We start from the raw sequence: 72,089 nt of genomic DNA, 5'->3' as shown, positions 1-72,089 counted from the left end.
TCAGGTACAGTGAAAAGCTCTAGTTGCGTCCACTCCAGACAGCGGAAAGACAATGCATGATTACAATCGAGACATTACAGTGTATCATCATCATAATCAAGGCCGCCAGCTCCATGATGTTAGGCCGCAGAGCGACCGGAGATATGACCCGGAAAACAATCGAATCTCCGGCAAGGTAAGAGATTTTAAAAAAAAATCGCCCGTCCGCCTCCCCCCTCCCCCACATAAAACACACCAGAGAAGATTAAACCATATTTTAAATCACACTGAAAATAACAAAAAGACGAAAAGACAGACAGGCTGTTGGCGAGGCTACCATCGCTGACGTAGCCACCCGGTATTGATACTGATAAGGGAATAACGTTTAGTGCAAGGTTAAAGTCCGATCAAGGATAGACCGAGGGTCACCAATGAGGTAGATAGTAGTTCTGCACTGCTCCCTGGTTGTGGTAGGATGATTCAGTTGCCTGGTGACACCGGGGAAGAAACTGTCCCTGAATCTGGAGGTGTGCGTTTTGACGCTTTCCACAAGCTAATGGGACACAACATTAGCCTGAAGGTCGGATTCCGAGGGCGATGGTAGAGGGTTGCTCCTCAGAATGGAGACAGAGGGCAAGTGGGTTGCCGCAGGGCTCGGTGCTGGCTCAACTGTTGACATTGTTTAAACCATGTAGACGATTTGGATGTGTATGTGGGCGGCATGGTTACATAGATACATAGAAAAGAGGTGCAGGATTAGGCCATTCGGCCCTTCGAGCCAGCACGGCCATTCAATGTGATCATGGCTGTTCATCCACAATCAGTACCCCATTCCTGTCTTCTCCCCATACCCCTTTATTCCTCTAGCCCTAAGCGCTCTATCTAACTCTATTTTGAATGCATCCAGTGAAACGGCCTCCATTGCCTTCTGAGGCAGATAATTCCACAAATTCACCCAACTCTCTGGGTGTAAAAGGCTTTCCTCATCTCTGTTCTAATGGTTAGCCAGTTTGAGATGAGACTAACATTGGTTAAAATAAATTGTCCCTAGTATGTAGGATAGTGTTAGTGAACGGGTGATCAAGAATGGGTCCACAGGGCTAACACTCATTGGAATTTAGAAGAATGAGTGGGGCTCTGATAGAAACATATACTTTTTTTTAGCGGATTGGACAGGCTGGATAGAGGAAACATGTTCCCGATGTTGGAGGAATCCAGAACCAGGGGTCACAGTTTAAAAATAAGGAGAAGGTCCAATCGTACTGAGATGAGGGAGAACCTTTTCACCCGGGGGGTTGTGAATTTGTGGCATTCTCTGTTAACGAAGGCAGCAGCGGCCAATTCACTGGGTGTGTTCAAGAGAGAGTTAAGTGTAGCTCTTAGCGTTAACAACATCTCCAAATTTGCAGATGACACAAAGCTGGGGGACAGTGTTAGCTGTGTGGAGGATGCTAGGAGGCTGCAAGGTGACTTGGATAGGCTGGGTGAGTGGGCAAATGCATGGCAGATGCAGTATAATGTGGATAAATGTGAGGTTATCCACTTTGGTGGCAGAAACAGGAAAGTAGACTTTTATCTGAATGGTGTCCAATTAGGAAAGGGGGCGATCCAACGAGACCTGGGTGTCATGGTACACCAGTCATTAAAAGTAGGCATGCAGGTGCAGCAGGCAGTGAAGAAGGCAAATGGTATGTTAGCATTCATTGCAAAAGGATTTGAGTATAGGAGCAGGGAGGTTCTACTGCAGTTGTACAGGGTTTTGGTGAGACCACAACAGGAGTATTGTGTACAGTTTTGGTCTCCCAATCTGAGGAAGGACATTATTGCCATAGAGGGAGTACAAAGAAGGTTCACCAGACTGATTCCTGGGATGTCAGGACTTTCATATGAAGAAAGACTGGATAGACTCGGTTTGTACTCGCTAGAATTTAGAAGTTTGAGGGGGGATCTTATAGAAACTTACAAAATTCTTAAGGGGTTGGACAGGCTAGATGCAGGAAGATTGTTCCCGATGTTGGGGAAGTCCAGAACAAGGGGTCACAGTTTAAGGATAAGGGGGGAAATCTTTTAGGACCGAGATGAGGAAAACATTTTTCACACAGAGAGTGGTGAATCTCTGTAATTCTCTGCCACAGAAGGTAGTTGAGGCCAGTTCATTGGCTATATTTATGAGGGAGTTAGATGTGGCCCTTGTGGCTAAAGGGATCAGGGGGTATGGAGAGAAGGCAGGGATGGGATACTGAGTTGGATGATCAGCCATGATCATATTGAATAGCGGTGCAGGCTCGAAGGGCCGAATGGCCTCTACTCCTGCACCTAATTTCTATGTTTCTATGTTTCATATATACCAATTTCTAAAACACCTCTATCCATCTATCCGCTATAAATATTATGTCGGATTTTATTTGTAAATACATTTTAATTTATATCTATATCAAAAGTAAGATCTTGACCACTTCCGAAGTAATTCCGCCCTTCTATCTCCACCTATCCCCAAACTCGCCTTTACGCCGCTGTTGAATTCCGCACCAACACCGCCTGTGTCGCGTTGTTACTCGGGGGGAGTTTAGGACCCGGGGGAGCCCGGAGCTCAGGACCCGCCGCCCACCCGCGGCTGCTGCTGAACCCGCGGGAAGGGAGATTGTTTCAACCTTTATATTTTCACTAAAGTAATTTCTGTTCCGTTGCCGGACGCGGTTAACGCGTTAAAATGAACGGATCGACAGACAGACAGACAGCTCTGATTTCATCCCAAGTTTTCATCCCAAGTCCAGAAGAAAGGATAAAGTTTCTCAGTGAATTTATTCCCAGTGGAGGTGTGGAGATGGGACTTGGTGTCCGCGTCGTAAAATGAAACTGTCCCGGACTCGTAACTGAGATAAACTCCCACCCTCCCGGGGATGGGACGGGCGGGGAGACGAGATCGAGGGGAGGTGAATGAATCAAAATCGTCACCCACCCGCCAGATGCTCCAGACTCCAGTCTCCGGGGTCAGTGCGACCTGCCTCTTCCTCTCCACAGACTCTGCGGCGACTCCCAGACACCAGCGCCGACTCCCCGCCACCTCCACCTCCCAGTAATGTCTCCCCGATGTGAATCCCTCCGATCCCAGCACACACTCCCAGTATATAAACCTCTTCCCGGTGTCAGGGAGACTCCTCCGGGTCCCGGTACATCTCACCCTCTTCCGATCCTCAGACACCTCGAGCCACGCATGCGCTGTTTCCACATCCAGGGTGACGGAGACTGGGGGGAGAAGCAGAGAATCAGAGAGTCCCCGGGGGTCGGGGGGAGACTCGGGCAGCGCGGCCCCGGGACCGGGGGAGAAGCCGCTCGGCCTCAGGCACAGGCGGGCGGACAACTGACACCTTGACCGGGGTTTCACCCCAAACACATCCGGTGGACAACAGATGGAATTTCGTGAGGTGGGGGAGGGTGGACGGGGAGGACGAGTGCGGAGAGTGAGGAGGATTGCGAGATTGCAGTGGGGATGGAGAAATGAAGCGGGCTATTCAGATATGGAGGCAGATCGGAGCAAGAGGATATTGAGGTGAGTGGTAGTTTGAGGTTGTTAAAGAGGAGGTAGAGGTGTGGGGTGGAGTCACCATGATCATAGTGAATGGGGGGGGGGGGGAGACACGAGGGGCCAGAGGACCTGCCTCTGTTTCTTTGAGTGGAGGGTGAGATAGAGGGAGGGGTGGCTTGGGCCATGGAAGGAAGCAGAGGTTGAATGATCGGGTGTTGGACAGAATGGGTGGGGACTTGTGGTTGTGGGGTCGCTGAAAGAGAGGATTCACGGGTGGATTTGATGGATGTGTACAACCAAGAGCACACTGATCTCATTGTGAACCAATATATGAACTTCACTGAGGGACTTGACAATGTTGCGCATGTAAGGCTGGTCCAGAAATTGAAGGCAGGTGGGATCCAAGGCGAGCTGGTGAAATGGATCCACAATTGGCTTGGTGGTTGGAGGTAGAAGGTAGCGGTAGAAGGATGAGTTTTCTGCTTGGAGGTCTGTGACTGGTGGAGTGCAGCAGAGATCGGTGCTGCAGCAGGGATATCAAATCAAGAGTGCAGGTTTATCTTGAGAGCAAGGAATTTTAAAGTGGTTCTGAGTAGTATGTTTTCTTTACACTGAGAGTGGATGATATCTGGAACATGCTACAGAGGAGGTGGTGGTGAGATCTAATCATTATATTTGAGGCACTTATCTAGGTGAAGTGCAGAAGAATACCAATGTAATGTGGGCAAATCGATTGGTAAAGCTGGGAAATAGGTGATAATGGACATGAAGGGTCGAAGGGCCTGATTCTGTAATGTACAACCACGGCTCTCAGCTCCAAGAGCACTGAATGACTGAGTTACCACAGCCACCTGTGCAGGGAATTCCAAAGGTTCCACAGTCTCTGCGCGCAGTAATGTCTCCTTATCTCTGTCCTACAAGGTGCAGCCCACATTCTGAGAGGGTGCCCGTTCTCCAGACCCCTCAGACAGGGGAAACATCCTCCCTGCATCCAGCCCACTGAGCCCTGTAAGAACTTTGTATTTCACTGAGATCTGCCCCAATACACCCGAACTCTTGAGTACACCGGCCTAGTCTACTCAATCTCACCCCGCACAAGAAACTCATTGTCCCAGGAACTAGTATTGTTAATCTTTGCTGCATTTCCTCTGTGTCAAGTCTGTCAATTTATCGGTACACAGGAGCATAGGAACACAAGAAAACAGGAGCAGGATTAGGATCCGCTCCTCAGGCTTGCCCCTCCATTCAATGTGATCATGGCTGATCTAAGCTGCCACCAATTCCTCTTCTGTGTGAGTTCCCCATAATCTTAAATATTCGATCTATCAAATATTTATTTGTAGCCAAGTTGCACATATCCAATAACTCAGCCTTTTACCACCACCTTGGAAACAACATTCCAGATATTCACTAGCCGATGGAATACAACATTTACCTGAAGGTCGCAGACAGAGGATGTTGGTAGAGGGTACACAAAAAAGCTGGAGAAACTCAGCGGGTGCAGCAGCATCTATGGAGCGAAGGAAATAGGCAACGTTTCTGTCCGAAACCCTTCTTCAGACGTTGGTAGAGGGTTGTTTTTCAGACTGGAAACAGAGTCCACTGTTGTTCCTTATTTATATACACGATTGGGTGTGTATGTTGGTTGCACAGTTAGTCAGTTTGCAGATGGAACTAAAATTGGTGACATTGTGGAGAGTGAAGAAAGTTATCTGAGAGTAAATGGGATCCCTGTGAACTGGGCCAATGGGCTCAGGAACGGCAGGTGGGATTTATTCATGTGAAGGTGAGGTGATGCACTTTGCTGAGACAAACCAGGGCAGGACATACACAGTAAACGGGGAACTTTATAGAACTGAGAGATCTCGGGCTGCAGGTACACAGTGCCATGGAAGATGCAACAGTGACAGGCAGGGTGGTGAAGATTGTGTTTGTCACTCATGCTTTCATAGGCAGGATATAAAATACAGCGTTTGACACAATACGGTTGTTAGCATATTAGAGAGGGTGCAAAAGGATTTATGATAATTTCATCAGGTCTGAAGGGCTGGGTTATAAGGAGACGTTGGACAGGCAGGGACATTTGTCTTTGGAGCCCATCCAGGTGTTTTTATAGATGTGTATAAGATCTATATAAGGTGCACAGATAGGGTGAATAGCCACAGTATTTCACCCAAAGCAGGAGTATGAACGTCTGACTCTGTGATGCTTCCCAGCTGATGGGTTTAGTAGTATCTCCAATTTCCCTTCAGTCCACAATACTATTAATGTTTGCATCTAGGTATTGCTTAAAGATATCAGAAACAAGAATAATGGAAAAGGTACAAGCTTTACCTTGCTTGAAGTCATCAGATGTTTCTTTGAATGCCGTGTTGAACGAAACAGGGCAATGAAACTTTTCAATCGGCAAGGCATCATCTACCACCGACAGTGGTTTGGCTTCATCACGAACCCTGCAAATATTGAACAGCTGGTTACAAACTGAGCATTAGAAATGTTTTAAGCTGTTCCACAAAACACTTACAATGTTTCCGTCAAGACAATGTCCTACCTTCGCTTGCCACCAGCTTCCTCCTGAAAGAAATAAAACACAAATCTCAATTGACTGAGATGGACCGTCCTCATCCCGACAGCGGGAATTTCACCAAATTTCTACAACCCTCTGAAAATTCCCATTTCCCAACTCTTATCGCCACTGTCATGCAGAAAGAAAGCGGATATTGTCGCAGAGATGTAGAACGATGGGGGAAAGCACAAGGAATGTTCATGAGAATGACGTCATAACTGTGAGGATTGAACTTAATGAAAAGACAGGGCAGGTCGTGGGATTTCATCTGGAGATGTCAGGAATGATGAGAGAATTTAATATTATCGGTGGATTTAAATGGGTGGGGATGAAATTATATCTCAAATCGAAGGGGAGACTAATAATCAAAGCTGAAATGTAATGTGGTCTTCAATAAATACCGAAAGGAATGCAGTCATGAGAACATGGAACTCACTTGCAATGGAAGGACTGACGCCAACAGCTGAGATAAATTTAAGTGCAAGCGGGATAAACACATTAGCGCTCCTGGAATTTGGGATATAGTTACCGGGTGTGGAGAGTGGATGGGAGGGATGATGAGTGGGGCAGAAATCTTGACTGGATAGGATGGGCCAAATGGCCTGTCTATGATGTAGAATGGGATGTCATTCTATGGTGAAACAAGATGGACAGATCAAACAGTGCAAATTCCCTCAAGGTGACCACCCACTGCTGATGGGAACCGGATATAGATGATCAATCTGATGTGTGCGCCACATTCTAGATTTCAATGTTAATCCCCACAATGTGGTCATGGCTGATCTAGCCCAGGACTGAACTCCCCCTCTTTGCCTCATTTCCATCGATTACAATGCCCCCCATTTTTTAAAATGTATCTTCCTCTGGTTTAAATACATCTAACATGTAAAACCTCTCAGAGTCTCTTGGTTGGAGAATCCCAGATATTCACTGCCCTCTGTCCATTCGTGGTCCTTGGGATCAGATATAGGATCACCTGTCATTGTTTTAAATTCCACATAATACAAACACCTCTCTACATTCCGGCCAGACAGTCCTGAGATCCCATAGATTCAGCGGGAGGCCAATTAGTTTCTGAACAACAACAGCTGGAACAGAGGGAACATTTACTCAGTTACGAATTACTGGTAAATGCAGCATTTATTTCTTAAATGTCACCCACCATTTTGTGACTGCACTTTCACTTCACCAAACTGTAGTGTAACCCCTCACCTTCAGAAACACCACACTGTCTTTTTGATCCATCTGTTGCTGCAACTTTAAGAGTTCCTCCTGAATGGAATTTAAATTCTCTTGAATCTTTCCAAGATTTTTCTCCATTGTATTCAGAATCTTCTTCTCTTCCTCCCGGATATCTGCCAGTGTGCGCTGCTCTTTCTCAGTGAGAATCTGGTGCAGTTCAGCATACTGGGATGTGATCTTGGACTGAAGGATGTGTGATTGTTCCTGTGAAATAAGAGGTGAAGAACAATATTTATTGTGTTTCCTCACGACTTTAACGGTGACAATTGGCTTGTGCAATTTTTATTTGCTTTGGCAATTCAATAGTTTGTCTAAGGTAGACAAAAATGCTGGAGGAACTCAGCGGGTGAGGCAGCATCTATTGAGAGAAGGAATAGGCGACGTTTCAGGTCGAGACCCTTCTTCAGACTTTCAAAGCATTTAGACAGTTTGTGTAAATCAGGGTTGGGGAACCTTTTCATGTTGGAATGCCACATTAAGTTAGCTGTAATCTAATAAGGCCGCATCCAAGAAACTTCAATTAGATATATTTCAAAATGTACATTGTTTTGTAAAAATCTAACTACTATGTACTAACTTCAAGAAAATGAAAGCATTTTGTGAATTCTAAAGTTAACTAAACTTTTAATGACTTTGTTATAACTGCTTTTTTTTGGGAAAGTATTGAATATTTGGTTGCAACATAGTAGATTTAGCACAGAGATTTTGCTGATGTCAGATACAATGAAATGAAATTAGAGCATCTGAATCTGATAATACCTTTTTTATCTGTGTAATAAACCCTTCACGTTTTCCTGTCATGGAAGGTCTGTACATACACTCACTAAATTAACCAAATCCAGTCCAACTTCACGACATTTATCTTGAAAGTTGTTGAAGAAATCTATTCCTCGTGTTCTACCTGTAAGAGTGCCCAAAGCGACTAACCCTTCGTGGCAAAGAAAATCTTCTGTTATGGCCCGAATTAAGTATAAAACCTGCGCCGAGTCAGTAGTATCAGTTGATTCATCCAAAGCGATTGATTAATATGTATTTTCCTTTTGGAGTATTGCGTGAAGTTGTTCTGTGACGTTGAGGCCTAATTCATGCTGCTGATCAATGATAGTTCTCCTTGAAAGAGGCAGTTGTTTGGACTGTGAAACCTTATCGGGGTCTAAGCATCCTTCAACTTTGACAATGCATTCTTTAACGGTTTCTACATCGCTAAATGGCTTCCCTTCACCCCCCCAGTATACAAGTCGCTTCAGTAGCATTATTTCCGGTTCTTGCCGCTGCTTGAAATAACTGCTTTTGCTTTTCATCTTTTAATTTCTGCAATGCAACCTTTCGCACCTCACTCTCTAAGTTGAAATATTTGTGGTCCTTAGGAGTGGCATAATGCTGATGAGCATTGGATTTCTTCAATGTTGATATTACAGTATCACAAAGCAAGCAAATCATCTTAACTTGAGCAGAAACAAGTCAAGTCAAGTCAAGTGAGTTTATTGTCATGTGTCCCTGATGGGACAATGAAATTCTTGCTTTGATAATATTGCAGTTCGCAATACTCATTAAAAACTTTTTTTTTCTTCCCTCAGCGTTCTTTTGGTTTTTTTTTTACATGATGGGCTGTTAATCAGACAGAATTTTTTAAAATACAGTCGTTCAAATACGCTGTTTAACTATTCCCAAATTCAACTTCAAACGTAAAGGCACGTGTACCACTATCAAAAGTTGATAATACTGAAGACTGGACGGCCAGCGGACGCTCCCAGACATTTCCCCTCTGGTCAACCAGCCTCAGGCGGTGGTGGCGCCAGTTAGGCAGGGAGGTTAACGTACATTCTAGAGTCGCATTAGAACTAAATCATGAACATAACAGGTTTTAAAATAGCCCTCATGACTCACTAATGTTTTAATTGTGGCCGTCAGTCGGGGAGGCTTATTTAGTTGAATCTTCTTTTACTCTTCGGTATTTTAAATACGTTCATTTTAAGATAAAATAAAATTAATAAAAGACAAACAAAAACATATTAATTAAAATGAATGGATTTGTTCTACAAAATTTGGATTCATTCAAAAAGCCGCACGTAATGGCCGCAGGTTCCCCACCCCCGGTCTAAATGCTTCTGAAATGTCGTGAGGGTAATGTTATAACCCATCAATCCTCTACCCCCAATACAATTCCCTGCTGCCTATTCCTTTTCACATGCCCATTAAATCCCATTTATCCGTCCATCACCCAATTTCCCAGGGATTATAAATCACCGATTGACCATTGAACCAGCGTGTGTTGGGGACGTGGAAGGAATCCGACGCGGTCACATAGAGAAGTCGTGAACCACACGGGCAGCACCCGAGGTCAGGATCGAACCCGCTCACCAGAACTAGGAGACAGCAGCACTACTTGTGTCACTGCGCTGCCCTTATTACACGCATCACAGGGATCAAATCTACACAAGATCAGGAAATCGAAACTTAAAAGCCTCACCAGAACTCCAGAAATCTTCTGTTTCTGTTGCTGCTCCATTCGCTGGATCTTTGATTTCTTTTTTTGTGAGAGACTGGATGGAAGCTTTCGCCTGATCCTGGGATTGTGGTTGAAAATCAGAGAATAAAAGTGTTAGATTATAAAGATGGATTTAAACAAAGATGCGATCAAAATCGGTTTGCTTTTACCTTGTAGATTTCAGCAGCTTCATCCGCCAGCATGAAGCGGTGATCTCTGTGTTCCCGCCCAGCTGCACAAATCACACAGATCAGCTTCTTGTCAGTTTCACAAAACAGCTTCAGTTCTTCCTGATGTTCCTCGCACTGAAGTTTACTTTCCTTCTCTGTCCGATTCAGGCTCAGTGTTCGAGCTTTCTCAGACAGTCTCGCCAAGGCCCGATTCACCCTGAGGGTGCGGTCTGCAAATTCCTCTCTACATTCCGGGCAGGAGTTTCTCCCCTCCCTGTCCCAACTCTGTGTGATACAGGAGCGGCAGAAGTTGTGCCCGCACTCCAGTATAACCGGATCGGTGAAGAAATCCAGGCAGATGGGACAAACTGCCTCCTCGGTTAAACTCTCGACCGGGTCTTTCGCAGCCATTTTAACCTCCACGTCCTGGTTCAAAACGCATTCCCATTCGCTGAAACTGCTGACGCCCTGCAGCAATTAATTGGAGCGCCGGAGGCTGAAGTGCATGGGATCAAGAGGTGAATGGATAGGGTGAATGCACAGTCTTTTACCCGGAGTAGTGGAGTCGGGAACTAGAGGACACAGGTTTGTGGTGAGAGGTGCAAGATTTAATCGGAACCTGAGGAACAATATTTTCACACAGAAGGTCGTGGGGAAATGGAACAAGCTGCCAGAGGAGGTCAGTGAGGCTGGACAACAACGTGTGGGCGGGGTTTAGGACCCGGGGGAGCCCGGAGCTGTGGATCAATCAATGAAAGGGGCGGGGCACAATGAAAGGGGCGGGGCACGAATGGGGGGGGGGGGGGGGCGGAGCTCAGACCCGTCAATCACAGCCCTGACCAGAAAGCCGATGTCATTTGTAATCAGCTTCGGGTAAATTTCAAGTGTTCAAGTGAGTTTATTGTCATGTGTCCCTGTATAGGACAATGAAATTCTTGCTTTGCTTAAGCACACAGAAAAATAGTAAGGCATTTACTACAGTACAGATAAATTTGTCCATACACCATAATATAAATATATACACACATGAATTTCATTCCCTTAAACTAAAGTTTTTCCAGTTAAATGGGTGATTGGAACGTGAGTCTGACCATAAAATGCCAACAAAAAACAGAAAACGTTGTCGGCATTCAGCAGGTCGGGCAGTGTACAGTATCTGGTAAGGGAAGGGTTCATATTTCTGAGGTAATATGGAGAACCAGATTGAACCGCTGCCTCACGGGGCCAGAGACCCGGGTTCGATCCTGACCATGTTCACTGTTCGGAACGTGCACTTTCTCCCGGTGACCGCGTGGGTTTCCTCCGGGTGCTCCGGTTTTCTCCCACATTCAAAAGACATGCGGGTTTGTAGGGTAATTGACCCTCTGTAAATTGCCCCAATATGTTGGGAGTGAACGGGAAGGTGGGATAACAGAGACCAAGTGTTAATTGGTGATCGATGGTCGATGTGGACTCGGTGGGCCGAAGGGCCTACTTCCATGCTGTATCTCTAAAGTAAAGTAAGCTCCACTCTGGTCAGAAAATCAACCTTGCACTGCCGCTCAACAGAGAAAACAAGTCGTCATCAATACTGCACAGGAACAGGCCCTTCAACACACAATGTCTAGCTTATGGAAGGGCCATTCAGAAGCCTGATAACAGAGGGGAGGAGGCTGTTCCTGAGACTGGTAGTACGCGCTTTCAAGATTCTATACCTTCTGCCCGACAAGAACAGTGAGAAGAAGGAATGACCGGGGTGGGACAAGTATTTGATTATGTTGGCTGCTTTTCCATGATGAGGGATGATCTTAGAAGAGATGTAAAAAAATCATGAGAGGAACAGATCGGGTAGCCGCACAGAGCCTCTTGCCCAGAGGAGGGGCATCAAGTACCAGAGGACATAAGTTTAAGGTGAGGTTGGAGAGGTTTAATAGGAACCTGAAGGGTAACTTTGTTCACACAAGGGGTGGTGGGTGTATGGAATGAGCTGCTGGAGGAGGTAGAGACAGTGGGATGTGAGAGAGCTGGGAGACAGCAAGGACTACCTGAAATTGGAGAAGTCAATGTTCATACCGCTGGGGTGCAAACTACGCAAGTGAAATATGAGGTGCTGCTCCTCCAATTTGCGGTGGGACTCACTCTGGCCATGGAGGAGGCGAGGTCTGTATTTTACCGGTTTGCATGCAAAAGCAAATAATTCCACTGTCACAAGGTACACGTGACAATAGAGTATAATTGAATCATTGAATTCAAGTTTACACATGAGATTATTAAATAAAAATCGAGCGTATAAGAAGGTACTGCAGATAGACACAAAAAGCTGGAGTAACTCAGCGGGACAAGCATCATCTCTGGAGAGATGGAATGGGTGACGTTTCGGGACTAGACCCCTTCTTCATTACAGTGTCTGGTATTGAAGTGATGTTATTGTACAGAGTCTGAGACCAAGCGTAGGCTTGGCGATAGTTTGGCCTCTGGCTGTCTCCTCATCCTTTTTCCTTTATTCTCCCCGCCCCCCCACCAGTCTGAAGAATTGTTTCGGCCTGAAATGTTGCCCATTTCCTTCGCTGCATAGATGCTGCTGCATCCGCTGAGTTTCTCCAGCATTTTTGTGTACAGGCAAATTACAACCTTTGCACGCGTTTTAACGTTTTTTCACGAGTACTCTCTGGAACGATAGGTGATGAATGTACAGAAGTCGAAGTCACCGCATGAATAAATAACACTATTAAATGTACAGATACTGACCATGTGTGAATGAATAGCTTGCACGGTTGTCTGTTTGTTTTGTCTGTCTCTGGTTCTATAACTCAGCGGGACAGGTCAGGCATGGAAATAGCCAATGGAGAGGTTGAGAAGGAGTTTCTTCCCAGAGGCCATTCGGACTGTAAACTCCTATCTCACCGGGGACTAACTTTACTGAACGTTTTTTCCTTCTAATATTTAATATGTAAAAGAATATGTGTGTGTTTGTGATTGTGTTTATAGTTTGTTTGGTTGTTTGTTTGTTTGTCTTTTTGCACAATGTCCGCGAGCATTGCCACTTTTCATTTCACTGTATGTGTATGTGTCGAATAAACTTGACTTGACTTGACTTGACAAAGATGCTGCTCCTGCTCCTGCTCCTGCATCTCAGGGCAGTCCCAGCTAAAGATCTTATAAGATCTTTGGTCCCAGCAAAGATGCTGATGCTGCTCCTGCTCCAGTATCTCAGGGAAGTCTCAGCAAAGTTGCTGCTGCTGCTGCTCCTTCAGTATACCAGGGAAGTCCCAAAGATGCTGCTCCTGCTCCAGTATCTCAGCGCCGTCCCAAAGATGCTGCTCCTGCTCCAGTATCTCAGTGCAGTCCCAGCCAAAGATGCTGCTCCAGTATTTCATGGCAGTCTCAGCAAAGATGCTGCTCCTCCTCCAGTATCTCAGGGCAGTCCCAGCTAAAGATGCTGCTGCTGCTCCTCCAGTATCTCAGGGCTGTCCCAGCTAAAGATGCTGCTCCTGCTCCTCCTCCAGTATCTCAGGGCAGTCCCAAAGGACCAGGGACTAACTTTACTGAACGTTTTTCCTTCCAATATTTAATATGTAAAAGAATATGTGTGTGTTTATGATTGCGTTTATAGTTTGTTTGGTTGTTTGTCTTTTTGCACAAAGTCCGCGAGCATTTGTCACTTTTCATTTCATGGCACATCTCGTATGTGTATGTGACGAATAAACTTGACTTGACTTGACATCCCTGGAGAGAAGGGATGGCGCGGGCCAATCACGCTGTCAGGGGGGGGGGGGGGGGGGGGGGGGGGGGCTATTGTGGTCTGGGCCGACCAATCATGCATCTGGGGGCGGGCAATCGTGATCTCGGCCGGTCAATCACACGTCAGTGGGCGGGACATGGTGATCTGGATCCACCAATCACGCTTAAGGGGGCGGGACATCGTGATCTGGACTGACCAATGACGCGTCAGTGGGCGGGTCATAGCGATCTGGACCGGCCAATCACGCGTCAGTGGGCGGGCCGGTGATGTCAGAGTGAACAAAGGATTTTGTGAATGGAGCTTTAACTGGAGCGCGCTCATGAGTGACGGCAGGTTAACGAGGCAATGTTTACGAGGCCTGTCCCACCAGTATGCGACTGACTCAATGCGGCAGCAAAGATCCCATAGCGGAGCTATAGGATCTTTGGTGAATGTTATTTGTTTCAGAAGGAACTGCAGATGCTGGAAAATCGAAGGTGCACAAAAATGCTGGAGAAACTCAGCATCTATGCAGCGAAGGAAATGGGCAACGTTTCAGGCCGAAACCCTTCTTCAGACTGGTGGGGGGCGGGGAGAATAGAGGAAAAAGGAGGAGGAGACAGCCAGAGGGCTGAAGGAGAGGTAGGAAGGGGAGGAGACAGCAAGGGCTAACAAAATTGGGAGAAATCAATGTGCATGCCCCCATCAAGCAATGTTACAAAATTTTGAGATTTAAAAAATCAAGTCTGCAATTTATCCCATCAGATAAAGCATAAAAAGAAGTTTAATTTGTCACCTAATTCACTTTCATATCTTCAGTATTAAAAAAAGTCATAGAAACATAGACATAGAAACATAGAAAATAGGTGCAGGAGTAGGCCATTCGGCCCTTCGAGCCTGCACCGCCATTCAATATGATCATGGCTGATCATCCAACTACACTTGGGCCCGGTGCCCGATGGGGAGGCTGCTGCATCTACCCCCTCCCCGAGGCAGAGACAACGAGAGAGAGGTGGTGGGGGGGGGGGGGGGGGGGGGGGGGTGGAGGAAGTGGGGAGAGAGGGGGGGGGGGGTGGATGCCTTGTGCCTATCAAACCTTCAACTCCCCCCAGTTAGGCAATTAAGGGACTATTTGGGTAGTCTGGTAGGACCAAGGCAATGGGTGATTTTGTATTTCCAAAGCTGTAATTGACCATCTAAACCTGGTTTTAACTGGTATATTTAATATCTAGGCTAGATGGGCCCAAGGGTCCATTTAGGGTGTCTGGTAAACCCAAGGCACCAGATAATTGTTCATTTATAGGTCATAGGTCAGCAGATAGGGTCATTTTATATCTCCTCCCCCCCCCCCCATGGCGTGATAGATCATTTAAACGGTTTTAACCTAAGGGTTTCGGCCCGAAACGTTGCCTATCTCCTTCGCTCCATAGATGCTGCTGCACCCGCTGCGTTTCTCCAGCATTTTTGTGTACCTTTGATTTTCCAGCTTCTGCAGTTCCATCTTAAAAACTTCTTAACCACTTACAATATTGTAGGTTTGTAGATTAATACAACATACACTTAATACCCTGATGTTGAATTTGGATAATTCGCATCACCAGTAACATTCACAAGAACTGAATAGAAAGATTGTGTTTATTTGAATTATGTGCCTGGTGCTTCTAGTACTACAATTGAAATAAACCCAAATCGCTTTGCACTGTATAGCATGTTTTTAAACTCCTTTTGTGTGTTCCTGTCTACAAATTGACTCCTGCATTTCAGTTGCCATTCGTGGCTGCTCTTCAAAGAGACTTATGCCCCTGTCCCACTTAGGAAAGCTGAACGGAAATCTCTGAAGACTTTGCGTCCCACACAAGGTTTCCGTGCGGTTCCCTGAGGTTTTTGTCAGTCTCCCCACCTGCAACCTCCGGCAACCACCTGCAACCTCCGGGAACCGCACGGAAACCTTGGGTGGGGCGCAAAGTCTCCAGAGGTTTCCGTTCAGGTTTCCTAAGTGGGACAGGGGCATTACGCATGTAAACACTGTGGGGTCTCCTAAAAGAGACGCGAGGATATTTTGTAAATGTAAGCGTGTTGTTGTTGTAATCACTCGATCTTGTGGGGAATATTGCATTTCTGATGCATGAAAAGGGGTCGAGGTTAGACGAGGTAGCCGATGGCGTCCACGGGCTTGGAATGGACTTTGTTCACTCTTGTTTTCTCTGACAGAACTAGAGACGGCGAGAAAGCGAAGGGAAAGGGCTCGAGCAGAGGAACGTGGGAGCTGGTTGGAAACTGGCAGTGAGGGAGCTTTTCCCATTGAGAGTTGGGAAGTTTCAAACAAGAGGACATGACTTGAGAATGAAGGGACAGAAGTTTAGGGGTAACATGAGGGGGAACATCTTCACTCAGAGAGTGGTAGCTGTGTGGAATGAGTTTCCAGTGGAAATGGTGGAGGCAGGTTCGATTTTATCATATAAAAATAAATTGGATAGGTATATGGACGGGAAAGGAATGGAGGGTTATGGTCTGAGTGCAGGTAGATGAGACCAGGGGAAAAGAAGTGTTCGGCACAGATTGAAGGGCCGAGATGGCCTGTTTTCCATGCTGTAATTGTTATATGGTTATATGGAGATAAAGCGTTAAGGCGGTGAACAAGAGCAAGAAGCAACACCGATACAGACATGATGTACCTGGGAGAGAGGTGAGGGGGGGGGGGGGGGGAGGGCGTGGGGTGGAGATTGAAGGAAGGTGGTTAAAGGAATGTAGAGGTGGTTAAAGAGGAGGTAGAGATGTGGTGGAGTCGCCTTGTTCATACTGAACGAGGGCGGACATGAGGGGCCAGGTGATGTGCTCCTGTTTTCTTGAGAGGCGGTGAGACAGAGGGAAGGGGTGTGACTGTCGGTTGTGTTCAGGGATCTCCCATCTCCAGCTGCCTGTGTGAAATTGAATCTTCCCGGCAGCAGCGTTTGCTACTGGAATAAAACGACAATTCCCCCTCAGCCCATAATTCCACACAAGCTCTGCATCTACACGTTACTCACATGTGTCTGATAAATGAGGAGAAATTAATCTATGTCCGTTTTATTTAACAGAATGAATTACAGATGCAAGTTTACTAAAGAGACAGAATGTGCTGAAGTAATTAACAGAGGCTGGGTCAGCATCTTTGCAGAACATGGATAGGTTTTGTTTCAAAGACAGACACAAAATGCTGGAGTAACTCAGCGGGACAGGCAGCATTTCTGGAGAGAAGGAATGGGCGGCGTTTCGGGTCGAGACCGAAGTTAGGGGAGAGGGAGAGATCGAGATAAGGAAGAGCAAGGTGTGAAAACGAGACCAAGGGGATGCGGATCAAGGAAAATGTAACATAGATCATTGTTAGCTGGGAGAAGGTAACAACAAAGCAAACAGAGATAAAATGTAATCGGAGACAGTCAAACTGGTTGGAGAACTGTGAATGGGGAGGGATGTGGAGAGAGTGAAAGGACATTTGAAGTTAGAGAAGTCAATATTTATACCGCTGGGATGTAAGCTGCCCAAATATAACATGAGATGCTGTTCCCCCAATTTGCGCTTGGCCTCAGACTGACAATGGATGAGGCCCAGGACAGAAATATCAGTGTGAGAATGGGAGGGAGAGTTAAAGTGTTTAGAAACCGGGAGATCAAGGAGGGTTAGGCGGACTGAGCGGAGGTGTTCACCGCCTGCATTTGGTCTCGCCATATAGACAATAGACAATAGGTGCAGGAATAGGCCATTCGGCCCTTGGAGCCAGCACCGACATTCAATCTGATAATGGCTGATCATCCACAATCAGTAACCGACAATATACAGGAGTTGGAGGAGGTGCAAATGAAGGGGTGGAGATGGGAAGTTGTGGCTAGTGGTGGGATTGCATCTCCACCCAACGCCAGTGAGAGGCGGACACCAGCGAGTGGATTGTTTTGATAGGGCGATAGTTGGATTAATGCCAGAGATTAAATAACAAAAGGTGCGAGATAAGGGGTGAGAATCGTGAAGCCAGAGGAAGAGATATCTGTAGAGGTTGTGGTGGAGGGGAGTCCAGGATAGGTACAAGGAAAAGATGGGGGGTGATGGGGGAAGGAGGGACAAGGTGTGTGTGTGGACGGGTGGGCGTTTGGGGGTAGAGAATGTGTGTGTGTGTGTGTGGGGGGGTGGGGGGGCGGGTAGAGAAGGTGTGTGTGTGTGTGGGGAGAGAAGGTGTGTGTGTGTGTGGGGGGGGGGGGAGATTACGTTTGTTGACAAAATTGAGAGTATTCTATATTCATACCGTCAGGTTGTAAGCTGCTCCACTTAATGGCATCAGATATTTCTGTTATCATTGTGCTCAACACAAAGGGGCGATAGATCGTTTCAAAGGCCGGGGCAGCGTCTGTCACTGACAACGATTCAGTATCAACACTCGCACTGCAAACAGTAAACACATGGTGATACATTGAGCATGTCATTGGTGTTACATTACACATCCACACACAGTTTCAGTCAAGAGCATGTCCTACCTGCTCTCCCGACCAGCTTCATCCTGAAATAAATAAAACACAAAGCTCAATTCATTGAGATACAAGAAATGCAAAATGCCATCTTATATAAAACACAAAGTGCTGGAACACGGCGTAGCAGGCAGCGTTTCACGAGGATGTGGATTGGTGACGCTTCGGTTCGGCCCCCTCCTGTACATCATCGAGACCAAGCGTAGACTAAGTGACCCAGATCTGCGGAACATCCCGGTTACTAAACATTCCAACTCCACTTCTCATTTCCATATTGTGCTTCCAGTCTTGGGCCTCCTCCATTAATCACAGAGGTCACACGTAAAATGGAGGATCGGCACCTCATATTCCGCTCGGCTAGTTTACAACACAGCAGAATGAACATTGACATCTCCAATGTTAGGTAACACCAGCTCTCTCCCCATTACCCCATTTCTTCCATGTGCCCAGCTTAATGAGCTTCCACTTTTCACACCAACCCGCTCTCTTACCCATTCCCCCAGAACCCTTTCTCCTCTAATCCTCCATCTGGCAACATATCTCTCCTCTTTTCTTACCTGACCCCCTTTCTATGCTATTCATCTCTAGCCGATGTCCCCACAACTGCCAGGCAAACCTCCCTCGCCTGTATCCTTTGCCTGTCATGAGGCTTTGACAAACTCCATCGCTTTTCCAGCTCCCCACCCCTCACAACAACAATCTGAAGAAGGGTCCCAACCCGAAACGTCACCCATCCAAATCCCCCACAGATGTTGCCGAACCCGCAGAGTTGCTCCAACACTTGATTTTGTTCCTGAATTTATTGGGACTGATGGTTCACATCACAACAGAAACCATTCCATAGAACTTTAGGAGCTGCTGAAAATTCCCATTTCCCAACTATGACCCCAGCTGACACAGCTTGAGGGTATTACACGAATGAACAAAGAACCAAAGGAACAAAGAATTTTGTATTTTATTTTTAATATGTTTTATTATTTATTATTATTTATTTATTTTATTTTTTATGATACTGCCTGTAAGGGAAATTCATTTCGTTGTCTCTAACTGAGACAATGACAATAAATTTGAATACAATACAATACAACCAAGAATGTGCAAGGAGTGTTAGTGAAAAATCTGCCATTGATCTGTGGATCAAACTTACAGGAAAGACTGCACACTTCGTGAGTTCCTTTGGCAAATTAAAGGAAAATAAACATAATTTAATATTATCTTGATTAGTACTGGTGTCATGGGTATGGGGAGAAGGCAGGAGAATGGGGTTAGAACAGGCAGATCAGCCACGATTGAATGGGGGAGTAGACTTGATGGGTTAATACTTTCCCTATCACTTCTGAACTAATTAAATTATTATCGTCACATGTACTGAGGTACGGCGAAAAGCGTTTGTTTGGATGCTGTCCTGTCAAAGAAAAAACTGTACATGTGTAAAAACAAGCCGTCCACTGTGTGGAGATAAAGGATAAAGGGTACAACATTTAGTGCAAGATTAAACATTGAAATATCAGATCATGATAAGAAAGTGAATTGAAGATGAAACATCAGGTGGTCTTTCAAAAGTTCCACTAGAGATTCAGTCAAGATAACATAGAACCCTCTACCACAGGAGTGGTCATTTCATGGGGACGTGGATAAAGGTGGATAAACACGAGAGATGTGGCAACTGTGGGCACTGCTGGTGGGTGTTGTGAGTAGGTGGGGAGAGGCTTGTGCGGAGCAGGAAAACTGACAGCAGTGGATGGGCCGAATGTCCATGATGTAGAGAGGGAATTTGGGGCATTGTTGTCGAATGTGGTGAGTAGATGGAACAGACGGAACATTGACCCAGTACTGAATTACTGGTAAATGCAGCATTTATTTCAGAAATTTAACCCACCATTTTGTGACTGTGCACTCTCACTTATCCAAACTGTAGTGTAACTCCTCACCTTCAGAAATATCACACCGTCCTTGTGGTCTATCTGTTCCTGTAACTTTGAGAGTTCCTCTTGAATGGAATTTAAATTCTCTTGAATCTCTTGAAGATTTTTCTTCATTCTTTTTACAATCTTTTTCTCTTCCTCCTGGATATCTCCAAGGAAGCGCCGTTCTTTCTCAGTGAATATCTGGTGCAGTTCAGCAAACTGGGATGTGATCTGTGACTGAAGGTTGTGTGACTCTTCCTGTCAGATGAAAGATTAAAATCAATATATTATGTCACTCTGCTGTGTTTCCTTATGACATGGAAGGTGACATTTGGCGAGTGAATCTCGAGTCCTGAAGTGCAGAAATAGTCCCTTCGTAGCAACATGTCCATGCTGGGCTCTGTACGTATCTACACTAATTCTATTTACCCGTATTTATCCATAGCTATCATTACCTTGGCAATTCAAGAGCTCGTCTTGATAATTCTGAAATATCTGGTGAAAGTAATGTAACCGACAAGACCTTATGTAATGAACCGGATTTGATAAAAGGAACTTGAGGTTAAGAAGTCATTAGGAGGCAGTGACCATAATATGGTGAGTTTTAATCTACAATTTGAGAGGGAGAAGGGTAAATTGGAGGTGTCAGTGTTACAGTTGAACAAGGGGGACTATGGATCCATGAGGGAGGATTTGGCCAAATTGACTGTAAAGATACCCTAGCAGGGATGACAGTGGAACAACAATGGCAGGTATTTCTGGGAATATACAAAATGTGCAGAATCAATTGATTCCAAAGAGGAAGAAAGATACCAAGGGGAGTAAGGGGCGACCGTGGCTGACAAGGGAAGTCATGGATGGTATAAAAATAAAAGAGAAGACGTACAACGTAGCAGAGATGAGCGGGATGCAAGAGGATTCAGTAATGTTTAAAGAGCAACAGAAGGTACCAAAAAGGCAATACGGCGAGAAAAGATGAGGTACGAAGGTAAGCAAGCCAAGTGTATAAAAGAGGATAGTAAAAACTTATTGTGGTATGTGAAGAGGAAAACATTAGTTAAGACCAAAGTTGGACCCTTGAAGACATCAAAGGTGAATTTATGATGGGGAACAAGGAAATGGCAGATCAGTTGAACAGATACTTTGGATCCGTCTTCACCAAGGATGACACAAACAAGCTTCCTGATGTACTAGTGGCCACAGGGTCTGGGGTGACGGATGAACTGAAATAAATCCGCATAAGGCAGGAAATGGTGTTGGGTAGACTGATGGGACAGGAGATGTGGAGTCAGTATGGATGGAATTAAGGAATTGTAAGGGTAAAAATACCCTAATGGGACTTATCTACAGCCCCCCAAACAGTAGCCTGGACATAGGGCGCAAGTTGAATCAGGAGTTAAAATTGGCATGTAGCAAAAGTAATGCTGTGGTTGTTATGGGAGATTTCAACATGCAGGTAGACTTGGAAAATCAGGTTCGTACTGGACCCCAAGAAAGGGACTTTGTAGATTGCCTTCGTGATGGATTCTTAGAACAGCTTGTATTGGAGCCTACCATGGAGAAGGCAATTCTGGATTTAGTGTAATGTAATGAACTGGATTTGATAAAGGACCTCGAGGTTAATGAGCCATTAGGAGACAGCGACCATAACATGGTCAGGTTTAATCTACAATTGGAGAGGGAGAAGAGTAGATTGGAGGTGTCAGTGTTGCAGTTGAAGAAAGGGGACTATGGGGCCATGAGGGAGGAGCTGGCCAAAGTTGACTGGAAAAATACACTAGCAGGGATGACAGTGGGACAAAAATGGCAGGTATTTTTAGGAATAATACAGAAGGTGCAGGATCAGTTCATTCCTAGGAGGAAAATTCCAAGGGAAGAAAGGGACGACCATGGCTGACAAGGGACGTCAGGGACAGTATAAAAATTAATGCGAAGAAGTATAACGTTGCAAAGATGAGCGGGAAGCAAGAGGATTGTGTAATGTTTAAAGAACAACAGAAGATAACCAAAAAGACAATACGGGGAGAAAAGATGAGGTATGAACGTAAGCTAACCAAGAATATAAAGCAGGATAATAAAAGCTTCTTTAAGTATGTGAAATTAGTTAAGACCAAAGTTGGACCCTTGATGACCGAAAATGTGAATTTATTATGGGGAACAAGGAAATGGCAGATGAGTTGAACAGGTACTTTGGATCTGTCTTCACTAAGGACACAAACATTCTTCCTGATACAGTAGTGGCCAGAGGATCTGGGGTGACGGAGGAACTGAAGGAAACCACATTAGGCAGGAAATGGTGTTGGATAGACTGATGGGACTGAAGGCTGATAAATCCCCAGGGCCTGATGGTCTGCATCCCAGGGTACTTAAGGAAGTGCCTCTAGAAATCGTGGATGCATCAGTGATCATTTTACAATGTTCTATGGATACAGGAACAGTTCGTGTGGATTTAGGGGGGGGGGGGGGTAGCTAATGTTAGAGAAAACAGAGACCAGTTAGGCTGATATCGATGGTGGGGAAGGTGCAGGAGTCACATCTTAAAGGTGTAATAGCGGCACATTTGGATAGCAGATCAGTAGAACAGGATCGGTCCGAGTCAGCATGGATTTACGAAGGGGAAATCATGCTTGACTAATCTACTGCAATTTTTTGAGGATGGAACTAGGAAAATGAACAAAGGAGAGCCAGTGGATGTAGTGTACCTGAACTTTCAGAAAGCATTTGATAAGGTCCCACATAGATTAGTGGGCAAAATTAGGGCACATGGTATTGGGGGTAGAGTGCTGACATGGACAGAAAATTGGTTGGAAGACAGGGATTAACGGGTCTGTTTCAGAATGGCAGGCAGTGACTAGTGGGGTACCGCAAGGCTCGGTGCTGTGACGGCAGCTATTTACAATATATATTAATGATTTAGGTGAAGGCATTCAAAGTAACATTAGCAAATTTGCAGATGACACAAAGCTGGGTGGCAGTGTGAACTGTGAGGAGGATGCTATGAGAATACAGGGTGACTTGGACAGGTTGGGGGAGTGGGTGGATGCAGTTTTATGTGGATTAGTGTGAGATTATCTACTTTACTGGCAAAAACAGGAAGGCAGATTATTATCTGAATGGTGTCAAGTTGGGAAAAGGGGAAGTACAACGGGATCTGGGGGTCCTTGTTGAACATTCAATGAAAGTAAGCATGCAGATACAGCAGGCAGTGAAGAAAGCGAATGGCATGTTGACCTTCATAACAAGAGAAGTTGAGTACAGGAGCAAAGGGGTCCTTCTGCAGATGGGCAAGGCCCTACTGAGACCACACCTGGAGTATTGTGTGCAGTTTTGGTCCCCTAATTGGAGGAAGGACTTTCTTGCTATTGAGGGAGTACAGCGTAGGTTTACAAGGTTAATTCCTGGGATGTCGGGACTGTCATATGCTGAGATAATGGAGCGGCTTGGCCTGTATACTCTGGAAGTTAGGATGAGAGGGATTCTTATTGAAACATCTAAGATTATTAAGGGTTTGGACACGCTAGAGGCAGGAAATGTGTTCCCGGTGTTGGGGGAGTCCAGAATCAGGGGCCACAGTTGAATGATAAGGGGTTAGCCATTTAGAATGGAGATGAGGAAACACTTTTTCACACTGAGAGTTGTGAGTCTGTGGAATTCTTTGCCTCAGAGGGTGTTGGATGCTGTTTCTCTGGATACTTTCAAGAGAGAGATAGATAGGGCTCTTCAGCATAGCATAGCAGTGTCAGGGGATATGGGGAGAAGGCAGGAACGGGATACTGAATGGGGATGATCTGCCATGATCGATTGAATAGTGGTGCTGGCTCGAAGGGCCGAATGCCCTTCTCCTGCACCTATTGTCTATTGTCTATTGCCCCATTTGCACTATTTCCACCTCTCCGGATTTGGCTCACCGGGTTCTAAAATTTTCTCTCCACGAATTTGTTCAAATATCATTTAAATATTGTTATGGTACCTGAATCAACAACCTCCCCTGGCAGCTCGTTCCATATACCCACTATCAAAGTTGCCCTTAATGTTCGTATTAATGTTCATAATCTGTTCCCTCTCACCTTAAACCTATGCACTCGCATGCTCGCACGCCTTACTTAGTGTAAAAGACTGAGTATTCACCCTGACATTTTGTTTCGTGATATTATACACCTGCAATAGATCATTCTTCAGGCTCCTGCGCTCTAGTGTGTGAAGTCCTTGGCTGCCCAACCGCTCCCAAGATCTCGGGTCCTCGACTACTGAGCTCTATAGAGGTGCCCATTATTACACACATCACAGGGATCAAAACTACACAAAATAATGAAATCGATAGTGCAAAGCCTCACCTGAACTCCAGAAATGCTCTCTTTCTGTTGCTGCTCCATTTGCTCGATCACTGATTTCTTTCCTGTGAGAGATTCGAAAGAAGATTTCACCTGTTCCTGGGGTTGGGGTTCAGATCAGAGAATAAAAATGTCAGACAATAAAGAAAATATTACACATTGATCAAAATCGATTTGGTTTTACCTTGTAGAATTCAATTGCTTCATCTACCAGCATGAAGCTGTGAGTCTTGTGTTCCTGCGCAGTTGCACAATTCAAACAGATCAGTTTCTTGTCCGTTTCACAAAACAGCTTCAGTTCTTCCTGATGTTTCTCGCAGTGAAGTTTATTTTCCTTCTCTTTGAGATTCAGGCTCAGTGTTCGAGCTTTCTCAGCCAGTCTAACCAAGGCCCGATTCACCCTGAGGGTGCGGTCTGTAAACTCGTCTCTACATTCCGGGCAAGAGTTTCTCCCCTCCCTGTCCCAACTATGTGTGATACAGGAGCGGCAGAAGTTGTGCCCACACTCCAGTGTCACCGGATCGGTGAAGAAATCCAGGCAGATGGGACAAACTGCCTCCTCGGTTAAATTCTCGAAAATGTCTTTCGCAGCCATTTTATCTCCACTTCCTGGTTCAATTTTTTTTACTGACGTGGAGCTGCTGAATATGGGCGGTCACTTGACCGTCACGGTGACGCAGCGGTAGAGCTGCTGCCTTACAGGGAATGCACCGCCGGAGACCCAGGTTCGATCCTGACTACGGGTGCCGTATGTACGGAGTTTGTACGTTCTCCCCTTGATCTGCGTGGGTTTTCTCCGAGATCTTCGGTTTCCCCCTACACATAATCTGTTCCCTCTCACCTTAAACCTATGCACTCGCATGCTCGCACGCCTTACTTAGTGTAAAAGACTGAGTATTCACCCTGACATTTTGTTTCGTGATATTATACACCTGCAATAGATCATTCTTCAGACTCCTGCGCTCTAGTGAGTAAAGTCCTTGGCTGCCCAACCGCTCACAAGTTCTCGGGTCCTCGACTACTGAGCTCTATAGAGGTGCCCATTATTATAGAGTTTTCTCTATAATAGACAAGACTCTATAGAGTTTGTCCCATTTTTGGTAAATGTTAAAAAAAATGGCTTGGTAAATGTAAAAAATGTCCCTAGTGGGTGTAGGATAGTGTTAATGGCCGGGGATCGCTGGTCGGCGCGGACCCGGTGGGCCGAAGGGCCTGTTTGCGTGCTGTATCTCTAAATTAAATTAAACTCAACCCCGTGTCGCTGCGCCCGCTGCCGTCCCGGGCAATGAGAGCTATTTGGCTACAAGTGTTGAGTGTGAAGATGTCCTGGCCGCTTCCAGCTCATCTCACACGAGGGCGGGGTAGATTGGACATTAAACTGGCCTGAATATGGACGAGAAAGACTAAGGCAGGACAGAAAGGGGCGGGGCCCGGCGCTAAGGAAACCTCAGGTGTAACCTGAGGAGACGTTGCACCCAGGGGCGGCCTTAAGCCGATTAGACCGATTGCTCACAATTGGGCCCCGCGCCTAAGGGGGACCCCGCACTAATGTTCCGTATTTCGCACGGAAATACGAATTCTCTTTGTTAAATAAAGGTTTTTTTTTTTGTCGCCATCCGGATTATTTTTTTTAAACGAACATGTATAACAATCGCTGCACGGCCATCAGACACAGACGATTTGTTAACCAGTACTGTTAGCACTTCCTAACAACAAGTAGTTCCTTTGAATAAAATTCACGCGGCGTCATTAATACTTGTTTAAAACACAATTACATTTACTGAGGAATGTAGATCGTTGACACATTGAGAATTTCATTAAACTCACCATCATGTGTGAGGGCCCCGGGCCGCGAGAAGGGGCTTCTTCTTGGTTTGCAGGTTAGTCATTCACCTACCGACCCACGTTGTGTCTTTCTGTGTTTTGCTCTCTCCCTCTCTCCCTCTTTCTCTCGCGCGCTCTCTCTCCCCCGCTCCCCATCTCGTCTCTCTCTAGCTCTATCACCCTGTCGCCACAGCTTTCCCGGAATCGTTGACGTTTGGCTCTGAAGCTGAAGGTGGCTCAGCAGGACGGGCACGGGCTCTGGAGAGAGGGTAGCGTTTCTGGTCGAGAACCTTCTTCAGACAATCACAAGTACTCTCACCGGCGAGAGTTCAGTTCAGTCTGAAGAAGGGTCTTCTCTCCAGAGTCGCTGCGCTGCCTGTCCTCCTGAGTTACTCCAGCTTTATGTCTATCTTTAATTTCAGAGAAATACAATTTCTCACGGGGGGGGGCTTATAACGTCTCTAACCCCCTCTGAACACCTCTGAACCCCTCTAATCCCCTCTATTCCCATCTATTCCCCTCTAAACACTTCTAAACATTCTAAACACATCTGAACCCATCTGAACCCATCTGAAGATCTCTAAAGTTGCAAGGTGACTTGGATAGGCTGGGTGAATAGGCAAATGCATGGCAGATGCAGGATAATGTGAGTACATGTGAGTTTATCCACTTTGGTGGCAATAACAGGAAAGTAGATTATTATCTGAATGGTGGCCGATTACGAAAAGGGGAGATGCAACGAGTCCTGGGTGTCATGGGACACCAGTCATTGAAAGTAGGCACGCAGGTGCAGCAGGCAGTGAAGACAGCGAATGGTATGTTAGCATTCATAGCAAAAGGATTTGAGTATAGGAGCAGGGAGGTTCTACTGCAGTTGTACAGGGTCTTGGTGAGACCACACCTGGAGTATTGCGTACAGTTTTGGGCTTCTAATCTGAGGAAGGACATTCTTGCCATTCTTGAGGGAGTGCAGAGAAGGTTCACCAGACTGATTCCTGGGATTCAGGACTTTCATATGAAGAAAGACTGGATAGATTCGGCTTGTACTCGCTAGAATTTAGAAGTTTGAGGGGGAATCTTATAGAAACTTACAACATTCTTAAGGGGTTGGACAGGTTAGATGCAGTAAGATTGTTCTCGATGTTGGGGATGTCCAGAAAAAGGGGTCACAGTTTAAGGATAAAGGGGAAATCTTTTAGGACTGAGATGCGAAAATCATTTTTTACACAGAGAGTGGTGAATCTGGAATTCTCTGCCACAGAATGTAGTTGAGGCCAGTTCATTGGCTATATTTAAGAGGGAGTTAGATGTGGTCCGTGTGGCTAAAGGGATCAGGGGGTATGGAGAGAAAGCAGGTACAGCATACCGAGTTGGATGATCAGCCATGATCATATTGAATGGCGGTGCAGGCTCGAAGGGCCGAATGGCCTGCTTCTGCACCTATTTTCTATGTTTCTATGTCTCTATGACCTCGTCCAACTTCTGTTTGTTTCGTTGATCGGTTTTAGATATGAACTGTTTTGGGAGAGAAAAATGCTCACGGCAGACCAAACGTGTTAAGCAGAAATTGGTCAGATATTGAGCTTTACACAGTGAGAAATCGTGTGAAATAACCACTGAATTTAATTTTAAATGAATGTACCTGCATGTTATACTGTTTAGTTTGGGGATACAACCAGATAGTCTGGTTGATACAACCAGATTAGTTGGAGATACAACCAGATAGTCCACTGAGTTCGCACCGACCAGCGATTTTTGTTTTCCTATTTGACAATTTTATTTGGCGGCCAATCAATCGCTGTCTCTAAGCGGGTTGCATCCAATCACCAACCGGCTTGCCTTAAAATTCCCGTCCAATCAACAAATAGGTCTCCTCCCGTTCAATCAGCCGCTGTATCCAAGGGCATTGTGTCCAATCACATAATTAGCAGCTACGGTAAAGGTTGGAAGCCGGCGGAGCTACTGACAGTCAAAGGGAGGGAGCAGGAGAGATTCACACAGTGTAGAATCCATAGCACCTAGTGTACAATTTCATAATATATACTAAATAACTGGGCTGACAAACCTTGGCTGGGAATCTGGGGTTCACCAAAATTGTTCCCAATTGGGCCCCGCACCCCCTGAGGCCGGCCCTGATTATATGACCCTATAACATTCATAGCAGTTTGTAAAGGTTCACCGTGTCTGCTGATCAGTTTATTTTAGTTTAGTTTACAGCGCGAAAACAGGCCATTCGGCCCACCGAGTCCGAACCGACCTGCGAAGTCCGTGCAGACCAGCGATCCCCGCATATTAACACTATCCTGCACACAATAGGAACAAATTTCACTGCCTGCCATTCGGAAAGGTACTCGTTAATCCCTACTCTTTGGTCCGTGTCTGCCAACCAATTTTCTATCCATGCCAGCATTCTACCCCCAATACCATGTGCCCTAATTTTGCCCACTAATCTCATATGTGGGACCTTATCAAATGCTTTCTGATCCACTGGCTCTCCCTTGTCCATTTTCCTAGTTACATCCTCAAAATATTCCCGAAGATTAGTCAAGCATGATTTCCCCTTCATAAATCCATGCTGACTCGGGCCGATCCTGTTACTGATATCCAAATGTGCGGCTATTTCATCTTTTATAATTGATTCAAGCAACTTCCCCACCACCGATGTCAGGCTAACTGGTCTATAATTCCCTGTTTTCTCTCTCCCGCCATTTTAAAGAAGTGGGATGAAAACTACTAGCTACCCTCCAATCCACAGGAACTGATCCTGAGTCTATAAAACATTGGACATTTATCACCAATGCATCCACGATTTCTAGAGCCACTTCCTTAAGTACCATGGGATGCTGACCATCAGGCCCTGGGGATTTATCAATCTTCAGTCCCATCAGTCTACCCAACACCATTTCCTGTGGATTTCCTTCAGTTCCTCCGTCACACCACATCCTCTGGCCACTACTATATCAGGAAGATTGTTTGTGTCCTCCTTAGTGAAGACGGATCCAAAGTACCTGTTCAGCTCATCTGCCATTTCCATGTTCCCCCTAATACATTCGCCTTTTTCGGTCTTCAAGAGTCCGACTTTGGTCCTAACTATTTTTTTCCACTTCACATGCCTAAATAAGCTTTTACTATCCCCCTTTATAGTCTTGGCCAGCTTACCTTCGTATCTCATATTTTCTGCTCGTATTGTCATTTTAGTTATCTTCTGTTGTTCTTTATACATTACCCAATCCTCTTGCTACCCGCTCGTCTTTGCTACCTTGTACTTCTCTTTTATTTTTATACTGTCCCTGACGTCCCTTGTCAGCCACGGTCGCGCCTTACTCCCCTTAGAATCCTTGTTCCTCCTAGGAATGAACTGATCCTGCATTTTCTGTATTATTCCTAGAAACACCTGCCATTGTTGTTCCACTCTCATCCCCGCTAGTGTATTTTTCCAGTCAACTTTGGCCAGCTCCTCCCTCATGGCCCATAGTCTCCTTTATAGAACTGTAACACTGACACCTCCGATCTACCTTTATCCCTCTCCAATTGTAGATTAAACCTGACCATATTATGGTCACTACCCCCTCATGGCTCATTAACCTCAAGTTCCTTTATCAAATCCGTTTCAATACATAACACTAAATTCAGAATTGCCTTCTCCCTGGTAGGCTCCAATACAAGCTGCTCTAAGAATCCATCATGAAGGCACTCTATAAAATCCCTTTCTTGGGGTCCAGTACAACCTGATTTTCCCAGTCTACCTGCATGTTGAAATCTCCCATAACAACCACAGCATTACCTTTGCTACATGCCGATTTTAACTCCTGATTCAACCTATAACGATTTATCTGGGTGGCGTGCATCTTATTTAGTCGATACATTCACTGCACTGCCCCATCACAAACGCTGCTGTGGCTGGCGGAGTGTTCCAGTGATTACCAGCAGCCGCCAGCGAGATCCAACGACGTGGGTTCTCATTGTGTGGACTTTGTTCATTCAACCCGTGCTTTTCCCGCGGGTGCTCCGGTTTCCTGCCACTTCCCGAAGGCGTGAGGTGAACTCGATGAATTGGCTGCTTGACGTGACCCCAGCGTAGGTTAGTGTAGGGGTGGAGGGAAGGGGAACATGATAGGGTGAGGGGAGGTGATGGTACGAGTGCGGGAAATGAGTGTAGGCAGTGGGGCTGATGGGAATACAGTGAGTGGCGGCAGAGAGTTGAGACACAAGAGACAGGAGATGCTCAAAGTCTAAGAAAATGAAGAAGTGTTTATGGAAGATGTTATTTTATTGGCTGTTCAAGGTAATGAACAATTAACACGAATAAAAGCTCGGCATCCCCACCTGGTGGCTGAAGGCGGCAATGCAATGACCGAACCTTCCTGACATGCATGGGGTGGAATAGTGGAGGTCCCTCAATGCAGGTGCAAGTAATAAACTTCTGGTAGAATTAAAAATGTAAAGAAGTGTTTGTGGAGGAAGAAGTGTCAAGGGCCGAGACCCGGCATCAGGCCGAGATGATGCAAGTGTGCAGACTTTCATGTGTCCATGAATTCAGGACTTCAACACACTCAATAACAGAAAATGAGAGAGAAGCTTAGTTGGCGGCGCGACTCGCCCGTTGCAGCGGCCCATACAGCCTGTCTGTCTTTTTTTATTTTGTGTCTAGTTAAATGTAGTGTTGGTGTTTTTTTAAAATACTAGTTTTAAATGTGTATATGCGGGGAGGGGGAAACCGTTTAAAATCTCTTCCCTGTCCGGGAGACCCGACCTTTTCCCTGTCGGGTCTCCGTTGTCGTTGGGGCCTAGCACCGTGGAGCGGCCTCCAACCTGAACGACCCGGGGGCTCGGGAGACTGAGGAGCTGCGGGCTACTCACCATCGTGGGGCTGGCCGGCCTCGGTGTGTGGGGAGCGGTGGTGACTCGCTGCTGCGACTCGACTCCTGGGGCTCGGAGGCTCCAGCAACGCAGCCGCAGGTCCGGTGGACTGTCGGGGACATCGGGAGCTCGCGGGTCCGGGGGGAGAGAGAGAGAGACCGCTTCCCGGAGCTCCCGCAACGCGACTTCTCCAGCCCGTGTCGCGGGGTTGGAACGACCTGGAGCGGGGTCGTACATCGCCTGGCGTGGCTTCATGGCCGTGGGTCATTCCAACGCCCGCCCGGGGCTCCAACTTTGTGACATTTAGACCGGGAGCGGGGCCGTAAATCGCCCGGCACGGCCTAAAATGGCCGTGGGGCTTATCATCGCCCGCCTGGGGCTTGGACATCGGGGGAGACATGGAGAACAGGGGAGAGAAAAGACTTTGCCTTCTCCCTGGTAGGCTCCAATACAAGCTGCTCTAAGATGTTTGTGTGAATTAAATTGTGTGTATGTCTAGGAAATTGTCTTTGTTTGTATGGCTGTGGAAACAGAATTTCGTTTGAGCCTCACTGAGGCTCAAATGACAATAAATTGTATTGTATTGTATTGTAAAATGTTTTAATGCGCAGCAGGCAGGACTGACAGGGTCAGGGCAAATTCCGACCAGAGACTCGGGATACCAATTCAGGTTCTCTCTCCACAGATCCTGCCGACGAACTGCGGACCCATCATCCCAAGTTCATCTCTGTTTTCCCCACCCACTTGACTATCTCAGCTTTCTCCACCCACACAACAGATATCTGGGCTCAGGGAAAAAGGACTGAGACTTTGCAACGCACTTTGTTAGGATTTGGGAATGCTGATTACAAATCTGGAAGATTACGGACATGGGGGATGGAATGGCAACATTCCTTGAATGTGGAGTGAGGATTATTTACTAACATTGGAGTCAGGAAGAGAAGTTGTGTGGCCCCGCAGTTTAGGGAGGGAAACTCATGAGGAGTGATATAGATGCAAGCTCAGGTTAAGGCAAGAAAGAATTGCATTACTCCGTCACGGTACGTATGACAATTCAATACTCATGACTAGAGCCAGGATGTTTAGGCGCTAAAAATCTCTGACAAGGCAGGCAAAAAGGCATAATAATATTACAAAAAAGGCACGAAAAAAAGCATTTATTGGCAAAAAAGGCACCACCTTTTTATGGTTAAAAATGATAATGTAAAGGTATACTACATTAAATGACCAAAGTTGCCTGGTTGCACATAATTACTAGCATTTCTATCAAATTATCTGGTGTTAAACTATGCCGTCTTCAGACAGAATATGCTTCAGTTGTGGAAAACATCTTTCTACCCCAGTTGAGGTCACTGGTACATACCTGAAACAAGCTAGAAACTCTACATTCATGTCGATATCTTGTGCATTACAACTACCTTTGAGAACTTTAGCTATGTTTTATTTCTTCAAGATCTTTGTTAGCTTAAATCACTCTCACAATTTCCTTGTATATTTTTACCTGCATCGCCTGGAACTTTAAGTACAAAGTACAGCAAGTGAAGATGTAAACAACTGAGCATTAGTTGTGTTCTTTGACTTCTCCAATACTTCCAATGTCAACAAATACTCCTTTGATGGTTGACCTGCCTCCAGTGTACCGATGACCACATTGGCAACATATCTACAGCATCGGTTGTCTCGTCTATTGAGGTCCATATTTTGTTGCGTGCAAATTCGTCTCTAATTTTCTGCACAACAATGTTGAAATATCTGTCAACATAATTTTTCCGTAATGATGACTCGCTCGGTATATGTTCCTCTGTGTATTTCTCTAAAAAACCTCTGAGAGATTTGTTTTCCAATTTCCACAGTGGAATACCAGCATCAATGAATGCGTTGCCCAGATCACTCAAACTCAGATTTGCGATTGGAGCCAGCAGTAAATGTTGTGAGGAGACAAGCTTGCGTATTTCCTACCTTCAGTTTCTCTGCCGCCGACTTGTGTTTAGCTGTCTGTACATGATGGGAGACAAAATATTTCTTCTCATGATTCACTGCTTTCTCACATGCTTTGCAAAACAGCACACAATTGTCTGTTGAAAATATATCACTCCCGTACACTCTCACCAAATCGTTCAGTTTTTTACAAGGCGTTGACTAGACTTTAGACAATTTGACGCTTGCAGGGGTAGATCCTACAGGAACGGGGATGCAGACCTCTATAGGCAGGCCAAGTATAAGCTGAGAAGAGGAATCAGAGCTGCCAAGGAAAGGTACTCTGAGAAGTTGAGGAGCAAGTTCTCAGCAAATGACTCTTCTTCAGTGTGGAAGGGCTTGCAAGAAATCACAAACTACAATTGGAAAAAAACCCGCTCCTTGGACAATCGTCAGCTGACCAACGACCTGAACGGGTTCTACTACAGGTGCGATAAACAGAAACTTAACCCTGATATCCCCCACGCCCCATCCCCAACCAACACTTCACACCAACTTCCATCCGGCACTCAAATACACCTGGACCATTTCCGACACTTCCCTATCATTCCTTGACCTCACCATCTCCATCGCAGAGGACCGATATACACTACAAACCCACGGACTCACATGGCTATCAGGATTACACGTCTTCTCACCCTGCCCCCTGTAAATACTCCATCCCCTACTTCCAATTCCTCCGCCTACGCCGCATCTGCTCCCAGGATGAGACGTTCCACATCAGGGCATCGGAAATGTCCTCGCTCTTCAGGGAACGGGGATTCCCCTCCTCCACCATAGATGAGGCTCGCACCAGGGTCTCTTCCATACCCCGCAACACTGCTCTCTCTCCCCATCCCCGCACTCGCAACAAGGGCAGAGTCCCCCTAGTCCTCACCTTTCACCCACCAGCCGGCAAATACAACACATAATCCTCCGCCATTTTCGCCACCTCCAACGTGACCCCACCACTCGCCACATCTTCCCATCTCCCCCCATGTCTGCCTTCCGCAAAGTCTGCTCCCTCCGCAACTCCCTTGTCAATTCTTCCCTTCCCTCCCGTACCACCCCCTCCCCGGGCACTTTCCGTTGCAACCGCAAGAAATGCAACACCTTTCCCTTTACCTCCCCCCTCGACTCCATTCAAGGACCCAAGCAGTCATTCCAGGTGCGACAAAGGTTCACCTTTATCTCCTCCAACCTCATCTACTGCATCCGCTGCTCTAGATGTCAGCTGATTCACATCGGTGAGACTAAGCGGAGGTTGGGCGATCGTATCGCCGAACACCTCCGCTCAGTCCGCAAGAACCTACCTGAACTCCCGGTGGCTCAGCACTTCAAGTCCCCCTCCCATTCCCAATCCGACCTCTCTGTCCTGGGTCTCCTCCATTGCCAGAGTGAGCAACACCGGAAATTGGAGGAACAGCACCTCATATTCCGCCTGGGTTGCTTGCGTCCGGACGGCATGAACATTGAATTCTCCCAGTTTTGCTAGCCCTTGCTGTCTCCTCCCCTTCCTTAACCCTCGAGCTGTCTCCTCCCATCCCCCCGCCCTCGGGCTCCTCCTCCTCCCCTTTTTCCTTCCTTCTCCTCCCACCCGCTATCAGTCTGAAGAAGGGTTTCGGCCCGAAACGTCACCTATTTCCTTCGCTCCATAGATGCTGCTGCACCCGCTGAGTTTCTCCAGCATTTTTGTGTAACTTCACACCTACTCATAGCTTGACTCCAGTTTGAAAAGACTAGATCCTACTCCAACTACTCCTCCCCAATTATCACTTCACACCTACTTAAAGCATGACTCCAGTCTGCAAAGACTGGACCCTTCCCCATGCACCCCTCTTCAATCATCACCACTTCACACCCACCTACAGCCTGGTTTTGCCCCGCTGGTTTAAAACTTCTTGTAAATTACGTTAAAATGGCAACAAAAAAAAGGCTGATCTAGACACTCAATCGTGAAAAAGGCATTATCTTCCTGAAATCATCAAAAAAGGCATAAAAAGGCACATGGCATTATGGGCAAGTTTCAGCTGGTAGATTGTGTAAATGAAGGGCAGAACCAGAGCCACATAATCAGAGTGAAAACATTGTAAAAGGGATTGGATCATTGAACTTAAAACCGCCTACAATATTATATATTAATAGATGAATGCAATAGAGAAATGTAATCCCCTCTGGCTGAATTTGGACAAATCGCATGACCGGTCACATTCACAAGAACCGAATTGAAATATTGTTTTTCCGATTTATGTGCCTGGTGCTTCTAATACTGCAACTGAAATAATACTAAATATATTTGGACAGTATAACTTGCTTTTAAACTCTGTGAATGTTTCTGTCTGCAAATTAATTCCTGCAATTCCGTTCCCATTCATGTCTGCATTTTAAATCGAATTACGCCTGTAGAATACTTTGAGGTCTCCTAAAAGAAATGCAAGGACATCGTGTAAATGTAAACAGAGACGGCGAGAAAGCGGAGGGAAGAGTCGGGGATCGAGCAGAGGAAAGTGGGAGCTGGTTGGAGACTGGCAGTGAGGGAAATGAAGCGTTAAAGCGGTGAACGAGAGCAGGAAGCAGCACCGATACAGACATGATGTACCTGAGAGAGAGGTGAGGGATGGGTCTGGCGGCGACTGAAACACGGAATGATCTACGTATCCTACAGAGAGACAGGCAGAGCCTGAGCACAACGGGATCCCACCTGGAACCGGGAATTCGGTTTGAACCCATTCTTCCAAAGATCCGTTCCGAAGAAATCTGTTGTGTGGATAGCAAATGCTGCAAACACGCTGTAAATACAATGAGTCGACCCGGAGCTCAGGACCCGCCGCCCGCGGCTGCTGCTGGAAGGGAGATTGTTTCAATATTTATATTTTCACAAAAGTAATTTCTGTTCCGTTGCCGGACGCGGTGAACGCGTTAAAATGAACGGATAGACAGACAGCTCTGATTTTAGTTGCTGTTTATTTCTCTCTTCCCACATTTACATTCCCCCTGGTTTTATTTCCGCGCTCACTGGGGTTTCACGAAGCGGAATTTGGGGATTAAATGAGAGCCGTTCGTTCAGCGCTGACCTGTTGTCCACCGGGTTTCTGCCCCACAGCCCCTGAGCCCCGCTCCTGACGCCGGTCCCGGGACCCGACCCTTTTACACACCCGGAGCGGAACCGGAGCAGATTCTCAGCCAGTTTTCATCCGCAATACCGATCAAAGGATAAAGTTTCTCCGTGAATTTATTCCCAGTGAAGGTGTGGAGATGGGACTTGGTGTCCGCGTCGTAAAATGAAACTGTCCCGGACTCGTAACTGAGATAAACTCCCACCCTCCCGGGGATGGGACGGGCGGGGAGAGGGGATGGAGGGGAGGCGGATACATTAAACACGTCAACCCGCCGCTCGATGCTCCAGACTCCAGTCTCCGGGGTCAGTTTGACCGGTCCCTTCCTCTCCACAGACTCTGCGGCGACTCCCAGCCTCCAGTCCCGACTCCGCACCACCTCCACCTCCCAGTAATGTCTCCCCGATGTGAATCCCTCCGATCCCAGCACACATGCCCGGGCTGTAAACCTCTTCCCGGTGTCAGGGAGACTCCTCCGGGTCCCGGTCCATCTCACCCTCTTCCGATCCTCAGACACCTCGAGCCGCGCATGCGCTGTTTCCACATCCAGGGTGACGGAGACTGGGGGGAGAAGCAATGAATCAGAGAGTCCCCGGGGGTCGGGGGGAGACTCGGGCAGCGCGGCCCCGGGACCGGGGGAGAAGCCGCTCGGCCTCAGGCACAGGCGGGAGAACAACTGACACCTAACCCACTCCCACCCCCCAAAAAAAAAACCCGTCACGGATGGAAACCAGCATTTTCCCCGGAGTTTTCTCCCGGTTGAAGAGGGGAATTTCATGGGCATTGGGGAACCGGAGTAGCGGCGCCGTGAGATTGGGGCGGGGATTTCAAAACGGTGTGGACAAGTGCGGACTGTGAGGATGGGCGAGAGATTGCGGTTGGCGTTTACAAATGAGGAGGTGTATTTAGAACCTCGGGACCCTTCCTCAAAATTTCGGAAGTATTCCGATATCTTGCTGGTCGTGGTGGTAAATGGTGATGGGGCGGGGGGGGGGGGGGGGCGTGGGGTGGAGATTGTAGGAAGGTGGTTAAAGGAATGTAGAGGTGGTTAAAGAGGAGGTAGAGATGTGGTGGAGTCGCCTTGATCATACTGAACGAGGGCGGACATGAGGGGCCGTGCTCCTGTTTTCTTGAGAGGCGGTGAGACAGGGGAGGGGTGCGCCTGTCGGTTGTGTTCAGGGATCTCCCATCTCCAGCTGCCTGTGTGAAAGTGAATCTTCCCGGCAGCTGCGTTTGCTACTGGAATAAAACGACAATTCCCCCTCAGCCCATAATTCCACACAAGCTCTGCATCTACACGTTACTCACATGCGTCTGATAAATGAGGAGAAATTAATCTATGTCCGTTTTATTTAACAGAATGAATTGCAGATGCAAGTTTGCAGAACATGGATAGGTTTTGTTTCAAAGATAGACACAGAAAGCTGGAGTAACTCAGCGGGACAGGCAGCACCTCTGGAGAGAAGGAATGGGCGGCGTTTCGGGTCGAGACCGAAGTTAGGGGAGAGGGAGAGACCGAGATAAGGACGTACAAGGTGTGAAAACGTTAACAAGGGGATGGAGTTCAAGAAAAATGTAGCATAGATCAATGTTGGCTGGGAGAAGGTAACAACAAAGCTAACAGAGATAAAATGTAATCGGAGACAGTCAAACTGGTTGGAGAACTGTGAATGGGGAGGGATGTAGAGTGAGTGAAAGGAAGGGCTACTTGAATTTAGAGAAGTTAATATTCATACCGCTGGGTTGTAAGCAAATGAAATATGAGCTGATGTTCCTCCAATTTGTGCTTGGCCTCACACTGACAATGGATGAGGCCCAGGACAGAAATGTTGATGTTGGAATGGGAGGGAGAGTTAAAGTGTTTAGCAACCGGGAGATCTGGTATATTTAAGCGGACTGAGCGGAGGTGTTCAGTGAAGCGATCGCCAAGCCTGCACTTGGTCTCGCCATATAGACAATTGGTGCAGGAGTAGGCCATTTGGCCTTTCGATCCAGCACCGCCATTCAATCTGATAATGGCTGATCATCCACAATCAGTACCCCACAATATACAGGAGTCCACACTGGATACAGTAGATGAGGTTGGAGGAGGTGCAAATGAACCTCTGCCTCACCTGAAAAGACTGTCGGGGTCTTTGGACGAAGTCGGAGGGAGGAGGTATAGGGACAGGTGTTGCATCTCCTGCGGTTGCAGGGGGAAATAGCTGGAGAGAGGGTGGTTTGGGTGGGAAGGGACGAGTGAAACAGGGAGTTGCAGAGCGAATGGTCTGCGGAAAGCTGAAAGGGTTGGGGATGGTGGTGGGATTCCATCTCCACCCAACGCAAGTGAGAGGCGGATACCAGCGAGAGGATTGTTTGATAGGCCAATTGTTGGATGAATGCCAGGGATGAAAATACAAAAGGTGTGAGATAAGGATGGAAGGGGTGTGAATTGTGAAGCCCGAGGTAGGGATGTCCATGTGGTGGAGGGGAGAAATGGATACAAGTGCAGGTGAGGTACAGGGAAATTACGGTGGGGTGGGGGGGGGGTGGGGGGAGGTGTCGAGAAGCTGCAGGAGGATGGGGTGGAAGATGGAGGGAGATGGTGTGCGTGTGTGTGTGTGTGTGGGGGGGGGGGGAGGGGCGGGGGGATTATGTTAGTTTAAAAAAACAGAGAATTCAATATTTTTACCGTAAGGTGAAAAGCTACACCGCTTAATGGCATCAGATATTTCTGTTATCATTGTGCTCAACACAAAGGGGCGATAGATCGTTTCAAAGGCCGGGGCAGCATCTGTCACTGACAACGATTCAGTATCAACACTCGCACTGCAAACAGTAAACACATGGTGATACATTGAGCATGTCATTGGTGTTACATTACACATCCACACACAGTTTCAGTCAAGAGCATATCCTACCTGCTCTCCCGACCAGCTTCATCCTGAAATAAATAAAACACAAAGCTCAATTCATTGAGATACAAGAAATGCAAAATGCCATCTTATATAAAACACAAAGTGCTGGAACACGGCGTAGCAGGCAGCGTTTCACGAGGATGTGGATTGGTGACGCTTCGGTTCGGCCCCCTCCTGTACATCATGGACCCAGATCCATGTGCCCAGCTTAATGAGCTTCCACTTTTCACACCAACCCGCTCTCTTACCCAGTCCCCCAGAACCCTTTCTCCTCTAATCCTCCATCTGGCAACATATCTCTCCTCTTTTCTTACCTGACCCTCTTTCTACACTTTTCATCTCTAGCCGATGTCCACACAACTGCCAGGCAAACCTCCCTCGCCTGTATCCTTTGCCAGTCATGAGGGTTTGTCAAACTCCATCGCTTTTCCAGCTCCCCACCCCTCACAACAATAATCTGAAGAAGGGTCCCGACCCGAAACGTCACCCATCCAAATCCCCCACAGATGTTGCCGAACCCGCAGAGTTGCTCCAACACTTGATTTTGTTCCTGAATTTATTGGGACTGATGGTTCACATCACAACAGAAACCATTCCATAGAACTTTAGGAGCAGCTGAAAATTCCCATTTCCCAACTCTGACCCCAGCTGACACAGCCTGAGGGTATTACACAAATGAACAAAGAACCAAGAATGTGCAAGGAGTGTTAGTGAACAATCTGCCATTGATCTGAGGATCAAACTTACAGGAAAGACTGCACACTTCGTGAGTTTCTTTGGCTAATTAAAGGAAAATTAACGGAATTTAATATTATCTTGATTAGTACGGGTGTCAGGGGTATGGGGAGATGGCAGGAGAATGGGATTAGGACAGGTAGATCAGTCACGATTGAATGGCGGAGTAGACTTGATGGGCTAATTCTGTTCCTGTCACTTCTGAACTAATGATCTTATTATCGTCACATGTACTGAGGTACGGCGAAAAGCATTTGTTTGGATGCTGTCCTGTCAAAGAAAAAACTGTACATGTGTAAAAACAAGCCGTCCACAATGTAGAGATAAAGGATAAAGGGTACAACATTTAGTGCAAGATTAAACATTGAAATATCAGATCATAATAAGAAAGTGAATTGAAGATGAAATATCAGGTGGTCTTTCAAAAGTTCCACTGGAGATTCAGTCAAGATAATATAGAACCCTCTACCACAGGAGTGGTAATTTCATGGAGAGGTGGATAAAGGTGGATAAACACGAGAGATGTGGCAACTGTGGGCACTGCTGGTGGATGTTGTGAGTAGGTGGGGTGAGACTTGTGCGGAGCAGGAAAACAGACAGCAGTGGATGGGCCGAATGTCCATGATGTAGAGAGGGGAATTTGGGGCATTGTTGTCGAATGTGGTGAGTAGATGGAACAGACGGAACATTGACCCAGTACTGAATTACTGGTAAATGCAGCATTTATTTCAGAAATTTAACCCACCATTTTGTGACTGTGCACTTTCAGTTATCCAAACTGTAGTGTAACCCCTCACCTTAAGAAATATCACATCGGCCTTCTGGTCCATCTGTTCCTGTAACTTTGAGAGTTCCTCTTGAATGGAATTTAAATTCTCTTGAATCTCTTGAAGATTTTTCTTCATTCTTTTTACAATCTTTTTCTCTTCCTCCTGGATATCTCCAAGGAAGCGCTGCTCTTTCTCAGTGAATATCTGGTGCAGTTCAGCAAACTGGGATGTGATCTGTGACTGAAGGTTGTGTGACTCTTCCTGTCAGATGAAAGATTAAAATCAATATATTATGTCACTGCTGTGTTTCTTCATGACATGGAAGGTGGTATTTAGCTAGTGAATCTCGAGTCTTGGAGTGCAGTCTTAGGACCACCATGTCCATGCTGGGCTCTGTACGTATCTACACTAATTCCATTTACCCATATGTAATAAAAGAGAAGTACAACGTAGCAAAGATGAGCGGGAAGCAAGAATTGGGTAATGTTTAAAGAGCACCATAAGATAACAAAAAGGCAACACGGGGAGAAAAGATGGGGTACAAAGGTAAGCTAGCCAAGAATATAAAGGAGGATAGTAAAAGCTTATTTAGGTATGTGAAGAGGAAAAAGATAGTTAAGACCAAAATTGGACCATTGAAGACCGAAAAGGGTGAATTTATTAAGGGGAACAAGGAAATGGCAAATGAGTTGAAAAGATAGTTTGGATCCGTCTTCACTAAGGAAGCACAACAATCTTTATGATGTACTAGTGGCCAGAGGATCTGGGGTGTGGGAGGAACTGTAGGAAATCCACATTTGGCAGGAAATAGTGTTGGGTAGACTGAAGGATGATAAATCCCCAGGCCTTGGTGGTCTCCAACTCAGGGTACTTAAGGAAGTGGTTCTAGAAATCGTGGACGCATTGGTGATCATTTTGCAATGTTCTATAGATTCAGGATCAGTTCCTGTGGTTTGGAGGGTAGCTAATGTGATCCCATTTTTAAAGAAAGGCTGGAGAGATAAAACAGGGAATTATAGACCTGTTAGCCTGACATCGGTGGTGGGGTAGATGCTAGAGTCAATCATAAAATATGAAATAGTGGCACATTTGGATAGCAGTAACAGGATCGGTCCGAGTCAGCATGAATTTACATTGATACATAGAAAATAGGTGCACGAGGAGGCCATTCGGCCCTTCGAGCCAGCACCGCCATTAATTGTGATCATGACTGATCGTCCCCGATCAATAACCCGTGCCTGTCTTCCCCTCTTACGATGAGGAAATCATGTTTGACTAATCTTCTGGAATGTTTTGAATATGTAACTAGGAAAATGGACACGGGAGAGCCAGTGTGTGTCGTGTACCTGGACTTTCAGAAAGCATTTGATAAGGTCCCACGTTGATTAGTGGGCTAAATTAGAGCACATGGTGTTGGGGGCAGAGTGCTGATATGGACAGAGAAGTGTTTGGCAGACAGAAAACAAAGAGTAGGGATTAATGGGTCCCTTTCAGAATGGCAGGCAGTGACTAGTGGGGTACCGCAAGGCCAGGTTATGGGACCGCAGCTATTTACAATATACATCAATGAATTAGATGAAGGGATTCAAAGTAACATTAGTAAATTTGCAGATGACACAAGGTTGGGTGGCAGGGTGAACTGTGAGGAGGCTGCTACGAGAATGTGGCGTAACTTGTTAGGTTGGGGGAGTGGGCAGATGCATGGCAGATGCAGTTTAATGTGGATAAATGTGAGGTTGTCCACTTTGGTAGCAAAAAGAGGAAGGCAGATTATTATCTAAATGGTGTCAAGTTGGGATAAGGGGAAGTACAACGGGATCTGGGGGTCCTTGTTCATCAGTCAATGAAAGTAAGCATGCAGGTACAGCAGGCAGTGAAGAAAGCGAATGGCATTTTGGCCTTCATAATCAGAAGTCTACCCCTGCACCTTTTGTCTATTGTCTATTGTCCATTGTCCGATCTGCGCTATTTCCACCTGTCCGCATTTGGCCCACCTGGTTCTAAAATTTTCTCTCCACGATTTTGTTCAAATATATTTTAAATATTGTTATGGTACCTGAATCAACTCCCTCCTCTGGCAGCTCGTTCCATATACCCACTACCAAAGTTGCCCTTATTTGTTACCTCTCACCTTAAACCTATGCCCTTGCATGCTCGACTCTTACTTAGTGTAAAAGACTGAGTATTCACCCTAACATATTTTTTTCATGATAGTATACACCTGCAATAGATCATTCTTCAGACTCCTGCGCTCCAGTGTGTAAAGTCCTTGGCTGCCCAACCGCTCCCAAGATCCCGTGTCCTCGACTACTGAGCTCTATAGAGGTGCCCATTATTACACACATCACAGGGATCAAATCTACACAAAATAATTTAATCGATAGTACAAAGCCTCACCTGAACTCCAGAAATGCTCTCTTTCTGTTGCTGCTCCATTTGCTCGATCACTGATTCCTTTTCTGCGAGAGATTGGAAAGAAGACTTCACCTGTTCCTGGGGTTGGGTTTCAGATCAGAGAATAAAAATGTCAGAAAATAAAGAAAATATTACACAATGATGTGATCAAAATCGGTTTGCTTTTACCTTGTAGAATTCAATTGCTTCTTCTATCAGCATGAAGCTGTGAGTCTTGTGTTCTCGCCCAGCTGCACAAATCACACATATCAGCTTCTTGTCATTTTCACAAAACAGCTTCAGTTCTTCCTGATGTTTCTCGCAGTGAAGTTTACTTTCCTTCGCGTTGAGATTCAGGCTCAGTGTTCGAGCTTTCTCAGACAGTCTCGCCAAGGCCCGATTCACCCTGAGGGTGCGGTCTGTAAACTCGTCTCTACATTCCGGGCAGGAGTTTCTCCCCTCCCTGTCCCAACTCTGTGTGATACAGGAGCGGCAGAAGTTGTGCCCACACTCCAGTGACACCGGATCGGTGAAGAAATCCAGGCAGATGGGACAAACTGCCTCCTCGGTCCAACTCTCGACCTGGTGTTTCGAAGCCATTTTATCTCCACTTCCTGGTTCAATGTTTGTCACTGACGTGGAGCTGCTGAATGACGTCCAGGTCACGTGCCCGTCACGGTGGCGCAGCGGTAGAGTTGCTGCCTTACAGCGAATGCAGCCCCAGAGACGCGGGTTCGATCCTGACTACGGGTGCTGTCTGTACAGAGTGTGTACGTTCGCCCTGTGATCTGCGTGGGGTTTCTCCGAAATCTTCGGTTTGCTCACACACTCAAAGGCTTGGGAAATGTAAACAATTGACTTGGTAAATGTAAGAAATGTCCATAGTTAGTGTAGGATACTGTTAATGTGCGTGGATCACTGGTCGGCGAGGACCTGGTGGGCCGAAGGGCCTGCTTGTGCACTGTATCTCTCAACTAAATTAAACCCAACCCCCACAGTACCGTGTCGCTGCGCCCGCTGCCGTCCCGGGCAATGAGTGCTATTTGGCTGCAAGTGTTCAGTGTGAAGATGTCCTGGCCGCTTCCAACTCACCTCACACGAGGGAGGGGTAGATTGGACATTAAACTGGCCTGAAAATGGACGAGAAAGACTAAGGCAGGACAGAAAGGGACGGGGCCCGGCGCTAATGAAGCCTCGGGTGTAACCTGAGGAGACGTTGCACCTGTTGGGCAGTGGAACCCGCCGCACGCATCTCCGTTCACAGCCCGGGATCAGGATGGACGGAGACCTCCCTCCGCCCTTATTTTATTCCACAACAGTGCACCTGTCTCTCATGCAGCAGTAGACAAAATTGCTGGAGAAAATCAGCGGGTGCGGCAGCATCCATGAAGCGAAGGAATATATCAGGTTTCGGGTCGAGACCTTCGTCAGGCTGAATATTAACACTATCCTGTACACACTAGGGACAATGTTACACATCCACCAAGTAAATTAACCTACATAGCTGTTCGACTTTAGAGTGTGGGAGGAAACCGAAGATCTCAGAGAAAACGCACGCGCTCACGGGGTTGAACATAGAGACAGAGCCCGTAGTCGGATCGAACCCGGGTCTCTGGCGCTGCAAGCGCTGCAAGGCAGCAACTCTACCGCTGCGCCACCGTGGAATCAGTGAGTGTGGAACACGGAACACTCAGATTCGAAAGCCCAATTGGCAGCATTTCCTCCCGCCCCTGCAGGTCATTCTTGCCGCTAATGCTTCCGAGATGGCGCCCAACCAAGGCGTCTATTTGCGTGCGATGCAGATCTACAATCACATATTACAATCGCCCCACACTCTTAAATCTCTACTCCCACCTCAACATTTCTCACTTTAACTATGATCGGACTTTGCTGGTTTAACCTTGGACTAAACGTTATTCCATCATCGAGTATCTGTCCACTGTAAGTGGCTCGATTGTAATCATGTATTGTCTTTCTGCTGACTGGATAGCGCGCAACAAATGTATTTCACTGTACCTCGAAACAAGTGACAATAAACTAAACTGAAAAGCCTTATTCCCCTCAGATAGGCACAAAATGCTGGAGACCGCCTCTACCCGAAACGTCACCCATTCCTTCTCTCCAGAGATGCTGCCTGTCCCGCTGAGTTACTCCAGCATGTTGTGTCTATCTTCGGTCAAACCAGCATCTGCAATTCCTTCCTACACTCCGAGCCATATTTCCCTTGTTGCTTCTCTCTCTCAAATCTGTGCCCATTTGAACCTCGCTCACATGGGAAAGACCCCGACCCCCTGCTCCCCATTCCCTCTCTCCACACCGGACCCGAGCTTCAACCCTCTGTGAAAGCTTTCAAATTCCCTTCTCCACAGAGAACCTGCACCCGCTTCTCCAGCCTCACCCTCGAACCGAATCTCCTCATCCTTGAAACCATTCCAGTGAATATCTCCTGCGCCCTCCCGATGACCCTCGCTTCATTCATTAAGTTTGGTGACCAGAAATAGGCTTGATGCACCAGTTGGGTCCAAACCTGTGTTTTATACCGATTCAACATAACCTCCTGATGAAGTAGGAAGGAACTGCAGATGCTGGTTTAAATCGAAGACAATTACAAAATGCTGGAGTATCTCAGCAGGACAGGCAGCGTCTCAGGAGAGAAGGAATGGGTGACGTTTCGGGTAGTGGCCCTTATTCGGACTCTTTCACATTTTTTTCTACATCTCATTATATCACCGTCTATATATCTCGCTTCCCTTTCCCCTGACTCTCGGTCTGAAGAAGAGTCTCGACCCTAAACGTCACTCACTCCTTCAGTCCAGAGATGCTGCCTGTCCCGCTGAGTTACTCCAGGTTTTTGTGACTATGTCCTGATGTTGTACTCTGGGCCTTCATTGATGAGGTTCTGGATTCCCGTTGCCATTACTGGTTGCACTTCAATGTGATTTACGCAGGTAAAGCACTCTGTGGTCTCCGAAAAGAGATGCGAGGACATTGTATAAATGTTAGCGAGTTGTGACGCAGCAATGCTGAGAACTATACGCTGCCCAGTGGAACTGTCCCTTTCCCCTATCTATTGTACTGGAGTTTGACTTGATTGTAATCAGTGGCACAATCCAGGGACACAATTTTAAATATTTCCCCCACCGTAAATACAGTTTATCACCTCACATGTAAGAAAGAAACTGTCTGTAATACAAGCTCCGCAACACTCTTATTGTGTTTAAGATCCAACTCGTTCAAAGTGGTTGAAGATCAAATGTCCTTGGAATTGTCCGAGTGATCTACTCAGAGGGCAATTAGTGATGTGCAATAAATGCTGGTCTTGCAGCGACATCTACATCCTGAGACATTGATCACCGACTTACATTAATTCCTTAATAAGAAGGTTAAGTTTTGTTTATTAAGAACAGTATTTTATTAACTTGTGAAGTTGATGATAAAACAATGTAAATAATAGCACAATGTATTACTCAAGTTAGACAAGGTCTCTCCTGTCCGTTTCTCTCGTCATGCCGGATTGTGTCTCAGTCACCGCCGCTGCTCCCACGTCGATGCCGGCCTCCAGCATCGCAATCTGTTCATTCTCTCTGCCCCAGATTCACCATCCCCACGGGCAATGGGTTCAGATATCGGCCGATTCTGCAGTATCGGGTTTTACCAGCAGGTGGGGACCTTGCGCCGCGCAAACATTTAGACAGCTCGGAGGTAGACACAAGTGCTGGAGAAACTCAGCGGGTGAGGCAGCCTGAAGAAGGGTCTCGACCCGAAACGTCACCTATAACGTCTTGGCGTGCTGCATATTTTTAAACCATATTCTGCTATTTTGAAGTTCTACGTGCATGCGTTTCGTTTAATGTAATAATTTATAATGCTTGGTTCATTGTTGTTGATGTCCAGAATTCACTGGGACACAAGAGTCTGCAGATGCGGCACATGCATGAGGTGGAATAGTGGAGAGACCCTCAATGCAGGAGCGAGAAGAGAACTTCTGGTAGAATTAAATTGATCAAGAAGCATTTGTGGAAGCTATGAGCGGATCCTCTTTGAGGGTAAAGACCCCCTAAACATGACGAATTGATACATTAATAGATGAATGCAATAGATACATTTAATCCCCATTTGTTAAATTTGGATAATACACACGACCAGTAAAATGCACAAGAACCTAATAGAAACGTTTATTTATTCGAATTTCGTACCTTGGTGCTTTCAGTGTTTAAATGAAATAAACCCCAAACTATATGGACTTTAGAGCTTGGTTTTAAAATCAGGTACAGTGAAAAGCTCTAGTTGCGTCCACTCCAGTCAGCGGAAAGACAATGCATGATTACAATTGATACATTACAGTGTATCATCATCATAATCAAGGCCGCCAGCTCCATGATGTTAGGCCGCAGAGCGACCGGAGATATGACCCGGAAAACAATCGCATCTCCGGCAAGGTAACAGATTAAAAAAACATTTCGCCCGTCCGCCTCCCCCCTCCCCCACATAAAACACACCGGAGAAGATTAAACCATATTTTAAATCACACTGAAAATAACAAAAAAGATGAAAAGACAGACTACCATCGCTGACGTAGCCACCCGGTATTGATATGATAAGGGAATAACGTTTAGTGCAAGGTTAAAGTCCGATCAAGGATAGACCGAGAGTCACCAATGAGGTAGATAGTAGTTCAGCACTGCTCCCTGGTTGTGGTAGGATGATTCAGTTGCTTGGTGACACCTGGGAAGAAACTGTCCCTGAATCTGGAGGTGTGCGTTTTCACGCTTTCCACAAGCTAATGGGACACAAAATTGGCCTGAAGGTCGGATTCCGATGGCGATGGTAGAGGGTTGCTCCTCAGAATGGAGACAGAGGGCAAGTGGGTTGCCGCAGGGCTCGGTGCTGGCTCAACTGTTGACATTGTTTAAACAATGTAGACGATTTGGATGTGTATGTGGGCGGCATGGTTACATAGATACATAGAAAAGAGGTGCAGGATTAGGCCATTCGGCCCTTCGAGCCAGCACGGCCATTCAATGTGATCATGGCTGTTCATCCGCAATCAGTACCCTGTTCCTGTCTTCTCCCCATACCCCTTTATTCCTCTAGCCCTAAGCGCTCTATCTAACTCTATTTTGAATGCATCCAGTGAAACTGCCTCCATTGCCTTCTGAGGCAGATAATTCCACAAATTCACCCAACTCTCTGGGTGTAAAAGGCTTTCCTCATCTCTGTTCTAATGGTTAGCCAGTTTGAGATGAGACTAACATTGGTTAAAATAAATTGTCCCTAGTATGTAGGATAGTGTTAGTGAACGGGTGATCAAGAATGGGTCCACAGGGCTAACACTCATTGGAATTTAGAAGAATGAGTGGGGCTCTGATAGAAACATATACTTTTTTTAGCGGATTGGACAGGCTGGATAGAGGAAACATGTTCCCGATGTTGGAGGAATCCAGAACCAGGGGTCACAGTTTAAAAATAAGGAGAAGGTCCAATCGTACTGAGATGAGGGAGAACCTTTTCACCCGGGGGGTTGTGAATTCGTGGCATTCTCTGTTAACGAAGGCAGTAGCGGCCAATTCACTGGGTGTGTTCAAGAGAGAGTTAAGTGTAGCTCTTAGCGTTAACAGAATCAAGGTATATGGGGGAGAAGGGAGGAACAGAGTGTTGATTTTTGAATGATCACCCATGACCCAATTAAATGCAACTCGATCGAAGGGCCGAATGGCCCACTCCTGCACCCATTTTCTATGTTTCTATGTTTCTACGTTTCTTTTTTTTAAAATATTTTATTTTATTAGAAGTAAGTACAATCATATGGCACCAACGTGCCTAATATATATCTGCATAATACATTTTATGTACAGCTTCTTTTTTTGTTTTTGTTATATTAAAGAAAGATTAGAATAAGGAAAATAAATTAGTAAAGGATAGAAAATATTGGTTGTTTTTCAGTTTAAATTTTAATTGTAATTGTTGGAATGATAGTAGGTTTCCCATTTCGTACATATCCTCGATCCTTCTAATTCCGAGACTTTCCCATTGGTTATATGTTTTATCAATAAGAGATGGTTTAAATAAAGGGTTATTCGCTATTGGCATTAACAATGATAAATTTCTTAATTTTAAAGATAATTTTATTTGTTTCTAAATTCTTATTGTACCACATATAATTGGGTTCTTCTTATATATTGTGTTATTCAGTTTTTTCGGGGAGAAGAGGATCGTTCCTATATTACAAGGATGACAATCCTCTTTCTCCATTTTTATACATTCTGTCTGTTGGGTAGAACTATCAAGCCAATAAATTATATTCTTAATATGCAATGCCGAGTAATAATACATAACATTCGGAAGTGAAAGTCCCCCGACCACTTTTGGTTTACATAAGTGTTTTTTTGTAATTCTATGTGATCTATAGTCCCAAATAAAATTATTAATATTAGAGTCTAATTTAAAAAATATATATTTTGGTATATATACCGGTATAGACTGAAATAGGTATAGTAATTGTGGTAGGAAGATCATTTTTATTGCATTTATTCTACCTAATAATGATAAAGGAAGTGTTTTCCAAAATTTAATCAGCGTATTAAGTTTATTTAATAAAGGTATGAAATTAGCGTTGAATAATGCTTTATATTTTCTAGTAATCTGAATACCCGAATATTTAAATTTTTCTGTTGCGATTTTAAAGGGGAACTTCAATAAGTGTGTAGGTTCTTGAGGTTTTAAGGTCATGATTTCACTTTTATTCCAGTTTATTCTATATCCAGAAAAAGACCCAAATTCCTCTATTAAATTTTATAAATTTGGTATGCTCGTTTGTGACTTTGTAATATATAAAAGTATATCGTCTGCATATAATGAGATTTTATTCTTTGAGTACCTGGTATTATAGCCCTGAATATTCGGATGAATTCTTATACTTACAGCCAGGGGTTCTATCATAAGGGAAAATAGCAGGGGTGATAACGCACATCCCTGCCTATTACCCCTTGATAGTTGAAATTTTTGAGATAACATGTTATTAGTTAAAATTCTTGCCATCGGTTTATCATACAATAATTTTACCCATGTTATAAAATTCTCTCCCATATTAAATTTTTGTAGTACTTTATATAAGTATTGCCGCTCTACCTGATCAAATGCCTTCTCTGCATCCAAAGAAATAATTGATATATCTTCTTCCTCTACTTTATGCAAGTACATTATATTAAACAGGCGTCTCAAATTATTAAATTAGTATCTTTTGGGTGTAAAGCCCGTTTGATCAGGGTTTATCAATTTACTAATATATTTGCTTAATCTTCTTGCTAAAGTCTTTGCTAAGATTTTCTGATCTGTATTTAAAAGTGATATAGCTCTGTATGAGAGCTATATCACAAAGTTGATTTTTGAATGATCACCCACGGTCCAATTAAATGCCCCTCGATTGAAGGGCCGAATGGCCTACTCCTGCACCCAATTTCTATGTTTCTATGTTTCTACGTTTCTATGGTGACATTTTGGAGAGTGAATCCATTAATCTGGGATGGAACTGGGCCAATGGGCGTATTAAAGGCTGATTTATTTAACTCGGAAAAGTGTGATGCAAATTGGTAAACAGGCCAGGGCAGTTTATACACATTATAAAGTTACACCCTGCGTTATTTTTTTAGCAGACTAGAGGTACATTGGAATGCAGACACACAGCTCCATGAACATTGCACCAGGGATGGGCAGGGTGGTGACGAAGGCGTTTGGCGTATTTGCTGGGTCCGTGAGGGTATGAAATATAGGATTCCACACCTACAGATTCAGGGACAGTTTCGGCCCATCTGTTATCAGGCAACTCACTCATATTTCCACAACCAGACAGCAGTGCTGAACTACTATCTACCTCTTTGGTGACCCTCGGACTGTACTTGATCGGAATTTGCCGGCTTTACCATGCACTAAACATTATTCACCTGTCATGTATGTACACACTGGATGCATTTATAGTACCTTCCCTCTCACCTCCATCAGGGATCACAGCCGTCCTTCCAAATGAGACAGAGGTTCACGGTCACCTCATCTACTGCATCCTGTATCCCTGGTGACGCCTGGTGCACATTCGTGTGAAAGTCCAGAGTCGCCGACCATTTGGCTGAACACTTGCACTCGGTCCGCCAAGGGCTGCCGGATGCCAACCACTCGTCTTCCCATTCCCACGTTGACCTTTCTGTCCTGGGCCCTCTCCGTTGCCAGAGTGAGGCCATACACAAACTGGAGAAACGGTGCCTCATATTCCCAACAACATCAATAACAATATTATTTTATGTGCAGCAGGACTGACAGGGTCAGGGCAAATTTCGACCAGAGACTCGGGAATGCGAACTCATGTCCTCTCTCCACAGATCCTGCCTGACCAACTGCAGACCCATCCCAAGCCCACTTGACTATCTCAGCTTTGTCCACCCACACAACAGAGGTCTGGGCTCAGGCAAAAAACTCTGAGTCAGAGATTTTGCAACCGAATTTGTTGGGAGTTGGGAATGCTGATTACAAATCTGGAAGATTATGGACATGGGGAATGGAATGGCAACATTCCTTGAATGAGGAGTGAGGATTATTTACTAACATTGGAGTCAGGAACAGAAGTGTGTCCCGCAGTTTAAGGAGGGAATGTTGTGAGGAGTGATATAGATGCAAACTCAGATTAAGGACAAGTAAGAATGTCATTACTCCGCCTCGGTACATATGATAATTAACAACTCATGACAATTTCTCTCTCTTGGGCTGAGGGCGGCGATTAAAGTTTCACCTGATGGATTGGGTGAAAGATGGGAGGAAACAGAGGGAGATAATCAGAGGAAAATGTAAAAGTGGGTTGGTTCATTGAAATCAAACCCACTTACAATATTGTAGGTCAGTAGATTAATAAAACAGATACATTTAATACCCTGTTGTATTTGGATAATTCACACGACCAGTAACATTCATAAGAACCGAATAGAAAGATTGTGTTTATTTGAATGATGTGCTTGGTGCTTCTAATACTCCAATTGAAATAAACACAAATCGCTTTGGACAGTATAGTTTGCTTTTAAACTCTATTTATGAATGTCCCTGTCTGTAAATTGACTCCTGCATTTCAGTTTCCATTCCTGGCTGCACTTCAAAGAGAATTCCACCAGTAAAGCACTTTGTGGTCTCCTAAAAGAGATGCGAGGACATTGTGTAAATGTAAGCGGGTTGTTACTGTACGCACTCGATTTTGGAGGGAATATTCCATTTCGATGCGCAAACAGGGATAGTGGATAGACGAAGTAGCCGATGGCGTCCGCGGGCTTGGAATGGACTTTGGTCACTCGCGTTTTCTCTGAAACGGAGACGGCGGGAAAGCGAAGGGAAGAGTCGGGGCTCGAGCAGAGGAAAGCGGGAGCTGGTTGGAAACTGGCAGTGAGGGAGATGAAGCGTTAAAGCGGTGATCGAGAGCAGGAACCAGGAGCGATACAGACATGGCGTACCGGGTGGCTCCGTGAGAGGCAGCCTCGCCAACAGTCTGTCTTGTCTATTTCTTCTTTGTTGCTTTTTAGTCCGTTTTATTTGTATGTTTTACTTGATCTTTGGGTTTTTGTATTGTGTGGGGGACGGGGGAATGGGGGAAACTTGTTTAACTCTCTTCCTCCGACGGCATGAGACTTTTTTTCCGATCGTATCTCCGTTCGCACTGCGGCCACACATCGTGGTTCTGGCGGCCCCTTTGTTAGGGATCGGCTTCGGGAGCTCCAGCTGCAGGAGTTTCCATCGCCCCGACTGCGGGCGATTCGATCGCCACGACCGCGGGAGATAAGGAGGAAGAAGGTAAATGTTATTCATCTTCCACCGCAGTGAGGAGTGCGAGGTCACCGAAAGCAAGGTTGATACTGCCTGCACTGGTGGGGATTCAGAGGGAGTACTGTGAGTGCGGTGGTGTCGGTGTTTACGGGGACGTCGCGCCACGGGGGCGTCCTGGAGTCTGGTGCGGGGGCGGACGGCTTTGTGACTGTTCGGGCGGACAGGGACTGCAGAGAGAACTAACCGGTTGGTGAATCACTGGCCACATCACGGTGAATGCGTGTGTGTCCCGGACATTGGACTGATGGCTGTGGGTCTCCGCGCGTGTTGTGTGCCTCAGGATTCTCACACGCCGCTGACGTGCTGCTTATGTTTCGTTTTTTTTGTGTCATTTTATTTGTTGTATGTATGATAAATCAAATTCCATTGTAGCTGAGGGAACAGGTGACACTAAAGAACCATTGAACTACCCGGGAGAGAGCTGAGGGAGGCGTCTGGCGGCGAGAGAAACAATGAATGATCCACATATCCTGTAGAGAGACAGGCAGAGCCTGAGCACAACGGGCTCCCACCTGGAACTGGGAATTCGGTTTGAACCCATTCTTCCAAAGATCCGTTCGGAATAAAACAAATCTGCTGTGTGGAGAGCAAATGCTGCAAACACACCATGAATTCTCTGAGCCGGCGGACTTTAGGACCCGGGGGAGCCCGGAGCTCAGGACCCGCCGCCCGCGGCTGCTGCTGAACCCGCGGGAAGGGAGTTTGTTTCAGTCTTTATATTTTCACAAAAGTAATTTCTGTTCCGTTGCCGGACCCGGTTAATGCGTTAAAATGAACGGATCGACAGACAGACAGGTCTGATTTCAGTTGCTGTTTATTTCACTCTTCCCACATTTACATTCCCCCTGGTTTTATTTCCGCGCTCACTGGGGTTTGTTTCACGACGCGGAATTTGGGGATTAAATGGGAGCCGTTCGTTCAGCGCCGACCTGTTGTCCACCGGGTTTCTGCCCCACAGCCCATGAACCCCGCTCCTGACGCCGGTCCCAGGACCCGACCCTTTTACACACCCGGAGCGGAACCGGAGCAGATTCTCAGCCACTCGTTTTTACCCTCAGTACCGATCAAAGGATAAAGTTTCTCCGTGAATTTATTCCCAGTGAAGGTGTGGAGATGGGACTTGGTGTCCGCGTCGTAAAATGAAACTGTCCCGGACTCGTAATTGAAATAAATTCCCACCTTCCAGGGGATGGGACGGGCGGGGAGAGGGGATGGAGGGGAGGTGAGTGCATTAAACACGTCACCCCGCCGCCTGATGCTCCAGACTCCAGTCTCCGGGGTCAGTGTGACCCGTCCCTTCCTCTCCACAGACTCTGCGGCGACTCCCAGGCTCCAGCCCCGACTCTCCGCCACCTCCACCTCCCAGTAATGTCTCCCCGATGTGAATCCCTCCGATCCCAGCACACAATACCAGCCTGTAAACCTCTTCCCGGTGTCAGGGAGACTCCTCTCGGTCCCGGTAAATCTCACCCTCTTCCGATCCTCAGACACCTCGAGCCGCGCATGCGCTGTTTCCACATCCAGGGTGACGGAGACTGGGGGGAGAAGCAGAGAATCAGAGAGTCCCCGGGGGTCGGGGGGAGACTCGGGCAGCGCGGCCCCGGGACCGGGGGAGAAGCCGCTCGGCCGCAGGCACAGGCGGGCGGACAACTGAAACCTTGACCGGGGTTTCAAAGCCCAAAGCACCCCCCCCCCCCCCCCGCTTCCCTTCCCCTCCAACAACACACATCTTTCCCGGGGTTTTCACCCAGCTGAGCGGAGGTGTTCAGTGAAGCGATCGCCAAGCCTGCACTTGGTCTCGCCATATAGACAATAGACAATTGATGCAGGAGTAGGCCATTTGACCTTTCGATCCAGCACCACCATTCAATCTGATAATGGCTGATCATCCACAATCAGTACCCCACAACATACAGGAGTCCACCCCTGATACAGTGGATACAGTAGATTATGTTGGAGGAGGTGCAAATGAACCTCTGCCTCACGTGAAAAGACTGGCGTGGTCTTTGGACGAAGTCGTTGGGAGGAGGTATAGGGACAGGTGTTGCACTTGAAATGGATACGAGTGCAGGTGAGGTACAGGGAAATGATGGGGGGGGGGGAGGTCAAGAAGCTGCAGGAGGATGGGGTGGGGGATGGAGGGAGAAGGTGTGCGTGTGTGTGGGGGGCGGGGGGGGGGGATTATGTTAGTTTAAAAAAACCCAGATAATTCGATATTTTTACCGTAAGGTGAAAAGCTACACCGCTTAATGGCATCAGATATTTCTGTTATCATTGTGCTCAACACAAAGGGGCGATAGATCGTTTCAAAGGCCGGGGCAGCATCTGTCACTGACAACGATTCAGTATCAACACTCGCACTGCAAACAGTAAACACATGGTGATACATTGAGCATGTCATTGTTGTTACATTACACATCCACACAGAGTTTCAGTCAAGAGCATGTCCTACCTGCTCTCCCGACCAGCTTCATCCTGAAATAAATAAAACACAAAGCTCAATTCATTGAGATACAAGAAATGCAAAATGCCATCTTATATAAAACACAAAGTGCTGGAACACGGCGTAGCAGGCAGCGTTTCACGAGGATGTGGATTGGTGACGCTTCGGTTCGGCCCCCTCCTGTACATCATCGAGACCAAGCGTAGACTAAGTGACCCAGATCTGCGGAACATCCCGGTTACTAAACATTCCAACTCCACTTCTCATTTCCATATTGTTCTTCCAGTCCTGGGCCTCCTCCATTGACAGAGTGAGGTCACACGCTAAATGGAGGATACGCACCTCATATTCCGCTCGGGTAGTTTACAACACAGCAGAATGAACATTGACATCTCCAATGTTAGGTAACACAATCTCTCTCCCCATTACCCCATTTCTTCCATGTGCCCAGCTTAATGAGCTTCCACTTTTCACACCAACCCGCTCTCTTACCCATTCCCCCAGAACCCTTTCTCCTCTAATCCTCCACCTGGCAACATATCTCCAACACTTGATTTTGTTCCTGAATTTATTGGGACTGATGGTTCACATCACAACAGAAACCATTCCATGGAACTTTAGGAGCTGCTGAAAATTCCCATTTCCCAACTCTGACCCCAGCTGACACAGCTTGAGGGTATTACACAAATGAACAAAGAACCAAGAATGTGTAAGGAGTGTTAGTGAAAAATGAGCAATTGATCTGAGGATCAAATTTACAGGAAAGACTGCACACTTCGTTAGTTTCTTTGGCTAATTAAAGGAAAATTAACGGAATTTAATATTATCTTGATTAGTATGGGTGTCAGGGGTATGGGGAGATGGCAGGAAAATGGGATTAGAACAGGTAGATCAGCCACGATTGAATGGCGGAGTAGACTTGATGGGCTAATACTTTTCCTATCACTTCTGAACTAATGAATTTATTATCGTCACATGTACTGAGGTACGGCGAAAAGCATTTGTTTGGAAGCTGTCCTGTCAAAGAAAAAACTGTACATGTGTAAAAACAAGCCGTCCACTGTGTGGAGATAAAGGATGAAGGGTACAACATTTAATGCAAGATTAAACATTGAAATATCAGATCATGATATGAAAGTGAATTGAAGATGAAATATCAGGTGGTCTTTCAAAAGTTCCACTAGAGATTCAGTCAAGATAATATAGAACCCTCTACCACAGGAGTGGTAATTTCATGGGGAGGTGGATAAAGGTGGATAAACACGAGAGATGTGGCAACTGTGGGCACTGCTGGTGGGTGTTGTGAGTAGGTGGGGAGAGGTTTGTGCAGAGCAGGAAAACTGACAGCAGTGGATGGGCCGAATGTCCATGATGTAGAGAGGGGAATTTGGGGCATTATTGTCGAATGTGGTGAGTAGATGGAACAGACGGAATATTGACCCAGTACTGAATTACTGGTAAATGCAGCATTTATTTCAGAAATTTAACCCACCATTTTGTGACTGTGCACTTTCACTTATCCAAACTGTAGTGTAACCCCTCACCTTAAGAAATATCACATCGGCCTTGTGGTCTATCTGTTCCTGTAACCTTGAGAGTTCCTCTTGAATGGAATTTAAATTCTCTTGAATCTCTTGAAGATTTTTCTTCATTCTTTTTACAATCTTTTTCTCTTCCTCCTGGATATCTCCAAGGAAGCGCTGCTCTTTCTCAGTGAATATCTGGTGCAGTTCAGCAAACTGGGATGTGATCTGTGACTGAAGGTTGTGTGACTCTTCCTGTCAGATGAAAGATTAAAATCAATATATTATGTCATTCTGCTGTGTTTCTTTATGACATGGAAGGTGAAATTTGGCGAGTGAATCTCGAGTCCTGAAGTGCAGAAATAGTCCCTTCGTACCAACATGCCCATGCTGGGCTCTGTACGTATCTACACTAATTCTATTTACCCATATGTAATCCATAGCTATCATTACCTTGGCAATTCAAGAGCTCGTCTTGATAATTCTGAAATATCTGGTGAAAATAATGTAACCGGCAAGACCTTATGTAATGAACAGGATTTGATAAAGGGAACTTGAGGTTAAGAAGTCATTAAGAGGTAGTGACCATAATATGGTAAGTTTTAATCTACAATTTGAGAGGGAGAAGGGTAAATTGGAGGTGTCAGTGTTACAGTTGAACAAAGGGGACTATGGAGCCATGAGGGAGGAGTTGGCCAAATTGACTGTAAAGATACCCTAGCAGGGATGACAGTGGAACAACAATGGCAGGTATTTCTGGGAATATACAAAATGTACAGAATCAATTGATTCCAAAGTGGAAGAAAGATACCAAGGGGAGTAAGGGGCGACCGTGGCTGACAATGGAAGTCATGGATGGTATAAAAATAAACGAGAAGACGTACAATGTAGCAGAGATGAGCGGGATACAAGAGGATTCAGTAATGTTTAAAGAACAACAGAAGATACCAAAAAGGCAACACGGGGAGAAAAGATGGGATACTAAGGTAAGCGAGCCAAGTGTATAAAAGAGGAGAGTAAAAGCTTATTTTGGTATGTGAAGAGGAAAAAATTAGTTAAGACCAAAGATGGACCCTTGAAGACCGCAAAGGTGAATTTATGATGGTGAACAAGGAAATGGCAGATGAGTTGAACGGGTAATTTGGATCCATCTTTACTAAGGTTGACACAAACAAGCTTCCTGTAGTACCAGTGGCCACATGGTCTGGGGTGACGGATGATCTGAAGGAAATCCACATTAGGCAGGAAATGGTGCTGGGTAGACTGATGGGACTGAAGGCTGATAAATTCCCAGGGCCTGATGGTCTGCATCCCAGGCTACTTAAGGAAGTGGCTCTAGAAATCGTGGATGCATTAGTGATCATTTTCCAATGTTCTATAGATTCAGGATCAGTTCCTCTGGATTGGAGGGTAGCTATTGTTATCCCACCTTTTAAGAAAGGCGGGAGGGAGAAAACAGGGAATTATAGACCAGTTAGCCTGACATCGGTGGTGGGGAAGATGCTACAGTCAATCATAAAAGATGAAATAGCGGCATATTTGGATAGCAGTAACAGGATCGGTCCGAGTCAGCATGGATTTACGAAGGGGAAATCATGCTTGACTAATCTTCTGCAATTTTTGGAGGATGTAACTAGGAAAATGGGCAAGGGAGAGCCAGTAGAAGTAGTGTACCTGGACTTTCGGAAAACATTTGATAAGGTCCCACATAGATTAGTGGACAAAATTAGGGCACATGGTATTGGGGTAGTGCTGACATGGATAGAAAATTGGTTGGCAGACTCGGATTAACGGGTCCCTTTCAGAAGTGCAGGCAGTGACTAATGGGGTACTGGTTCGGTGTTGGGACGGCAGCTATTTACAATATACATCAATGGTTTAGACGAAGAGATTCAAAGTAACATTAGCAAATTTGCGGATGACACGAAGCCGGGTGGCAATGTGAACTGTGAGGAGGATGTTATGAGAATGCAGCGTGACTTGGACAGGTTGGGTGAGTGGGCAGATGCATGGCAGATATAGTTTAATGTGGGTAAATCTGAGATTATCCACTTTAGTAGCAAAAACAGGAAGGCAGATTATTATCTAAATTGTGTCAGGTTGGGAAAAGGGAAGCAAACAGGATCCGGGGGTCCTTGTTCAACAGTCAATGAAAGTAAGCATGCAGGTACAGCAGGCAGTGAAGAAAGGGGATGGCATGTTGGCCTTCATAAAAACAGAAGTTGAGTATAGGAGCAAAGAGGTCCTTCTGCCGTTGTACAGGGCCCTACTGAGACCACACCAGGATTATTGTGTGCAGTTTTGGTCCCCTAATTGGATGAAGGACATTCTTGTTATTGAGGGAGTGCAGCGCAGGTTTACAAGGTTAGGTCCCGGGATGACGGGACTGTCATATGCTGAGAGAATGGAGCGGCTGGGCTTGTATATTCTGGAAGTTAGAAGGATGAGAGGGTATCTTATTGAAACATATAAGATTATTAAGGGTTTGGACACGCTAAAGGCAAGAAATGTGTTCCCGATGTTGGGGAGTCCACAACCAGGGGCCACAGTTTAATAATAAGGGGTTAGCCATTTAGAACAGAGATGAGGAAACACTTTTACACACAGAGAGTTGTGAGTCTGTGGAATGCTCTGCCTCGGAGGGTGGTCGAGGCTGTTTCTCTGGATACTTTCAAGAGATAGATAGGGCTCTTAAGCATAGCAGAGTCAGGGGATATGGGGAGATGGCAGGAACGAGATACTGAATGGGCATGATCAGCCATGTTCGATTGAATAGTGGTGTTGGTTCGAAGGGCCGAATGGCCTACTCCTTCACCTATTGTCTATTGCCCCATTTGCACTATTTCCACCTCTCCGGATTTGGCTCACCTGGTTCTAAAATTTTCTCTCCACGAATTTGTTCAAATATCTTTTTAAAATTGTTATGGTACCTGAATCAACAAACTCCCCTGGCAGCTCGTTCCATATACCCACTATCAAAGTTGCCCTTAATGTTCGTATTAAATCCGTTCCCTCTCAACTTAAACCTATGCCCTTGCATGTTCGACGCCCTACTTAGTGTAAAAGACTGAGTATTCACCCTGACATTTCGTTTCATGATATTATACACCTGCAATAGATCATTCTTCAGACTCCTGCGCTCTAGTGAGTAAAGTCCTTGGCTGCCCAACCGCTCCCAAGATCTCGGGTCCTCGACTACTGAGCTCTATAGAGGTGCCCATTATTACAGGCATCACAGGGATCAATTACTACACAAAATAATGAAATCGATAGTACAAAGCCTCACCTGAACTCCAGAAATATTCTCTTTCTGTTGCTGCTCCATTTGCTCGATCTCTGATTTCTTTTCTGTGAGAGATTCGAAAGAAGATTTCACCTGTTCCTGGGGTTGGGGTTCAGATCAGAGAATTAAAATGTCAGACAATAAAGAAAATATTACACATTGATCAAAATCGATTTGGTTTTACCTTGTAGAATTCAATTGCTTCATCTACCAGCATGAAGCTGTGAGTCTTGTGTTCCTGCACAGTTGCACAATTCAAACAGATCAATTTCTTGTCCGTTTCACAAAACAGCTTCAGTTCTTCCTGATGTTTCTCGCAGTGAAGTTTACTTTCCTTCTCTTTGAGATTCAGGCTCAGTGCTCGAGCTTTCTCAGACAGTCTCAACAAGGCCCGATTCACCCTGAGGGTGCGGTCTGTAAACTCGTCTCTACATTCCGGGCAGGAGTTTCTCGCCTCCCTGTCCCAACTCTGTGTGATACAGGAGCGGCAGAAGTTGTGCCCGCACTCCAGTGTCACCGGATCGGTGAAGAAATCCAGGCAGATGGGACAAACTATCTCCTCGGTCCAACTCTCGACCTGGTGTTTCGAAGCCATTTTATCTCCACTTCCTGGTTCAAAGTATTTTCACTGACGTGGAGCTGCTGAATATGGGGCGGTCACGTGACCGTCACGGTGGCGCAGCGGTAGAGTTGCTGCCTTACAGCGAATTGCTGCCCGAGACCCGGGTTCGATCCTGACTACGGGTGCTGTCTGTACGGAGTTTGCATGTTTTCTCCGTGATCTCGTGGGTATTCTCGGAGATCTTCGGTTTCCTCCCACACTCCAAGGATTGATAAATGTAAAAAATTGTCTTTGTAAATGTAAAAAATATCCCTAACTAGACTAACTAGACCAGCATCACACGGGAGGGCTGGTCACCCAACGCAATATTCCACTTCTCCACCAATTCCAAGGGTCTGGTTTCCAGAGGGCTAGTATGGACATTGTGGGCTGAATGGATTCTTGGGCTGGCAGCTCAGCAACTGAGGCCAGGCAGCTCAGTCACTGAGCTCTGGCAGTACAGTCACTCGAACCTGGCAGGCTGGCAGCTGAGAAACTGCCAGAATGTCTGCCCAAAACAGGTGACAGACTGTGAGAGAGAAGGGGGAGAGGGTGGACTGGATGGATTATTGGGCTGGCAGTTCAGTCACATGGCTGGTGGGCTGGCAGTGCAGTCACACGGCTGGTGGGCTGGCAGTGCAGTCACTTACAGCTGGTGGGCTGGCAGTTCACTTACTCACAGCTGGTGGGCTGGCAGTGCAGTCACTCATGGCTGGTGTGCTGCGGTGCAGTCGCTCACGGCTGGTGGGCTGGCAGTGCAGTCACTCATGACTGGTGGGTTGGCAGTTCAGTCACTTACAGTTGGTGGGCTGGCAGTTCACTTACTCACAGCTCGTGGGCTGGCAGTGCAGTCACTCAGTTAAAAGGTGCGGACGATTTTTTTCGGTCGATGAAAAATGAGAGAGATATTAATGTTTTTACAAAATTCCCCATTCTCTCTGCTGCCCCCGCTGGCGGCAGGGGGAGGGATTATAAAACCAGGAAGTGTCGTGCCTCATTCAGTCTCTGCCAGGCCAGGAAGCGAGAAGGTCACGGCTCTCTGAGCTGCGTATAACACTGAACGCACGTCTACTCCACGGTGATTCCCCTCGATGCGGCTGTAAAGTGGCTGCAGCCCTTTTTAACAAGCTGAAATGACGGTAGATAGAAGCGAGAGCTGAAGGGACAACAACAGCCAGAGTACTTGGCAAACATTGCCCGTGCAGATATCGAGATTTAAAATATTGGGAATTATCGCGTTTGCTCACTGCATTTCATCAACAGTAAGGCATTATTTGTATTTTTTCTTTATTCCTTTTTCATCTAAAAAGTTTCAGAAGTGACAAATCGGCTGTAAAATTTAAAAATCGCCCAAGTGGGTTTTTACTTAAAAAGAAAACACCTCTCTCTCTTTGCTCTCTCTCCCTCCTTTCTCTCTTCCCTCTCTCTCTCCTCCCTCCTTCCCATTTCTCACTCCGCCCTATCTCCACGCGATGCCTCGTACAGGGGTTTGTGTAGTAACCACTTGCTTCTCTCTCCCAACATTGCTGCCTGCCACTATTGTCTATTGTAAACTGTTGGCTGGTTGATATGATTGTGTTTGACTTGTTGCTCTGGCCTGGTTTAGTTGTGTTTATAGTCACAATAGACAATAGGTGTGGGAGTAGGCCATTCGGCCCGTCGAGCCAGCACCACCATTCAATGTGATCATGGCTGATCATCCACAATCAGTACCCCGTTCCTTCATTCTCCCCATATTCCTTGATTCCGCTAGGGCCCTGTGGGTAGCAAAATGGTGTAGGTTCACCAGGTTAATTCCCATGATGGCGGGACTGTCATAAGCTGAGAGAATGGAGCGATTGGGCTTGTACACTCTGGAGTTTAGAAGGATAAGAGCGCATCTTATTGAAACACAAGATTAAGGGTTTGGACACGCTAGAGGCAGGAAACATGTTCCTGATGTTGGGGGAATCCAGAAACAGGGGCACACAGTTTAAGAATAAGGGGCAAGCCATTTAGAACGGAGATGAGGAAACACTTTTTCTCACAGAGAGTTGTGAGTCTGTGAAATTCTCTGCCTCAGAGGGTGGTGGAGGCCGGTTCTCTGGATACGTTCAAGAGAGAGCTAGACAGGGCTCTTAAAAACAGCGGAGTCAGGGGATATGGGGAGAAGGCAGGAACGGGGTACTGATTGAGGATGATCAGCCATGATCACATTGAATGGCGGTGCTGGCTCGAAGGGCCGAATGGCCTCCTCCTGCACCTATTGTCTATTCACGTTTCGGGTCGAGACCCTTCAGACTGATGTGTGGAGGGGGGGGGGGAGGGGGCAGGAAGAAGAAAGGAAGAGGCGGAGACAGTGGGCTGTGGGGGAGCTGGGAAGGGGAGGGGAAGGAGGGAGAAAGCAGGGACTACCTGAAATTGGAGAAGTCAATGTTCATACCGCTGGGGTGTAAACTGCCCAAGCGAAATATGAGGTGCTGCTCCTCCAATTTGCAGTGGGACTCACTCTGGCCATGGAGGAGGCCCAGGACAGAAAGGTCGGATTGGGAATGGGAGGGGGAGTTGAAGTGCTGGGCCACCGGGAGATCAGGTTGGTTATTGCGAACCGAGCGGAAGTGTTGGGGGAAGCGATTGCCCAGTCTACGTTTGGTCTCGTCAATGTATAAACGTCAACTACCATGATACCAACACAATACCCCCAGCTTTAACTGGCCTCCAGGTGGCGGGAAAGGGACTTGTCTCAGATCTGGAAAATTCAAGGCTCCAAAACCAAAAAAAGAGGGATTTCACCAACTCATTTTTTAATTAATTTACCAAAAAGTGATTACAAATCGGCATAGGATTATTCCGCTGATACGGGATTCACCGACAGAGATTCACGGGTTGGATTCGGAGACAGAGGGGCGATCGGCCTGGATGTTGTCAGGTAGATATTCTAGGGTATCGTTCAAATCTTCATCACCCAGCCTGTCGTGACGTCCCTTTGTAACAGAGACCTGTGGGGAGAGTGTTACCTTTAAAAAAAAAAAATCAAAATAGACTTTATGCAAGTAATCAATATATAGAATTCAGGAACTGTGCAAAAAATAATAATTCATCCTACATTCTCAGAGGCTATTCATTCATAAGTCAGGTTAGGTTAGGTAAGGGGGAGATGCAGCGAGACCTGGGCGACCTTGTACACCGGTCACTGAAAGTTGGCGTGCAGGTACAGCAGGCAGTGAAGAAAGCTGGTGGAATGTTGGCCTTCATAACAAGAGGATTTCAGTATGGTAGAGAGGTCCTTCTGCAGTTGTATAGTCCAGAACCAAGGGGTCACACAGTTTAAGAATAAGGAGTAAGCAATTTAGAACGGATATGAGGAAACACTTTTTCACACAGAGAGTTGTGAGTCTGTGGAATTCTCTGCCTCAGAGGGCGGTGGAGGCCGGTTCTCTGGATACTTTCAAGAGAGAGTTAGATAGGGCTCTTAAAGATAGCAGAGTCTGAGGATATGAGGAGAAGGCAGGAACGGGGTACTGATTGTGGATGATCAGCCATGATCACATTGAATGGCGGTGCTGGCTCGAGGGGCTGAATTGCCTACTCCTGCAACTATTGTCTATTGCTTTGTCTCTGCTCTGGAACAGCTAAAGGGTGGACTTGGCTGGACTCAAATCGCCTTGGAACAAGAGATGGGGGTATGACTTGGGCCTAAGGAGCAGGGTTTCAAAATATCACTCATTCCTTCCCTCCAGAGATTCTGCCAGTGTTACTCCAATATTTTGTGTCCATCCTTAAAGGACTCTTGGATCTTGTTGGCAGCTGGAGAGACATACCTCTTCATCATCATCAGCTTCTGTTGAACGAACCTCTTCCCGCTCTTCAAGGAGGACCTCAGTGTCCTGAAGCAACAGAGAAGTTGTGGTCAAAGATCCTAGAGCGGAGCAAGATAGACTACTTATGCAAAACTGACGTGTAGTACGCAACAGAGCGTAACTTCCGCCATTTTAGTAACCTGGCCCTATCTTTGACCCAACCCGACTTCAGTTAAGCGTTCAGTTAAAACAGCACAGATCTGGTACAGGGAGTTCAAGTTCAAGTGAGTTTATTGTCATGTGTCCCTGATAGGACAATGAAATTCTTGCTTTGCTTCAACACACATAGTAGGCATTTACTACAAAACAGATCAGTGTGTCCATATACCACAATATAAATATATACACAATTAAACAAATAAACTGATGAAGTGCAAATAGCAGATAATGGGCCACCAATAATCAGAGTTTTGTCCGAGCCAGGTTTAATAGCCTGATGGCTGTGGGGAAGTAGCTATTCCTGAACCTGGTTGTTGCAGTCTTCAGGGAGGAACTGCAGATGCTGGTTTAAACCGAAGACTGACACAAAAGGCTGGAGTAACTCAGCGGATCAGGCAGCATCTCTGGAGAGAGGAAATAGGTGATATTTCGACTCGACTTTTTCGATAGCTGCCATGACCCATTTGATGTCATCCTTCGCCTTGCTCCTGGTCTCGGCCCGCACCGATCTGCCGGACATGGTGCTGTGTGTGTGTGTGTGTGTGTGTGTGTGTGTGTGTGTGTGTGTGTGTGTGTGTGTGTGTGTGTCTGAGGGGAGAAGCGCCGGCACCAAGAGCGAGCGGACGCGCGGACAGACGGATATTTGCGTGTGGTATCGTGGAGCATCCTGGAAAATACAGCTCACACCACCTCCGGGACACACTGGTCAACCTGAGGAGCACCTTCAGCAACAGACTGGTTCCACCAAGATGCAGCACAGAACGCCACAGCAGATCCTTCTTCCCTGTGGATATCAAACTGTACAACTCCTCCCTGAGACTGACTCCCCCCCCCCAACTACAAGTTTAATTCCCGGGATGGAGGGACTGTCATATGCTGAGAAAATTGAGCGGCTGGGCTTGTACAGTCTGGAGTTTAGAAGGATGAGAGGCAATCTTATTGAGACATACAAGACTATTAAGGGTTTGGATGCACTAGAGGCAGGAAACATGTTCCCGATGTTGGGGGAGTCCAGAACCAGGGGGCCACAGTTTAAGAATAAGGGGTAAGCCATTTAGAACAGAGACGAGGAAACACTTTTTCACACAGGGAGTTGTGAGTCTGTGGAATTCTCTGCATCAGAGGGTGGTGGAGGCTGGTTCTCTGGATACTTTCAAGAGAGAGCTAGATAGGGCTCTTAAAGATAGCAGAGTCTGGGGATATGGGGAGAAGGCAGGAATGGGATACTGACTGGGGATGATCAGCCATGATCACATTGAATGGCGGTGCTGGCTCGAAGGGCCGAATGTCCGATTCCCGCAACCCCCCCCCCCCACCACACCACCTGCACGGTGGCGCAGCAGCAGAGTTGCTGCCTCACAGCGCCAGAGACCCGGGTTCGATTCCGACTATGGGTGCTGTCGGTACGGAGTTTGCACGTTTTCCCGTGACCAGTTTTCTTTCTACCCAGAGATGCTTCCTGTCCTGCCGAGTTATTCCAGCACATAGTTTGGTTCAGTTTAGAGATACAGCACAGAAACAGGCCCTTCGGCCCACCGGGTCCGCGCCGACCAGCGATCCCCACATACTAACAGTATCTTACACACACTAGGGACAATTTTTACATTTATCAAGACAATTTACCTACAAAGCTGCACGTCTTTGGAGTGTGGGAGGAAACCGAAGATCTCGGAGAAAATCCACGTAGGTCGCGGGGAGAACGCGCAAACTCCGTAAAGGCAGCGGCCGTAGTCGTGATCGAACCCAGGTCTCTGTCGCTGCATTCGCTGTAAGGCAGCAACTCTACCGCTGCGCCCATACTATATATTTTTAATTTTGTTTTAAGTTTTGTGGCTAGTCCACTACAAAATGAAATGGAGGTGAACTCACCAGAGAAGGGCAGTGTTTGTTGTTGTTATTGGTGGCCAAAGAACGGCCTTCCTCCAACAGGGCGCCAGCTTGCTCGATCTGATCCAAGTCTCCCTGTGGATTAGATAATCGACAATAGGTGCAGGAGTAGGCCATTCGGCCCTTTGAGCCAGCACCGCCATTCAGGAGACAGGAAGGAACGAGATTGAATGGGATCGAGAGAGTTTGCAGACAATTCACACAATTGATTTGATTGGAATCTGCTTGCAGGGTAAGTGGTTCAAATTGCAACACTAACAAGGAGTGTTTACACCAGAAAACTTCACAGTTTAAGAATAAGGGGGAGGCCATTTAGGACTGAGATGAGGAAAAACTTTTTCAGCCAGAGAGTTGTGAATCTGTGGTATCAGCGAGTATGTAGGCTAGAACTCATGCACACGTGAAAACTAGCGATTACTAAACAAATTTTAAAACTCCAGGCTTTAAAAATGTTAAAATTGATGATTTTTTTTGGGGGGTGTTTTAAACGAATGAAATTTTTAAAAAAAACTTCAGAATGTTAAAACTAATGAAGTTTTTTTGTTTTAAACTAATTATATTTTTGTTTCAAACTTCAGAATTTGAAACTTCAGAATTAAAAGTGTTAAAACTAACTAATTATTTTTTTGGTGTTTTAAACAAATGAAATTATTTTTTTCCAAACTTCCGAATTTAAAATGTCAAAACTAATGTCGACCGCGCTTTTGCGGTTGCAGCTCCTAGACTGTGGAACAGCATCCCTCCTCCCATCACAACTGCCCCCTCCATCGACTCCTTTAAAGTCGAGACTTAAAACTCATAATAATAATAATATTTTATTGTCATTGCACAACGAGATTTGGTTTGCAGCTTCCATCCGATAGTCATAACTTAAACAGCTAATAAAATTTACATTTAGATACCCCGAGAAACATGATTTATAAAAAGAGCAGTAAAACAATAAAACAGTCAAAATAGTCTAAGGTGCAAATGTGTATGTGCCGGGTTGATGTGTGACGTGACCATCCGAGGGAGACAGTTCATGGGGTGGGGGGCACTAAGCAGGGCCGGTTCAGAGCAGCTTTCAAGCCTTTTTTGACTTCCTCTGAGGGAGGGCTATATGTACGTAATGATGTATGTATTTAATCTATGAAGCACTGTTGTATAACGTTAGTACCTCCAACAATGTAAAGCCCTTTGGCCAACGAGAGTTGTTTTTTAAATGTGCTATATAAATAAAAGTGACTTGACTAACGAAATGAATTTTTTTTGGGTTTAAAGGAATGATATTTTTGTTTCAAACTTCAGAATTTAAAAGTTCTGAATTTAAAATGCTAAAACTAATGAAATAAAGCTTTTTGTTTTAAACAAATGCATTTTAAACTTCAGAATTTCAAACTTTTAAAATTTCAGAATTTTCTTTTAAATTTCAGAATTTAAAATTTCAGAATTTTCTTTTAAATTTCAGAATTTAAAATTTCTGTTTTAAATTTCAGAATTTTCTTTTAAATTTCAGAATTTAAAATTTCAGAATTTAAAATGTCAGAATTTTCAGAATTTAAAATTTCAGAATTTAAAATTTCAGAATGTTCTTTTAAATTTCAGAATTTAAAATGTCAGAATTTTCAGAATTTAAAATTTCAGAATTATCTTTTAAATTTCAGAATTTAAAATTTCAGAATTTTCTTTTAAATTTCAGAATTAAAAATTTCAGAATTTTCTTTTAAATTTCAGAAATTAAAATTTCAGAATTTTGTTTGAAACTTAGGAATCTTTAAAATTTCAGAATTTAATTTAAAAAAAATGTTCAGAGTATTCGAAAATTAAAAACTTTGCAATTCTCAAAATATCCAGAATTCAAAATCACACCTGCAAGAATGACTGCTGGTCACCACAGACTCGGTGGGTTAATGTAAAACTTCAAGACCCCCCCCCCCTAATAAAGTCCCTTCAAATAAAAAAATACCTTCAAATGAAACCTCAGAACCCTTAACAACTTCCAGAATAGGCTGGAACAAATTGCAGCACAAACAACACTTAACATCCCACCATCTTCCTTACCAGCATTGCAGACCTGAGATCTCACCTCTCACTGTGTGCGAGTGGGTGTGTGTTAGTGAGTGTTAACCCAGATGAATTCACTCTCATTAACTGCAGCCACTCCCACACACTTACTATGGGAGTGCAAGAGTTTTTAAAGTGGTCCTCATTTGCTTTACAGGTGTGTCAGAGGTTCACCTGCACCTCCTCCAGCCTCATCTATTGCATCCGCTGCTCTAGGTGTCAGCTGCTCTACATCGGTGAGACCAAGCGTGGGCTTGGCGATCGCTTCGCCCAACACCTACGCTCGGTTCTATTGCAATAACCAACCTGATCTCCCGGTGGCCCAGCACTTAAATTCCCCCTCCCATTCCCAATCCGACCTTTCTGTCCTGGGCCTCCTCCATGGCCAGAGTGAGTCCCACTGCAAATTGGAGGAGCAGCACCTCATATTCCGCTTGGGCAGTTTACACCCCAGCGGTATGAACATTGACTTCTTCAATTTCAGGTAGTCCCTGCTTTCTCCCTCCTTCCCCTCCCCTTCCCAGCTCTCCCACAGCCCACAGTCTCCGCCTCTTCCTTTCTTCTCCCCCCCCCCCCACCACCACCCCCACATCCGTCTGAAGAAGGGTCTCGACACGAAACGTCACCTATTCCTTCGCTCCATAGATGCTGCCTCACCCACTGAGTTTCTCCAGCATTTTTCCAGCCTAACTCATTTCCTTTGATGTAGGGAGGAACTGCAGATGCTGGTTTACACCGAAGATAGACACAAAATGCTGGAGTAACTCAGCGGGACAGGCAGCACCTCCGGAGAGAAGGAATGGGTGACGTTTCGGGTCGAGACCCTTCTTCAGACTGTGAAACGTCACCCATTCCTTCTCCCCATAGATGCTGCCTGTCCCGCTGAGTTACTCCGGCATTTTGTGACTATCCTTTGATGTGGAGATGAATTGTGGTTTAAAACATTGTGTATAAATGAAGGCATTGCTGCCTCACAGCGCCAGAGACCCGGGTTCGATCCTGACTACGGGTGCTGTCTGTATGGAGTTTGTACGTTCTCCCTGTGAGTTTTCACGTGGGGTTGCTCCGGATGCTCCGGTTTCCTCCCACGTGCCAAAGACGTGTAGCTTTATAGGTTAAAAATGGCTCGGTAAAATTTTAAATTGTCCCGTGTGTGTGTAGGATAGTGTTAGTATGCGGGGTCAGCATCAACTTAGTGGGCCGAAGGGCCTGATTCTGCACTGTATCTCTAAACTAAACTACTAAAGTATGTAGTTTTAGTGTTGCCAATGGTTTTAGCATTTGTATTGTCATTTTTTGCACTATTATTGGTTGATTTGTATACGTGTGTGTGTGTGTTTGTGTATATATGTGTGTGTGTGTGTGTGTGTGTGTGTGTGTTTATGTGTGTGTGTATGTGTTTGTGTGTGTATGTGTTTGTGTGTATATGTATGTGTGTGTGTGTGTGTATATATGTGTGTATATATGTGTATGTGTGTTTGTGTGTGTGTATGTGTTTGTGTGTATGTGTTTGCGTGTGTGTATCTGTCCCGCTGAGATACTCCAGCATTTTGTGTCTATCTTCGGTTTAAACCAGCATCTGCAGTTCCTTCCCGACGAACGTTTCTCCATTGCAGTTAGTGGGCCGTTGGTTTTTGCAAGTAGCTGTTGTAAATGTGTCAGCTCGGCTGAGTGTTTTCCTAGAATGTAAAAAGTACAGGGTAGAAAGAAAAGTATTGTTTGTTAGACTGACAGGACTTGGAGTTGAGGCTTTTTCTGTTTCATCTTTGTTTGAACACAGTGAGAAACATCAACTGATATCCAGGGCTGTTCTTCAATTCCTGCAAGTTACAGGACTGTATGTAAGAATTTAGTTCAAACTTTGACCTGTGGAGGGCAGTAATACGCTTAGCAGCGTCTACACTGCCGGAATCCTACAAGAAGAAGCAGTACCTCGTACCTGCTCTCTCCCTCTCTTCACCCCCCCCCCCTCCCTCTCTCGCTCTCTCTCTCTCTCTCTCATTATCCTGCCCCTGTCTCTCTCTCCCCTGGCCTACTCCTGCACCTATTGTCTATTGTAATATAATTACAATCAGAATCACACTTTATTCGCCATATGTTTTGCAACATACGAGGAATTTATAAATAGATGTATTTATATATTATAATAGAAAATAGATAATAATATTTTGATATTATTGTGTAATGATATTATGTTGTATTATATTATATCAGGTGTAAGAAAGAACTTGTGCTCTTTTAAATCAAAGGTAGGCACAAAATGCTGGAGATAGGTGCAGGAGGAGGCCATTTGGCCCTTCAAACCAGCACCGCCATTCAATGTGATCATGGCTGATCATCCCATATCAGTAACTCAGCGGGTGAGGCAGCATCTCTGGAGAGAAGGAAGGGCCGATGTTTCGGGTCGAGACCCTTCTTCAGACTGTTTTTGTTATTCCAATAAAATATTTTTTGATAATAATCAAAGCAGGCTGCAGATTTCATATTAATGAGTTCTGATTAATGATTTGGAAGAGGGAATTAGGAGCAACACTAGCAAGTTTGCAGATGACACAAAGCTGGGTGGCACTGTGAACTGTGAAGAGAATGTTAGGAGGTTGCAGGGTGACCTGGACAGGTTGAGTGAGTGGGCAGATGCGTGGCAGATGCAGTATAATATAGATAAATGTGAGGTTATCCACTTTGGTGGCAAAAACAAGAGGGCAGATTATTATCTCAATGTGGTTAGGTTAGGTAAGGGGGAGGTGCAGCGAGACCTGGGTGTCCTTGTACACCGGTCACTGAAAGTTGGCGTGCAGGTACAGCAGGCAGTGAAGAAAGCTAATGGAATATTGGCCTTGATAACAAGAGGATTTCAGTATAAGAGTAGAGAGGTTCTTCTGCAGTTGTATAGGGCCCTGGTAAAACCATATCTGGAGTATTGTGCACAGTTTTGTAATGTCCAGAACCAGGGGCCACAGTCATAGAATCAGGGCCGGTGCTAGGAATTGCGGGGCCCAATTAGAAAACTGATGGCGGGGCCCCTACTCTCAGGGCCGGCCTCAGGGGGTGTGGGGCCCAATTGGGAACAACTTTGGTGGGCCCCAGATTCCCAGCCAAGGTGTGGCAGCCCAGTTATTTAGTATATATTATGAAATTGTACACTAGGTGCTATGGATTCTACACTGTGTGTGAATCTCTCCTGCTCCCTCCCTTTGACTGTCAGTAGCTCCGCTGCTTCCAACCTTTACCGTAGCTGCTAATTATGTGATTGGACACAATGCCCTTAGATACAGCGGCTGATTGGACGGGAGGAGACCTATTTGTTGATTGGACGGGAATTTTAAAGCAAGCTGGTTGGTGATTGGATGCAACCCCCTTAGAGACAGCGATTGATTGGCTGCCAAATAAAATTGTCAAATCTGTAACAAAAATCGCTGGTCGGTGCGAACTCAGTGGACAATCTGTTTGTATCTCCAAACTAAACAGTATAACATGCAGGTACATTCATTTAAAATTCAGT

At 45.9% G+C, this 72,089-nt stretch overlaps 1 protein-coding gene and 1 long non-coding RNA gene across 2 annotated transcripts; both read right to left on the bottom strand.

Moving 5' to 3' along the window:
- Positions 1–36,881: 36,881 nt before the first annotated feature.
- On the bottom strand, positions 36,882–43,019 carry LOC116990112. Its single transcript, XM_033047643.1, has 6 exons — positions 42,961–43,019; positions 40,591–40,824; positions 39,062–39,084; positions 38,833–38,969; positions 37,206–37,400; positions 36,882–37,086 (listed from the first exon to the last, which is right to left on the bottom strand). The coding sequence occupies exons 1-5, from the start codon at positions 42,997–42,999 to the stop codon at positions 37,210–37,212; spliced, it is 624 nt and encodes a 207-aa protein (XP_032903534.1). The 5' UTR covers positions 43,000–43,019; the 3' UTR covers positions 36,882–37,086; positions 37,206–37,209.
- A 20,419-nt stretch (positions 43,020–63,438) lies between these two features.
- Positions 63,439–66,620, bottom strand: LOC116990208. Its single transcript, XR_004416471.1, has 3 exons — positions 66,527–66,620; positions 64,460–64,525; positions 63,439–63,637 (listed from the first exon to the last, which is right to left on the bottom strand). It is a non-coding gene; the product is annotated as an uncharacterized LOC116990208 (long non-coding RNA).
- Positions 66,621–72,089: the final 5,469 nt, after the last annotated feature.

This window comes from Amblyraja radiata, chromosome 30, assembly GCF_010909765.2.
Source record: "Amblyraja radiata isolate CabotCenter1 chromosome 30, sAmbRad1.1.pri, whole genome shotgun sequence".
Lineage (NCBI taxonomy): Eukaryota > Metazoa > Chordata > Chondrichthyes > Rajiformes > Rajidae > Amblyraja > Amblyraja radiata.
Note: the sequence above shows the minus strand (reverse complement) of the source record. Positions and strands in the feature narration are given on the sequence as shown.

What these genes read in the sequence shown, in the direction of transcription:
- LOC116990112 (XM_033047643.1), bottom strand. Translation starts at nt 42,999, where the DNA reads ATGGAGCAGCAACAGAAAGAGAGCATTTCTGGAGTTCAG. An exon ending in CCGATGTGATATTTCTTAAG is followed by an intron (nt 39,085 to 40,590) that starts GTGAGGGGTTAC and finishes TATTTATTTCAG; the next exon opens with GATGAAGCTGGTCGGGAGAG. An exon ending in GAAGCTGGTCGGGAGAGCAG is followed by an intron (nt 38,970 to 39,061) that starts GTAGGATATGCT and finishes TACTGTTTGCAG; the next exon opens with TGCGAGTGTTGATACTGAAT.